At 43.0% G+C, this 71,541-nt stretch overlaps 2 protein-coding genes across 3 annotated transcripts; one reads left to right on the top strand and one right to left on the bottom strand.

Annotated features, from left to right (window-relative positions):
- Positions 1 to 15,482: 15,482 nt before the first annotated feature.
- LOC116503777 (zinc finger protein 268-like) lies at positions 15,483 to 26,982 on the bottom strand. 2 transcript variants are annotated; one of them, XM_032210399.1, is made up of 3 exons: positions 24,775 to 26,982; positions 19,821 to 23,037; positions 15,483 to 15,519 (listed from the first exon to the last, which is right to left on the bottom strand). In XM_032210399.1, exon 2 carries the CDS (start codon positions 21,837 to 21,839, stop codon positions 19,842 to 19,844), a length of 1,998 nt encoding a protein of 665 aa, XP_032066290.1. In that variant the 5' UTR covers positions 21,840 to 23,037; positions 24,775 to 26,982; the 3' UTR covers positions 15,483 to 15,519; positions 19,821 to 19,841. The 2 variants fall into 2 exon arrangements, with proteins under 2 accessions (XP_032066290.1, XP_032066289.1); XM_032210398.1 differs by lacking the exon at positions 15,483 to 15,519 and having other exon boundaries at positions 19,426 to 19,868; positions 19,949 to 23,037.
- Positions 26,983 to 35,339: 8,357 nt separating this feature from the next.
- On the top strand, positions 35,340 to 53,525 carry LOC116502542 (zinc finger protein 43-like). The gene is made up of 9 exons (XM_032208422.1): positions 35,340 to 35,980; positions 36,468 to 36,591; positions 37,408 to 37,490; positions 38,051 to 38,177; positions 41,195 to 42,961; positions 45,838 to 45,927; positions 47,319 to 47,401; positions 49,473 to 49,599; positions 51,014 to 53,525. The coding sequence occupies exons 3-9, from the start codon at positions 37,425 to 37,427 to the stop codon at positions 53,182 to 53,184; spliced, it is 4,431 nt and encodes a 1,476-aa protein (XP_032064313.1). The 5' UTR covers positions 35,340 to 35,980; positions 36,468 to 36,591; positions 37,408 to 37,424; the 3' UTR covers positions 53,185 to 53,525.
- Positions 53,526 to 71,541: the final 18,016 nt, after the last annotated feature.

Genomic DNA, 71,541 nt, shown 5'->3' with positions numbered 1-71,541 from the left:
TGCAGGTGTTGAGAACCTCTGCATGCATTTCCAACACATAGTCCTTGACTTATAAGAATTCATTTAGTCACCGTTTGAAATTACAATACCACTGAATAAAGCGACTTTTGAACGTTTTTCTCATGACCATTGCCGGATAAACCACATGATTGGGGGACCAAAATTCCATCCCTGGGATTGCTCCCCTCCGTCTCTCCCGTTTCTCTGACTGCCTCGGGGTTGGACTAGAAGACCTCCAAGATCCCCCCTCCCCACACACTGTTATTCTGTTAAAGGACGGTTCCTTCCAACTGTGCTGCTCCGCATCCCTTTCCCTCCCCTCTTCCCTTTCCCTTTTCTTCCTTCTTCCCACCTGGGGAAATGCTTGGAGGGGTGATCTTTCAAGGTAGCTTCTTGGGGCGCTCTTATGATCGCTCCTGCAGTCCCCACCTTCTCCTGTGGGAGATTATTCCATCAGCCCTTCCCGATCGTTTCCCGTGACTTCCTTTTTTCTCTCCTGTGCTGTTTCAGGTCCAGAAGGCTTGGGGTTTAATGGATGCTAACCCGGCTGGAGGGAAAGAGGGCGCTCCCTCTCAGGAGCTGTTGTTTCGGGGAGTTGCTCTGGACGAGCCACCTCCAGAGAGAGTATCAGGTAAAAGCTCCTTCTGATGCCCTCACCCTCAGGATTGACTTTTCACCAGAGTTAATTTCATTCGTGAATTCCTTTTCATTGTTTAATTTAACTGATTTTAAAGTCTTGTGTCCATTTAAACAGCTATCATCCTTTTCCTATAGGCCAGCGTGTCCCAATCTTGGAAACTTTTAAGCTATGTGGACTTCAACTCCGAGAATTTTCCAGCCAGCATAGGATAACTGGCTGGGGAATTCTGGAAGCTGATGTCCATGTGTTTTAAAACTGCTAAGGTTAAGAAATAGGCTATTCCAAAGGGCAAATCCCACCTGTAAAACTACTTTTTGTTTCTCTTCTGAGTATCTGATGGGGAGGTGAACATTATATGCGTCAGGATTCTGATGCTCAAGAGTGCAGAGAAGAGTGCACAAAAGATGATTGAGGGAGTAGAGGCTAAAACATATAAAGAATGGTTGCTGGAACTGGGCATGGCTAGTTTAATGAAAAGGACTAGAAGTGACATGATAACAGTATTCCAGTATTTGAGAGGTTGCCACAAGGAAGAGGGACAATCAAGGAAAAAAGCAGCCTAGAACTGAGGAGAAATTTCCTGACCATGAGAACAATGAATCAGTGTGTAACATTTTAAAACATCCAACATTTATGCTCACTAATTTGACAGACAACTCTGATGTACAAACAAAGGATTATTGAGTTGCGTTTGCAAAGGCAGGCCTCCAAGTCCCTTGCCAAGTTGGATTGACACTGCAGGTGTCATAAATATGAGCTTGTTGCTGCCAAGTGTCCAAAGGTTGATCATGTGACCACGGGGATGCTGCAATGGTCATACATGTGAAAAAGTCCTCTTTTTTTAGTGTCATTGGATGTGTTGGCCCAATCCAACATTGAGTTAATTTTACCCAATGCAATCAGGCAATGAATCATGCCAAATTAAGGGAAGTGAGTTCACTCCCTCTTTGTTGGTGCCAGGCCAAATCTAGTATTAACAACTCAGCACAGCTCCCTGGGATATGGGATGGGATCTACGTGAGGCATCCAGAATCCACCTCTGTGGTGCTTTAATGCATAAATTCATGGCTGAGATCATCTGCCTCTGAATCCAATCCCTGGTCCTTCCAGACCTTTCAGTTTTCCTCTCACCCAATGTTAGCAGCTTCTATGTATTGTTGCTGTGGCTGCAAAGTACTGGTACTTAAATAAACTGATTCCCTAGTTAGCTTAAATATATGTAGAATTGTCCTTCTGCACTGTAGCTTCACCAATATGGTTATGGTGTTTGATAGCAAATTATTCCTTTGCTTTTATTTTCACTCATAGACACTATGATGGCTTTGTCTTCATGTCCTGGAACCCCAGTTCTTTATAGCAGAGGTTTAACAGCGGTTCAGCTTCCAACTCAGGTAGGAAGAATCTCCCCTCCCTTAAAGTGCCAGTCTGATCTATTGAAGAAGCCCCCAATAACAGAAGGCAAGACAAGAAACAATGGATGGACATTAACCAAGGAGAGAAGCAACCTAGAATTAGGGGATTTTTTTTTGTAATAGTGAGAACAGTTAAGCAGTAGAATGGCTTGCCTTCAGAAGTTTTGGGTGCTCCATCACTGGAGGCTTTTAAAAAGAGACTGACTAGTCATTTGTCTGGAATGGTATATAAGGTCTCCTGCTTGAGCAGGGGGTTGGGCTAGAAGAGCTTTAAGGTCCCTTCCAACTCTGTCATTGTTATAGTATCGGGTTAAAAAGCACACCCAGAGAGCTCAGTTAATTCAATGCACAGTTATAGCAATAGCAGTAGACTTATATACCGCTTCATAGGGCTTTCAGCCCTCTCTAAGCGGTTTACAGAGAGTCAGCATATTGCCCCCAACAATCTGGGTCCTCCTTTTACCCACCTCGGAAGGATGGAAGGCTGAGTCAACCCTGAGCCGGTGAGATTTGAACCGCTGAACTGCTGATCTAGCAGTAGCCTGCAGTGCTGCATTTAACCACTGCGCCACCTTGGCTCAGTTCCCCATACTTCTTACGGAATATTAGTTTAACCTGCGCAGAGCTTCAGTAAAATGGGAAAAAGTAGCAAAAGATGAGCAAATTAACATTACAATTGGGTGCAAAACCTTCTGGTCCCCATTAGGTGGGGGTTGTAGCAAGAGTGGGATGACCATGTACAGTTATATCTGAGTCTCCCCTCATTGGAATACAACCAGAAAATACAGGAAAGTTGCATGCAGTATTCAAAAATTCAGAAACAGCTTTCTGAGGGTAACATGGCAAATATTTAGTGTGACCTCCCTCCACTTTGCTCCTCTAAAACTAAATAGACTGGAACCCTGCATGCTGTCATTGCTACCACCTGTATGTGCCCTACTATTTCATGCAAAAATGACTGTTGTCTATCTTTTATACCAGGTTTGTGCAAGGCACACTTGAGCACTCGACAGTTATTGGTATTTCACTCTGCTTATTCCTTCAGTATGATTTGCATCATTTGAATGATTGGCCTGGGATTCCTAGATAGTCTCATCAAATAACCACAACTGAGTGCAAAATGCCTGTTGCTAAAAGCGAGATTCGTTAAACGGGTTTTGCTTCATTTTAAGACTTTTCTTGCCGCAGTTATTAAATGAATCACCATAGTTGTTAAGTTAGTAATGCGGTTATTATGCAAAACTGGCTTCCCCCGTTGCCTTTGCTGCAACCGTCATAAAAATTATTCAGTGGCCAAGCGGTTGAATTTTGGTCTCGTAGTGAATGCTGCAATGGTCATAAGTGTGAAAAACAGCCACAAGGAACTTTTTTCAGTGCCGTTGTGGCTTCAAACAGTTACGAAACTACTGCAAAATCCTTCGGAGGACTGCTTCCCTGAGGTCGTCTCATAGTGATGTGTTTTAAGCTGGGGAATCACAAGGATTGTTTAGCTGCCCTTGTGAAATAATTATCAACTCTGTGTTGTGGCTCAGGGACTCCTGAGTGTAGGATTCCTGCACTCTTTTTTTTGGGGGGGGGGGCTTCTTCCTTGTCTCCTATGCTTGAGCTTGACATCTTGTACAGAGACATGTTGTATGAATGTAATTCATTGGCAGCTTCCCAATAAGACCAACGTTCCATATCATTCCAGTCAAAATGCCAAAGGACACAGAACTTGACAGACATAAAATCTTACTTTTGTATCAGTGGCACTCTCAAAGGGAAAACAACAAACAAACATTGGATATTCAAGATGTGGTATTCAAGATTGAAAATTATGGAATGGTTATGAAATCTTTGCTAAAACAACAAGGGGGAGGTGACCTAAGACTTTTGCACCGTGGCTTTATGGGATAAAAGAGCTTGCTGAAGGTGTGCTCAATGTGGATTTTGAGCCAATCAATCAATCAATCAATCAATCAATCAAACTAATCAGAATAGAACTAGAAGGGACCTTGGAGGTCCTCTAGTCCAACACCCTGTTCAAGTGGGAGATCCTATACTATTTCAGGCAATGGGTTATCCAGTCTTTTTTAAAAAAACTCCAGTGATGGAGGAGCACCCACAACTTCTGAAGGCTACCCATTCCGCCCCCCCCCCCCCCCCCCAGCCTGACATGCTTGTATGCCTCCTGACTGAGTGAGCAAGTGAAAAATCCTTCCAGTCTTTGGGACTTTAGACTGAATTTCACCCCTGCTGGAAGCGCTCAGATGACTGGCGGCCAACAGATCCGCAGGCAGAATTGCGCCCTGCAAGGGGGCCATCTCCAGCACTCCGCTGCTACCTCCTTTGCCTCTTAGGCCCCCCTGCCACCCCCCTTGCATCTTAGTGCCCCCCTGCTGCCCCCTTACCTCTTAGCGCCCCCCCCCTAAGTCATCCCACCGCCCACTTTGGGAACCATTGCTCTAAAGGGAGATGAGAAAATTCCTTCTGACTCTGACTTGTAAACTGTGGCAAATGCTGTGTAAACCCCCCAGTGGATGTTGGTGGGGTACAAAGACTTTGAGAGAGATTTCCTTGTGTTAGATTTCAATTTGTGAGAAAATTGAAAATGTTGAGGTGGAGATTGTAGCCCCCATTTTGTCAATGGGCCATTAAAATGCCCCAGCTAGTCTATTCTATATAACAAAGTTCTCCCCTCTTCCGCTCCAGAATGGTGAGATTAAGGCATGATAGTATTAGCCCTTTACCCATCTCACCATAGGGCACCTGGGAAGTGGTAATGCTCAACCAAACTTGGACTAAAAGCACAGTTTACAGAGGTGCCCCTGTATGGTCCCATGGGAGCCTGACAACCAATCAGAATATAAGCACAGATTTAAAGCTCAGAGAGGGTCTTTCAGCATCTCTCACTCTCTTTCTTCTTCACCCAATATCTTGAAGTATGTGATCATCTTTTTCCTAGGCATCTCAAGCCATGTGGTCCTGTCCACCATTAAACCATCTTTCCAAGCAGCCTCCATGTTTCCAGTGTTTCTTCCCCACTTGGAACTGAACCCAGAAAGACATTTCTTCCAACAATTCTTAGTCATTTTAGGAGATATGCTGGAAGTTGAAGACTGCCCTGTTAGGATCAATGATTAAGGCAGCCTCCATCCCTTCTCCAATAACTGGGCTTCATCCCCTTCCTCTCTTCCGTTTCTCTGGCTGACTCGGGGTTGGACTAGAACAGTGTTTTTCAACCTTTTTTGTGCAAAGGCACACTTTTTTCATGAAAAAAATCACGAGGCACACCACCATTAGAAAATGTTAATTTTTTTTAACTCTGTGCCTATATTGACTATATATAAAGTAATTCTCTTGAATCCTCCGCGATTGTTGCTACGGGCGCACGCATGGGACGTCAGTGACGTCCCTGCGTGCGCTACCTCCCGGCGGTCCCCGCGTTTTTAAAGTAAACGCGGGGCCGCAGGGACATAATAGAGGCATCCCTGTGGCCCGAAAGCAACTTTCGGGACACAGATAATGTTCCCTCTAATTTTTTTCAGTGTGAGCAGAAAAGTATAGTGTTTGAGCGGCATATTTTCATGCTTGAGCACCTGAATTTTTTTCACAGATGTCACCTAAGACAACAACGAAATCAGTATTATTTGAAACTCAAAGTTATGTTTATTCAAGGTACCCGCTTAATTAAAAGTGTTATATAATATCAGTATCACTTAACAACGGTCCTGCTTAGCAACCAAAATGTTGGCTCAGAAACTCTGGCATTGAAGCATGCAAGTCTTAAAGCTGTGAAGTTACAAGACCTTTTCACCCCTCTTTAGAAAAAAAAATCCCAAGGGTCTTCAAACCTGACAGCTTTAAGCCTTGTGGACTTCAACTCCCAGAATTCCTCCTCCAGTCATGTTGCAGCAACGTCATCTGCGTGGATCTGCTCTATCTTCGGTTTTTTTTCACAGGGGGCAGGGCTGCCGCTAAAGATGCCAACGAGCCCCCGCCGCCACTAGAATAGCTGCTGCCGCCTCCTCCTCCTCCTCCTCCAACAGCACCAACATATTTGTTGCCCAGTGCTGCAGCCGAGGTGAAGCCTCCAAAGCTCCCGCAGGCACCCCCGCCCATGGCAGCGGCGGCGGTGCCTCTCCCTCCGCTCGGAGCACCTCAGCTGGGCTCTGGGTTACCCCTGCCGCCGCCTCCACCTCCGCGGTTTTTCAGAAGCCATGAGGCCTTTTTCCCTGCTCCCCCCCCTCCGCCGCCTTCCTACTAGCTCCCGTGGCCAAATGGCTCCTCAAAAGCACGGCAGAGGAGGAAGGGGGAGGGATAACACGGGGGCCAGCTCAGGTACTCTGCGTGGAGCCTCCACACACAACCGGTGTGCTCCACAAACGTTCCTGCTCACTACCTCAAAAGGGCCCTCGCTGTTTCTCCAGGCAGCCGTCGCCCCTCCGTCCAGCCGAAGGTCGCTCCTGGCCAGGCAGGCTCCCCGCAGCTGCTCAGAGGCTCGCTCTCCTCCTCGTAGCCTTGGGTGGCTCCCAGCTCCTCTGCAATACAGCCAGTCCTTGACTTAGCCTCCATGCAGAGCACCTGAGCTGGCCCCCGTGTTATCCCTCCCACAGTGGTTGAAAAACACTGGACTAGAAGACCTCCAAGGTCCTCCCAACTTTAGACAGTAATTAGACCACTTTTTAATTTACTTTTTAAATATGTTGGAAATGCTTATCCCTTTTCCACAATCTCCCCTATATTTCAGTGTTCAATTAGATTAGTTTGTAACTCAAAGTTTGAGAAACCACCCCAAGTACCCTTCCTCTCGCTCCTCGCTTTTTAAGGCCACTTCTACGAATGGAGCGAGGAGGCAGAGGGGGGCTATCCTCTTTCCCCCCCTCCCCTCATGTTTACCTGTGTTGCATTTCTTTTTTTTGAACAGAACTTTTTTATTTTTCTTTAAAAAAAACACAAATATGTCATCATTTGTCAATCATTAAGACATTGAAGTACAATTTTTTTTTGTTGTGTGTACCCCTCCCTCCCTCCGCCCCCCACCCCCCTCCTCCTTCCTCCCCCCCCCGACTTCCCAGAACCCGTACCCGGTATGGATTTTTAACTAACACAGTCTAAAATCTATTGAGAAAAAAGAAATAAAGAAATTAATGACATTCTAGATTGACCTTAGCTTCTTCTTACTGAACTGACTTTTAACAGTTTAAATCATTTCTGATCTTAAGCATAGGCTAACTGGAATTTCTTAGTCCCGTATTTATTTTGTATATAGTCAATCCATTTTTTCCAGTCTCGTTTATATCTCTCATTTGAATGATCTTTGAGATATGCCGATATTTTAGCCATTTCAGCTAAGTTTGTTACTTTCAATGTCCATTCTTGGATTGTAGGCAAGTCTTCCTTCTTCCAATATTGCGCCACCAACAGTCTTGCTGCAGTTATCAGGTGCAGAATCAAATTGGTCTCTACCACTGTAAAGTCAGTACATATACCTAGTAAAAATAACTGAGGACTAAACTTTATCCTTCTTTTAAAAACATTTTGCATGACCCACCATATTTTTATCCAAAATGCCTTAACCTTTTGGCAGGTCCACCATATATGATAATATGTAGCATCGAGAGAACCACACCTCCAACATTTAGGCTGTACATTCGGATACATAGAAGCCAACTTTTTAGGATCTAAATGCCATCTATAGAACATCTTGTAAAAATTTTCTCTCAGATTTTGAGCTTGTGTAAATTTCACATTTCTTACCCAGATTCTTTCCCATGTATCCAACATTATTGGTTCCTCAATATTTTGAGCCCATTTTATCATACAATCTTTAACTAATTCTGTTTACGAATCCATCTGTATTAATACATTATATATCCTCTTTATATGCATTAAGCTTTGATCTCTTATTTGTTTAAACAGATTATCCTCAACTTGAATAAAACCAATTTTTTGATCTATTTTCCACCTAGCCTGTAATTGCCCATACTGGAACCATGTTTGAACTACCTTCTCCTCTTTTAATACCTCTAAAGATTTTAATTGTAATACCCCCCTTTCCGAGGTAAGAAGCTGTCTGTAGGTAATTCTGTCCTGTTTTTGTGCTGTATTCATATTTTCAATTGAGTGTCTAGGAATTGCCCACATGGGTATCTTGTCATTTAATTTATATTGGTATTTCTTCCAGACCCGCAATAAAGCATTTCTTAAAATATGACTTTTAAAGTTCTTATCCAATTTTTTGTTGAATAACAGGTAAGCATGCCAACCAAATAGCAGATCGTGTCCCTCAATATTCAATATTCTATCATTGGTTAAGTGAATCCAATCACTAATTACAGATAATGCCACTGCATCATAATATAGTTTTAAATTAGGTAGTTTCAATCCTCCTCTCTCACGTACATCTTGCATTATTTTCATCTTTACCCTCGGCTTCTTTCCTGCCCACACAAATTTGTTGATACCCTTCTGCCATTCTAAAAGGTTCGCATCTTTTTTTAGTATAGGTAACATTTGGAAGAGAAATAAAAATTTTGGTAGAATGTTCATTTTCACTGCCGCTATCCTACCCAGCAAAGATAGGTGCAATTTCTCCCATTTTTTCATCTCTGTCTGTATGCTATGCCAAAGTGGTTCATAATTATGCTTATATAATTTCCCATTTGAAGTTAAAATGTTAACTCCAAGATATTTCACTTTTTTAACTACCTCACATCCTAGCATCACTCCTAATTCTTCCTTTTGTTTAATATTCATATTTATAGCTAATATTTTGGTTTTTCCTAAGTTTATTTTAAAGCCCGACACTTGACCATATTGATTAATCATATTCATTAAAACCATACTGGATTCCTGCGGTTGTTCCAATATTATGACCAAATCATCCGCAAAAGCGCGGACTCTATATTCTTGCTGCCTAATCTTGATCCCTTTTAAACCATCCAAGCCCCGTATTTTATTCAACAATACTTCCAAAGTTATAATAAACAATAATGGGGACAAAGGACAGCCCTGTCTTGTACCTTTTCCAATTTGAAAAGAGTCTGTTAGACTTCCATTGACTATGATTTGTGCTGTTTGCTGTTGGTATATTGCTTTAATTGACTGTAAAAAATTATCTCCTATCTGCATTTTTTGCAGTATCTTCAACAGATATTGCCAGTTAACTCGATCAAAGGCCTTCTCAGCATCCAAAAATATAAACGCAGCAGGGATCTGGTTGTTGTTTCCCAAATATTCTAATGCATTAATAATTAATCTAACATTACTTTTCATCTGTCTCCCTTGTATAAAACCTGTTTGGTCCGTATGTATCAATTGTTGAGTGACCAACATTAACCTATTTGCTAATATTTTAGTAAAAATTTTATAATCTACATTCAGTAATGAAATAGGTCTATAATTTTTGGGTTGAGTAGTATCTTGATCTTCTTTGGGTATCAAAGATATAAACGCTGTCTTCCAAGATGGAGGGACTTTACCTTCCGTTTGAATCATATTAAATAATTCTCTAAGAGGTTCTACCATTTCTAACTGTAAGTTTTTATAGTAAACCGCTGTCAAGCCATCTGTACCTGGTGCTTTCCCTGACTTTAATTGCTTAATTACCTGCAGGATTTCCCCCGAGGTTATTGGTTGATTCAATTTTTGCCTGTGTTCTTCTCTAACTGAAGGTATTTTCTCTTTGTCTAAATATTTGTCTATGTCTAAACCATTAATTTTATCCCCTTTATACAGTTCTGTAAAAAATTCCCAGAAAGCCTTTTGAATCTCTTCCTGTTGAAACACCTCCTTCCCTCTGTAAATCAGTTTAGATATATTTCGAGTTTTCCTTTTTTTCCTAATCTGATAAGCTAACCATCTGCCAGGTTTGTTTGCATTACAAAAAGTATTGTGTTTTGCATATAATAGATTAGTAGCCACCTGGTCAGAGATCAACATGTCAAATTGAGATTTTAATATGTTAATAGCTTCCTTAACCTTTGTATCGTCTGGGTTCATTGTTAACTCCAGCTCTTTTCTCTTAATTTCCTCTTCCAGTTCTGTTCGTTTTAACCCTTGCTTATTTCTATGTGTTTTATTTATATTCATCAAAACTCCTCTCATATACGCTTTGCTTGCGTCCCATACAAATTCCATAGATGTACCCTTATTCATATTCAAAACAAAATATTCAGATAGTAATTTTTTACAATCATTAATATACTTTTCATATCTAAATAAGTTTTCATTCAATCTCCAAGACCTTCTTGCCTGCACTACCCTTCCCAACTCCATCCAAACTGGGTTATGGTCCGAAAGGATCCTAGCTGCAATCTTTGTTTTCTTGACCCTAGAAAGCAAATCATTAGTGGTTAGAATAAAATCAATCCTTGAGAGGGATTGATGCCTGTCCGAGAAGAAAGTGAAGTCACATTATTTCTTTCTCGCCAAATATCTCTCAATTCAAAATCATCCATAATGTCAAAGAAAGATTTGGGTAACTTTGCTCGCATCTTGGTATTTAGGCGGGAAATCTTCTTATCTTTCTTAGTGTCTATCACTCCATTCCAGTCACCCAATAGTATACAGGAACTATAGTCCCATTGTACTAATTTAGCATGAAGATTTCTATAGAATCTATCTTGCTGTTGATTGGGAGCATAAATTCCCAAAAGTAATGTCTTTTTCCCTTCTAAGATTAAGTCTAAAGCAATATATCTTCCGAAGGGATCTGCTTCTATTAATTCAGCTTTCATATCTTTTCTTAAGTATACAACTATACCATTCTTCTTTTCCATAGCAGAAGCTGCAAAATGTTGACCAAGTTTTGAGTTGATCAAATATTTTTGATCAGTTGACTTGATATGAGTTTCTTGCAAACAAATTACATCGTTCTTAAACTGTTTGAGATAATGAAATATTTTCTTCCTCTTCTGTGGAGAGTTCAGTCCGTTGACATTCCATGTTAAAATCTTAGTTGTCATCTTTGGTTGGTTGAAGCATTTTTAGAGCTTCCTGCACGGCCTGTTTAACCTTAGGTCTAGCTCCTCCCATTGCTTCCAGATTTGTTGTTGTAGATCCTTGATCGATGGCCGATGATTGTTGATGCTGTTGCTTTTTAGCTTGTTTCTCCATACGTCTAGTAGTCATGCGGCTAGGTCTTGGTTCCATAGCACCTTGCACTTCTAGAGAAGAGATGCTCCATCTTGTCTGGTGGTTGTGTAGTTTGCTGTCTATCCTGTCCTTCTTGTGGTCTTTCTCTAGGTCCAGATGGTGCAGGGTGTCCGGCCTTCAATATATTATAATAAAAATCTCGGGCTTTCCATACAGAGTTGAGGCGGTATCTTTGCTTATCAAATGTAAATATGATGCCAAATGGTGCATCCCATCTAAACTGTATCTGACGATTTCTGAGTTCTTCGACCAAAAAAGCGTAGTCTCTCCTGGCTCTTAACATTTGAGGTGGTATCTCTTTCAAAACAGCCAGGTCTTGACCGCCAATTTGAAGCTTAGTGTTATAAGATGCTTGCAGTACCATATTTCTAAACTCTCTTGTAGTAAAATATATAACGATGTCTCGAGGAAGCTGCTTCTGCTTTGCCAGCCAGGAGTTAACGCGGTAAGCTTTGTCAATTTGCCAGTCTTGATTGGTCCCTGGTCTTCCCATCAGGCGGTCAAAAGCTTCCGATAGGATCTGTTTCAGGTTCTCCTGTTTCTCCTCACGCAGCCCCCTTACTCTTAATGCGAACTCCATTTGTCGGTACTGTATCATAATAATTTCTTTTTCAGCATTTTCCACTTTTTGTTCCACCACCTCTGTTTTCAATGTCAAGTTAGCATTGGCATCATTAAGAACCTCTAGAGTATCTTCCACTCCAGAAATATGTTCTGTTAATACAGTTACAAGACTCAGCATGTCGTCTCTAATTTTATCAATCTTAGCATCAAATTTCTCATACAGCTCCTGTTTAAGTCCTTTTATTTCACTTTTAATTTCTTCTTTCATTTCTTTTATTTCCTCTTTTCTCTCCTGCTTTACCACCTCTCTATTATCTCTAAACTTATCTTCCATTTTAATTGTCTGTGCATTAAGAGCCTCGCTTAGATTACTCAGGAAAAATTCTTTCGTTAACACATCCCCAGCAGGGGGTGTAGGAAGCGGAGGCTGCTGCTTTGTGCCAGGCACTGAGGATGTGCCCCTGGAAGTAGAGGGTGACGACTTCAAGTTAATATTTGGTTTTGAGGCCATTTCAAAATTTATCTGCCTGCAGTTAATAAAACTCTATTGCCTGAATATGCAGCTTTAAGTAAAGAGGCTTTTATTTTGAAGTTTAAGGCTTGGCAAAACTTTCAGTGAGTAAACATTGTAACAAGACCATTCAGCAGATTCATCACCATTTAACTTCCAAATAAGCAAGGTTAATGAAGGAGTAAAATTCTTCTATTGTGAAACCAAAACAAATGATAAGCAATCTCTTTTGTTTTGAATTCTTGTGAGGATTAGCAAAAAGTGTTCGTTATTACCGGAGAAACCAGCCTGCTCGGCGCCATTTTAGAAGCCTCTGAGTAAATAATTTTTCGGAGGAGAAAAAGAAAAGAAGCTAAAATGTTGATAAGCAATTATTGTCCACAGTAAACAGATTCAGCTCGTGATAAGAATAAATCAAACAAAACTTAGAGCAGAGTGGGAGAGACCTACTTTGTCCTGCACAAGGCAGTTTGAAGTTCCCAGCACGGACAGCCGTTCTGCCTTGGGCTAGCCCCCCTTTCCTTGCAAGCACAAAAGCTGCAAAAATCGAAGAGCATTTGCCAGCAAAACAGTTTCTTCTTTCCTTCTTGCCTGAAGGATAAGAAAACCTGATAAGACGTCAGATGGAAGATCCTCTAAACAGGTACGTAGCCAGGAATTCGGAGGCAGCTGATTTTTTGCTGCCCCCACCAGTAGGCTCCTCCCAGGAAGTCTCCCTGTGTTGCATTTCTAAGGTGGGAGGGGTAGAGGCAGGCGAGAGTGGCGCATCCGTGTGGAGCGGGGGCAAGAGGGATTGGGGGGGTGGCTCTGTTGCACACGCACGCTGCTGCGATGCAATCCTCGCGGAGGCAGCTCACAGCACAGTCCCGGAAAGGGAGTCAGAAGTAAAGCCATTTATAAAAGCGCGAGAGAGGCAGGTGAGCGCTCTTGTGCAGTGACATCGGACTCTGCTGCGTAATGCAGCACCAATTCCCAATCCCTGAAATGCAGGCCCAAGGACAGCCCTGTTCAGTCCCACATCTTCAGTGGGTACAGAACGCGGCCGCGCGAGTGATTGTGGGTGCACCGCGGTTCACCCACATAACACCTATCCTCCGCGAGCTGCGCTGGCTACCTGTCGATCTCCGGATGCGCTTCAAGGTGCTATTAGTCACTCATAAAGCCCTGCATGGTAGTGGATCTGGATACTTGAGAGACCGCCTCCTGCCAATCACCTCCCTGCGACCAATTAGATCACACAGATTGGGCCTCCTCCGTATTCCATCAGCCAGCCAGTGCCGGCTGGCAACTACAAGGAGGAGGGCCTTCTCAGTAGTTGCCCCGACCCTTTGGAACGAACTCCCCGTGGAGATTCGTACCCTCACCACCGTCCAGGCCTTCCGCACAGCCCTCAAGAACTGGCTAGCCCGTCAGGCCTGGGGACAAGGATAGCTGCCCCTCCCGAATGATGAATGTATGTTGCTTATTACTTTTATTATATGTGTCTATGTTACTGTTTGTACTTCCCCTCCCTGATTTTATGTGAGCCGCCCTGAGTCCCCTCAGGGAAAAGGGCGGCCTACAAATGTTAATAAAATCAAATCAAATCAAATCTCTTGTCCATGCACAGCACACGCAGAGTCGTATCAGAGGAGAAATGCAGGCAAAAGGCTCCTCTTTCTTCTCTGCCTCACTTCCCCCCCCCCCTTGCAGCCTGACATGCTTGTATGCCTCCTAAACGAGCGAGCGAAAAATCCTTCCAGTCTTTGGGACGTTAGACTGAATTTCACCCCTGCTGGAAGTGCTCAGATGACTGGCGGCCAACAGAGCCCTAGGCAGAATTGCGTCCTGCGAGGGGGCCATCTCACGTACTCCTCTGCCACCTCCTTTGCCTCTTAGCGCTTCCCTGCCGCCCCCTTGCATCTTAACGCCCCCTGCTGCCCCCTTGCCTCTTAGCGCCCCCCTAAGTCATCCCACTGCCCCTCAGGGGGCGGTACCACTTTGGGAACCATTGCTCTAAAGGGAGATGAGAAAATTCTTTCTGACTCTTGACTTGTAAACTGTGTGGCAAATGCTGTGTAAAAGCCCTCCAGTGGATGTTGGTGGGGTATAAAGGCTTTGAGAGAGATTTGTTGTTGCTTACAATCCCAATGTGTTCAATTGGAGGCGTGGGCACGTCTGGTAAGGCGGCTGCAGCAGGAAAAGTAAGGAAAAACCAAAAGTGCCTTTGAGTCCAGAAGGATCTCCTTCCTTCTTTCAACCAGATGGCAAGAGAAATTCTTGAGGAGGAAATGGGGAAAACGCCAGGAACCTTCTCTCTGCAGACTTCAAGCATGCTCTGTTAGGCTGTTTTACTATAGGAGAAATAGTTTGTACAGGTAGTCCTCATCTTACAACAATTGATGCCAAAATTTTTGTTAAATCAGTCACGTTTAGTGCAATTTGACCATTTTGTGACATTGCCACAGTTGTTAAGTGAATAACCACAGTTGTTAAATTAGCAACACGGATGTTAAGTGAATCTAGTTTTTCCCGTTGACGTTGTCAGAAGGTCGCAAGAGGTGATCACATGACCCCAGCACACAACGGTCATAAATGTGAGTCAGTTCCCAAGTGTCTGAATTTTGATCACATGACCATGGGGATGCTTGAACGGTCGTAAGTGCAAAAAACGGTCGTAACTCACTTTTTGTAAATTGCAGTTGTAACTGAACGGTCACTAAATGAAATGTTGTAAGTCAAGGACTATCTGTACTGCGTAGAAGTAGTTTTTCTTCTGAACTTCATATATGTGTACTTTTAAATGGAGGGATTAAATATTTTCCCGCTCGGGCCTTTTAAATAGTTAAATATGAAATATTTCCTAGTTCAGAAGTTTTCTTCTGCTTCAAAGTGGTATGGTTAATGGGGCTCTGTTATGGAGAAAATAAATCGTTCTGTATTTATTGGGAATAGTATTAGAATAGCATAGCATAGAGTAACAGTTGGAAAGGACCCTGAAGGTCTTCTAGTCGAGCCCCCTGCTTAGGCAGGAAACCCTACACCAGATAAATGGTTATCCAACATTTTTTTAAAAGCTTCAAGTGTTGGAGCATTCACAGCTTCTAGAGGCAAGTTATTCCATTAATTGTTCATTGTTAGGAAATTTCTCCTTAGTTTTAAGTTGCTTCTCTCCTTGATGAGTTTCCACTCATTGCTTCTTGTCCTGCCCTCTGGTGCTTTGGAGAATAGCTTCACTCCCTCTTCTTAGTGGCAGCCCCTGGGATATTGGAACACTGAAAAAAGCAGAAAAAATCCCCCTTTCATCTTTATTCTCTTTTGGGGCAAGAAATTTTGGATTGAATTGTGATTGTCTAATACATCTCAAAGTTGTATTGCTTTCAGACGTGTCCCTTGACACTTCAAATACAGGTAGTCCTCGACATATGACCATATGCAGGACAGCAAAAAGAACATATATTGCCACTTGGTTGCGTCCGCTGAGTCCCGCCCAGCTTAGGATAACCCGCTCCCTCCTAAATAGGAGGGATACGGGGGACCCCCTGCAGGGTAAGGCTGAGGATTATGTCCAGTTCTTAGCGGACAAAGTTGCTCGGTTTCGGTCGGACTTGGACTCCACCTTCGCAGATCCAGCCGAGACACAGGGGGATAACTTGGCAGACCATCTCTGGGTTGAGTTTCAGGATGTTGCCTCTGGGGATGTGGACAAGGCCATACGAGCTGTGAGTGCCTCCACCTGTATTCTGGACCCGTGTCCCTCCTGGCTGGTTGCCAACAGCAGTGAGGTGACACGAGGCTGGATCCAGGCGGTCGTTACCGCCTCCCTTCGGGAGGGGCACTTCCCCGCCACACTTAAAGCGGCGGTGGTGAGATCCCTCCTGAAGAAACCATCCTTGGATCCAGCCGTTTTCAACAATTACCGTCCAGTCTCCAACCTCCCCTTTGTTGGGAAGGTTGTTGAGAAGGTGGCCTTCCAGCTTCAACGGTCCTTGGAGGAAGCTAGTTACCTTGACCCCTTCCAGTCCGGCTTCAGACCTGGTTACAGCACAGAAACCGCTTTGGTCGCATTGACCGATGATCTCTAGAGAGCCAGGGATGGAGGCCATGCGTCCATCCTGGTTCTCCTTGACCTCTCGGCGGCTTTCGATACCATCGACCATGGTATCCTTCTGCGACGACTGCGGGAGGTGGGGGTGGGAGGCACTGTTTTGCAGTGGTTCTCCTCCTACCTCTCGGACAGGTCACAGTCGGTGTTGGTTGGGGGGCAGAGATCGTCCCCGAGGCCCCTAACATATGGGGTGCCGCAGGGTTCGGTCTTGTCTCCCCTACTATTTAACATCTACATGAAACCGCTGGGCGAGATCATTCGGAGGCACGGGATAAAATACCACCAATACGCGGACGACACCCAGTTGTATCTGTCCGCCCCGTGCCAACTCAATGAAGCGGTGGATGTGATGAACCAGGGTCTTGAGGCCGTTAAGAACTGGATGAGAGCTAACAAACTGGTACTCAACCCGGACAAGACCGAGTGGCTGTTGTGCTTCCCTCCCAATAATTTGGCCAGTGTTCCATCGCTCAGGCTGGGGGGTCAAATTTTACACCCCTCAGATAGGGTTCGCAACTTGGGAGTCCTCCTGGACCCACAGCTGACTTTTGACCATCACTTGTCAGCTGTGACCAGGGGGGCGTTTGCCCAGGTTCGCCTGGTGCGCCAGTTGCGACCCTACCTGAACCGGGAGGCCCTCACAACAGTCACTCGAGCCCTTGTGATCTCTAGGCTGGAATACTGCAATGTGCTCTACATGGGGCTGCCCTTAAAGAGCATCCGGCGACTTCAGCTAGTCCAGAATGCGGCCGCGCGAGTGATTGTGGGCGCACCGCGGTTCGCCCACATAACACCTATCCTCCGCGAGCTGCGCTGGCTACCTGTTGATCTCCGGGTGCGCTTCAAGGTGCTACTTACCATCCATAAATCCCTCCATGGTAGTGGATCTGAGTACTTGAGAGACCGCCTCCTGCCGATTACCTCCCTTCGACCGATTAGATCGCACAGATTAGGCCTCCTCCGAGTTCCATCCGCCAGTCAGTGCCGACTGGCGACTACGCGGAGGAGAGCCTTCTCAGTAGCAGCTCCGACCCTTTGGAACGATCTCCCCGTGGAGATTCACACCCTCACCACCGTCCAGACCTTCCGCACAGCCCTTAAGAACTGGCTATCCCGTCAGGCCTGGGGATAAGATTCTAATCCGCCCCACCCGAATGCTGAATGAAAGTTGCGTTTTATTGTTTTATTTTTTATTTACGCACTGTCTTATGTTTTATCTTGCACTCCTCTTCCCATGAACTGTAAGCCGCCCTGAGTCCCCTCAGGGAAAAGGGCGGCCTATAAATAACAAATAAAATTCTAAAAATTCTAAAAAATAATTCTGTCCAAAATTTCTGTTGCTAAGTGTGACTTTTGGTAAGTTGACTTTTGTGCCATTTTAGCATAGTTCTTGCTGTGGTTGCTTGAATCGCAATACTTGTTAAGTTGGTAATAGAGTTGCTAAGCAAATCTGACTCCCCCATTTCTTGTCCGAAGGTCACAAAAGGTGATCACATGATCCGGGGACACTGCAACCGTCATAAATATGAGTCAGTTGTCAAGGGGTTGTTAATTTTGATCACGTGACCATGGGGATGCTGCAGCTCTCTTTAAGTGTGAACAACAATTCTAAATCACTTTTTTCACTGCCGTTTGTAACTTCGAACTAAATAAACGGTTGGAAGTCGAGGACTGCTTCTGAAGCAGCAATGGATTATTTGTTATTAAGGGACAATCACGACTGTTAATCATTTTATGGAAATACGTTGTAAGTTGAGGACTACCCTGTTCGAATAGGTAGACATGACGGACTCCTTTTCCTTATGGAAACCTTACAGAGAAATTTCCTGACAGGGCAATTAATCAGTGGAACAACTTACCTCCAGAAGTTGTAAATGCTCCAACACTGGAAGTTTCGAAGAAGAGATTAGACAACCAGTTGTCTAAAATGGTACAGGGTTTTCAACCCGAGCAGGGGGTTGGCTCCGGAGGGTGAAAAAAGGCCCTACGACCAAACTGGAAGTCATAGTTCCTGAACTTCCAGGTTGCCCATAGAGCCGGTTTTCGCCCTCTGGAGGCTTCAGGGAAGATCCTCAAGCTTCTGGAGGGCCTCTAGGGGGTGGGGAGCCTGTTTTCACCCTCCCTAGGCTCCTAGAAAGCCTCTGGAGCCTGGGGATGGCAAAAAAAGAGCACCAAAAGTTGGGGGGGGGAGCGCTGGTCACACACATATGCATGCTGGGGTCACATGCATAGCATGGGTGTGGGCATGCCCATGCACGACCCCACTGCCCTCCTCCCACTTTTGATACACAATCCAAAAAACGTTAGCCATCATTGATATATGTCCTTCCCTCCCTCCCCAATATGAGGTTCAGAGATCTTCAAAAGGTAAGGAGGAGGGTGTGAGGTCGGGTGGGGTGGGGTGGGACCCTGGGGGAGAGAGTGAAGGGCCAAGGAGACTCAAGGATTAGGAAACAAAGCAAAAGGATGTCTTGGAGGGTGGGGGAGGCCTAGAGATCCCTACGGCAGGCAGGCCTAGCCCTGCGCTAGGCCTCCAAGGAGTTTTTCCCAGCTCTGAGTAGATAGTGTTCTGCTTAGCGACTCACACATTTGATTAATGGCTGCATCAGGGAGAGCAGGAGGATTCGGGTAGCTAAGGAAAGCAATTTCACTTAAGAGCCATTGCAACCTGCAACCTTAATTCAAAGCCCATAATAGTTATATCTTGAGAACTGCTTATATGCACAATTCTGGGGCTGAAAATCGGGTGAAATCAAGGTACAGTTGCAAGAAAACATCTAATGTTTGTGTAGTATTATTTTCAGCAGACTGTGTTTGTCTATTGTTGTGACTTACATGAAGTTCAGAGCACATTTTATGACCAATTCATGCAAAACTCCACGTAATCCCAAGGGATTCACATACTTTTTCTTGCAACTGTAGAAGACTGAAACTCCACATGTGGGAATTCCATGATCAACAGACAAAAGCTCCACCCAAAATTCCTTTTTGAGGAATTCCTCTACTTTTGGAAAAGGAAATATCCAGAAGTTTTGCTGATAACCAGAAACTAGTAGTTAGCCATTTTCCATTCTCCTTTTCACTCCACTTACAAATTTAATCATGAAAAATGTTTGAGCAAAATGAATCAGGCCAAAATTCAAACAATCAATTTCTCATGTATACTGGGAGATCACAAATGAAATTCAAGCATTCTTTAAACTCATCTACCTTTCCTCATATGGATTACCTTGTGTGCAATAAGGGATGATTTATGCTGGAAGTAATGACCGCAGACTCGACAATTCAAAGATTTCTCCACAGTGTGAGTCCTCTGGTGTGCCACCAGATTGGAATTCTGACTGAAACCTCTCCCACAATCAGAACATTCAAAGGGTTTCTCTCCTGTGTGAGTCCTCTGGTGTGTCACCAGATTGGAATTCTGACTAAAGCTTTTCCCACAAATATGACATTCAAATGGTTTCTCACCTGTGTGAGTCCTCTGGTGTTTCACCAGGCTGGAATGATCACAGAAACCTTTCCTACAGGAAAGACATTCAAAGGGTTTCTCTCCACGGTGTGAGTCCTCTGGTGTGTCACCAGATTGGAATTCTGACTAAAGGTTTTCCCACAAATAGGACATTCAAAGGGTTTCTCTCCTGTGTGAGTCCTCTGGTGTGTCACCAGATTGGAATTCTGACTAAAGGTTTTCCCACAAATAGGACATTCAAAGGGTTTCTCTCCTGTGTGAGTCCTCTGGTGTGTCACCAGATTGGAATTTTTAATAAAGCTTTTCTCACAGATAGGACATTCAAAGGGTTTCTCTCCTGTGTGAGTCCTCCGGTGTGTCCGTAGGCTGGAACTCAGACTAAAACCTTTCCCACAATCAGGACATTTGAAGGGTTTCTCTCCTGTGTGAGTCCTCTGGTGCCTCACCAGATTGGAATTTTGACTAAAGCTTTTCCCACAGATAGGACATTCAAAGGGTTTCTCTCCTGTGTGAGTCCTCTGGTGTGTCCGTAGGCTGGAACTCAGACTAAAACCTTTCCCACAATCAGGACATTCAAAGGGTTTCTCTCCTGTGTGAATCCTCTGGTGTGTCACCAGGCAGTAATTATTACTAAAACATTTCTCATAGATAGGACATTCAAAGGGTTTCTCTCCTGTGTGAGCCCTCTGGTGTGTCCGTAGGTTGGAACTCAGACTAAAACCTTTCCCACAATCAGGACATTTGAAGGGTTTCTCTCCTGTGTGAGTCCTCTGGTGTGTCACCAGGCAGTAATTATCACTAAAACATTTCTCACAGATAGGACATTCAAAAGGTTTCTCTCCTGTGTGAGTCCTTTGGTGTGTCCGTAGGCTGGAACTCAGACTGAAACCTTTCCCACAATCAGGACATTTGAAGGGTTTCTCCCCTGTGTGAGTCCTCTGGTGTCTCACCAGATTGGAATTCTGACCAAAGCTTTTCCCACAGATAGGACATTCAAAGGGTTTTTCTCCTGTGTGAGTCCTCTGGTGTGTCCGTAAGAGGAAACTCAGACTAAAACCTTTCCCACAATCAGGACATTTGAAGGGTTTCTCTCCTGTGTGAGTCCTCTGGTGCCTCACCAGACTGGAATTTTTAATAAAGCTTTTCTCACAGATAGGACATTCAAAAGGTTTCTCTCCTGTGTGAGTCCTCTGGTGTGTCACCAGGCAGTAATTATCACTAAAACATTTCTCACAGATAGGACATTCAAAGGGTTTCTCTCCTGTGTGAGTCCTCTGGTGTGTCCGTAGGTTGGAACTCAGACTAAAACCTTTCCCACAATCAGGACATTTGAAGGGTTTCTCCCCTGTGTGAGTCCTCTGGTGTGTCACCAGATTGGAATTCTGACTAAAGCTTTTTCCACAGATAGGACATTCAAAGGGTTTCTCTCCTGTGTGAGTCCTCTGGTGTGTCCGTAGGCTGGAACCCAGACTAAAACCTTTCCCACAATCAGGGCATTTGAAGGGTTTCTCTCCTGTGTGAGTCCTCTGGTGTGTCACCAGATTGGAATTTTTAATAAAACTTTTCTCACAGATAGGACATTCAATGGGTTTCTTTTCTGTGTGAGTCCTCTGGTGTGTCACCAGATTCGAATTCTGATTAAAGGTTTTCCCACAAATAGGACATTCAAAGGGTTTCTCTCCTGTGTGAGTCCTCTGGTGTCTCACCAGATTGGAATTTTTGCTAAAGCTTTTCCCACAGATAGTACATTCAAAGGGGTTTTCTCCTGTGTGAGTCCTCTGGTGTGTCACAAGATTGGAATTTTTGCTAAAGCTTTTCCCACAGATAGTACATTCAAAGGGGTTCTCTCCTGTGTGAGTCTTTTGGTGTTTCACCAGGCTGGAATTATCACTAAAGCTTTTCCCACAGTCCGGACATTCAAAGAGTTTCTCTTCTGTGTGTGTGGTCTTGTGTCTCAGGAGGTGGGAATTTCTAATGAAACTTTTCCCACAATCTCCACACTTATAAAGTTTCTCCATGGAGTAATCCTCTGATGTATTACCAGATGGGAATTATGACTGAAACCTCTCCCACAGTCAGAACATTGAATGGGTTTTTCTCCTTTATGGTTCCTCTAGTGTTTCACAAATTGGAATCATAACAGAAGTTTTCCAACAATCAGGACATTCAAAGCATTTATCTCCTATGTGAATCTTCTGATGTATCAACAGCCTGGAATTGTGACTTTCCCATAATCAGGACATTCAAAGGGTTTTTCTTCTGTGTGAGTTGTCTGGTATCTCTTCAGATGGGAATTTCTAATGTTGTTTTTCCCACAATCTGGATACTCATACAGTTTCTCCCTGGAGTCAATCTACTGATGTGTCACCAGACTAAAATTGTGACTAAAAATTTTTCCACAATCATGACATTCAAAGGGTTTCACTTTTGTGGGAGTCCTTGGGTGCTTCACCAGGGTGGAATTCTCACTGAAACTTTTCCCACAGAAAGGATGTTCAAATGGTTTTATTCCTGTGTGTGCATCCTTTAGTGTCTCAAGACCTGAGAATTTCTAATGTAACTTTCTCACAATCTGCAGTCATACGTTTTCTCCCTCCTGTGAGTTATCTGATGTAGCACCATGTTGCCATGCTCACTAAAACATTTACATTGCGAGCACTTCCCTCTTGTGTGGTGAGACTTCCATGAACCACAAGGGAGCTGTTGTGACCATAGTTTTGCCACATTCAGATAATTTGTATGGATTTTCTCCTTTCTGGCCCCTCTAGTACATAATCAGTTGTGATTTGCAATCTGTGCTTTTCCCACAATAGGCAAATCTATGGAGCTTTCCCACAGCTGATATACTTGAGGAGGTCAAAATTATGGACAATGTCTTGTTTAGTGGTGCTTTCATTTAAGTTGTCTTCTTCCTCACAGAGAGAGGCCTGCATTACTGTCTGTCTTCCTCCCCACAGACTTCCATATATATCCCTCTTTTGCTGAATGATGTAAAATCTACGTTCACCTCTCATTCAATTTATCCTTGAGTTCTGCATAATCTGCTTATTCTTTCTCAATTTTCTCTCTTTTGTCAGCTGCTGGAGGAAGAGCAGATTTATATGGTTTTCTGCAGGAAATGGAAAATATTTTGATTTCTGCCTTGATTTTCTTCCCTTTTCACCACTGATTGTTATTTACAGTTGTCCAGAGTGCTCTTATTGCCATCCTGGTCATCTGTAAGATGCAAAGAAAAGTGTAACTTTAATTGTCTATAAAATGGTTAGAGATGAGGTGAAAAAAGAAGAGGTATACACCACTTTTGTTCATGGAAGTCCTCAGCTGCAAATAAGGGCAGAAAATACTGTCTACAACCCCTCTGGTGACATCCTTGTTCAAGTAGTCCTCACTTAACCTCCCGCAATTGGAACTGATATTTGCATCACTAAGCAGCTCAATCATTAAGCATGTCACATGACAGTGCCAACTTATATCTGTTCCTCTGTAGTTGCTAAGCTAATTACTGTGGGTTGTTAAAGGGAATTTCATATGACTGTGACTTGCAATTTCCTGCCAGTATATCCACTGATTTTGCTTGTCAGAAGCTAGCTGGGAAGGTCACAACTGGGGATCATGAGTGTGGGATGCCGCCGCCATCATAAATGTGCAACTATCGGCAGAACCCAAATTGGTGCAATTCCTTTTCCTGCACCTTCAAAACCACAGTCACTACTGAAGTGCGGTCACGGAACAAGTGCTAGGATTGCCACAAATTTTGTGGACCAGGTGCACATCTGCTTCTAGTGTGCCATAGTAACTTTGAAGGCTCAGGAAAGAAGTGGTAAGTGAGTACTACCTGTGCAACGAAGATGCCAATAGCTATTTTTTAGAAAGTGCTGGATTAAACACAATTGAATCCGATTAATACATGGATGGGACAGGAAATACCATACTTATTGGCAAGACATGGAAGTAAAAAAACTTGTAAATTTTATTCATCTGTCATTTTCAGTACACATGTGGATTACAAACTATATCAAGAGGGGAACATCAAGATATAATGGGAGACTTTAGCTACACTGATATCAACTGGGAGACAAAGTGTACAGCAAGCAGAAGATTGAATAGATTCGAAACCAACTTAGCTGACAACTTTGTCATCCCAAAGATAGAGGAGTGAACTAGTGGAAAAACTATACTCGACCTAATTCTTACTAATAGGGAAACGATAGAAGGAGTTGAAGTTGTCGGAACTTTGGGCGAGTGACCACGTCTTACTGGAATTCAATATAATGCAAACACAAGCAATAGAATATAACCCAACAAGTGTCTTAAACTTTAGAAGAGCTGATTTTAACAAATTCAGAGCCTAAGGAAAATTTCATGGATAAAAAGGAGAAAACAATGCAGGGAGTGTGGGAAACTAGGGGTGACAAGATAGCCATCTTCCAATACTTGAGTTGCCACAAAAGAGGGAGGGGTGTCAACCTATTCTCCAAAGCCCCTGGAGGCAGGACAAGGACCTGCATGGACACTCATCAAGGAGAGAAGCAGCCTAGAACTAAGGAGAAATTTCCTGACACTTCAGAAATTGTGGATGCTATATCACTGGTGGCTTTTAAACAGAGACGTTTGTCTGAAATGATATTGGGCCTCCTGCTTGATCAGGGCGTCGGAATAGAAGACCCGCAAGGTCCCTCCCAGCTCTGTTACAAACCCTCCAGTGATGAGAGCACCCACAACCTCTGTGGGGAAGCCATTCCCGAAGAATCAACCTTCACTGGAAGGAGACTTTTTCAATCTTCCCATCAGAAGGAAAATTGCAGCCACCAGTTTCACAGCGTGCAGCACCAGTGGACTTAAATTTGGGGAGGGAGGGAACCTGCAGCAGCAGCTGAGATGCTTCAGCCCAGTTGCTTCTTTGCTTCCAGGCCGTGGAGGAAACCAAACAGCCCGACTTACTCCCGGACTCACCTTCCAGCTGCTGCTTCGATCATGAGAAGAGCAAAAAACCCGCTCTGCACACCACTCTCCTCCCATGAGTGATCCGGAAGAGGAAGTTCAGCTGTCTTAAAGGTACTTTTTTCAAAAGGCAACTGGACTTTCTTTCTTCTACGCTTCCCGTCGCTTTCCAACCTTTCTAGCAACACAGTATTCGATGGTTTTAACTCCTTTAAGCTCAACCACAGGTATTATCCGCTTTTTAGGCATAGGTGTTGCCTGTTTGAGCACCATCTTCAGATAGGAGGCAGAAAAAAATCCTTCTCCAGTTTTCTACCTAAAGTGTTTGCAACAAGTTTCCACTGATTAAATGCTATCAAGTCGTTTTTTACTTCTAGCAACCGACTTTGCAGCTGAGCCTAGTGAAGGAAATTATATTAAGTTACTCTTTTATAAAATGTTAAAAGGTTGCTTTTGTATTCTTTTACAATGTTAAATGTATAAGTCGTTATATTCTTGTCTAAAATGTGTAATACATTATTGTGTTTTTACTAACTACAAAATGTGTTAAGTAAACAGGACAAGATAAAACTTTGTTTTTCCAAGGCTACGTACAGAAAGGCACCAGAAAAAAACACCAAATAAGAGATAGGGGCCTCTCAAGAAAGTGTCAAGGTGACCCTTTACAATATGGAATGACAAAAGAAACGATGTAAATGAATGAGCAGGAAAGGGGGGGGGAGTTTCTGAGGAATATAATGTATAAAAGGTGTCCTTTAAATGTTATTCTTTGCCCTCCTTGTACTCGATCCACTTGGGAGGAGATTTGGAGGCCGCCTTTGCAAACGCTTTTTATTTCTCTGTAAATCTTTTTTAATTGTGCCTCTGGGTTGTGAGGATTTGATAATTGGGTTTTTATCTCATACTAGTGAAATAGTGAAATGTGATGTTACTTGTGAAGATTACCTATGTGCCCAGCCCTAAAAGTTCATGAATGTTTTACAGAATTACATAATCAGTTTTCTTAGGGTTGACTCAGTGGAGATCAAAACCTTTCTAATACTCCAACACTTTATGACTGATTTCCTGTGGCTCCCAGGATTTTAGGACATGGCAGCACTCCAGGGGAGCTAGTTTCACTCCTGCTGGCCAGGGCTGCATCTAAGAGCATCAACCACCAAGCTTCATTCTTGGAGGAGGAAATTTTATATCTCCTAATTGCCATGTGTAAATTTACTTGCACTGAAGTCTCCCATTAAGTCACAGAGAAACATATACCGCAGGACCTAGAAAATGGAATCTAAGAAAGAGGGCCTGATCGCCTATATGGTAGAATAAATTTCCCGCTCCCCCAATGTCTATTTATCTTTTTATTTTATAGAGGGTTGTTTTTTTATATATTCTGCTATTTTCCTCATGTTAATTTTAATGTGTCTTAGAGAAATGCAATATTCAGTTTCATCGTTCTGCATCCTGAATGTCTTGCAGATTTTGAGGCCAGAATTTCCTAGCCAGCATATCCTTTGCACAAACTATGTGTGCGTCATAAGCAGAGTTTATGAGTGGTCCCAGTAGGTTGCTGAAGCTTCTTAAAAATCCATGGTAAAAATATTATTATTTGTATACTTGGAACCATACCCATTGTTCTTTCTTGCCTTCTGGGGCTTTGGTTCTATGCATCAGACATCTCCAAGAGAAAAAAAAAGAAGTCACATTCATTGCAATGAACTCTTGCGGTAGCTAGCAAAGCCATAAGCTCTTCCAAATTTTTCTGTTCCTTGTCTTAGTCTCCCACTTCATTCCGTCCCAAAATCACAAATCCATGGCTGATAAATATAATTTGTCCCTATTGGTGTAGATTTAAAAAAAATATATTTTTATAGTTTTTTTAAAAAACATTCCGTAACTGCTTGGTGAACAGTGTATTGTCTGGATGAATGTACTTTGCAGCAATTGCTATCTTAAGTATTCTATATGTATCCATCATCTCTTGCTCTTTTTAGTATTTCAACTTGTAGGATCGGGATGGTGAACTGTTGTGGCTCGGCAGGAGCCTTTGGAGCTGCTATCAGACTCTGACAGCGAGGGGCTCAGAGAGACTAGTTGGTCTCCAGGTAATGACTGAGCATGGGATAGAGTGAGAGAGGCTAACACAGAAACCTCCTGAGAGTTGTTGCAGGATGCACACAGGAGAAGGGCTGACCGCTGTAAGAGGATGATAACGAGCAGCTGTGGCTCATTAGGATCTCCTCCTGCGGATGGTGCCACGCCCTCGTTGGAGAAGTCAACGTTCCGTTTCTGTTCTAGTCAAGTTCTCCGTTTCTGTGTAACCATCGAGAAAAAGCACTTGGATAAGTGATTTGATTTATATAATCTTGTTTTGTAGTAGTTTATGAATGAGGACTTTTGCCAGAGCATTTATCTGTGTTTATTTTGGGCTCGCAGCCAGCAAGAGCCGGGACTGATAAAAACATTCCCTTGAACGTTCTGTTTGGCTTTAGTTTCTGAACGGGCAAGGTGGGGGTCAGAACAGTGAACCTATGGCAAGCATGTCATAGGTGGCACGTGGGGCTATTTGTTAGGGCACGTGAGGCACTGCCCTGTCAGCTTGCCAGCCTGCATGTGCGCACTGGCCAGCTGACTTTGGCCTTGTTTTGAGGCTGTTTTTTGCCCTCTGGAGGCTTCCTTGAAGCCTCTAAAGTGCGAAAAAGCCAGCCCTATGGGCAAACCAGAAATTTGGAAACGGACTTCCTGTTTGCTCTTCAAGCCATTTCTCGCCCTCCTGACCCTTCAGGAGGCTTCCCCAAAGTCTCCGGAGAGCGAAAATCGGCCCTATGGACAAACCGGAAGTCACTTGCTGTTTGTTCTAATTTGAAATTTAATAAAGCACTTAGGATCCTTAATAAATTATTATCTTTAATACAGGATCCTAAGTGAGATGCCTTATGGTGTGCGGTGTCGCCAAAGTTGAGACGCAATAGCCTATAGGACAGTGATGGCGAACCTTTTTTGGCTCCCATGCCAAAAGCGGGCGGAGCGTAAGCGGGTCGTGTGCGGGCATGCCATACCCATAATGCTATGTGTGTGACCTGCCCCACACGCATGCGCACGTGACCAGCAATCCCCCCGCTTTTGGTGCTGTTTTTTCACCCTCGCCAGGCTCCAGACGTTTTCTAGGACGAAAACAACCCCTCTCCGGATGCCTTCCGGAAGCCTCAGGAGCTTCCTTGAAGGCTCCAGAGGACAAAAAACGGACTTACGGGGAACCCGGAGGTTCAGGAATGGTGACTTCCGGTTTGTCAATTGGGCTGATTTTCGACCTCCGGAGCCTTCAGGAGGCTTCCCTGAAGGCTCCGGAGGGCAAAAAATGGACTTACGGGGAACCCAGAAGTTTGGGAAATGTGACTTCCAGTTTGTCCGTAGGGTCAATTTTCAACTTTATTAAAATTTCAAATTATAATGTTTTATTAAATTTCAAATTATAACAAACAGCAAGTATTTACAGAAAAATCACATTGTAATGAGGGTCAATCAGACAAGCAGTCAAAAGTGAACTATAAGCGTTTCCTGCTTGGGGTCTGCAGAGTCCTAGTAGTTCAGGGGAGGCTCTCACAACAGTCACTCATGCCCTTGTGACCTCCAGACTGGAATACTGCAACGTGCTCTACATGGGGCTGCCCTTGAAGAGTATTCGGTGACTTCAGCTTGTCCAGAATGCAGCCGCGCGAGCGATCGTGGGTGCGCCTCGGTTCACCCACATAACACCTATCCTCCGCGAGCTGCACTGGCTGCCTGTTGATCTCCGGGTACGCTTCCAGGTGCTAGTTGTCACCTACAAAGCCCTTCATGGTATTGGATCTGGGTACTTGAGAGACCGCCTACTGCCAATTACCTCCACTAACCAATTAGATCCCACAGACTAGGCCTCCTCCGAATTCCATCAGCCGGCCAGTGTCGACTGGCGACTACCCGGAGGAGGGCCTTCTCTGTGGCTGCTCCGACCCTCTGGAACGAACTCCCCGTGGAGATTCGTACCCTCACCACCCTCCAGGTCTTCCGCATAGCCCTTAAAACCTGGCTGTTCCGACAGGCCTGGGGCTAAAGACTCGCTGCCCTACTTCGAATGGTATGATTGCTGTGTTTTTTTAACTATGTATGGTTTCTATTTTTTTTGTAACTTTGTTTGTTTTTTTCCCCTCCCTTTGAGTTGTGAGCCGCCCTGAGTCCCTTTCAGGGAAAAGGGCGGCATACAAATAAAATGAAAATGAAATAAAATGAAATGAAATCCACGTGCGTGGCCAGATGCGATCGTGATCATATCTTTTTCCTAGGTTCTTGGGAGCGGGGGAGAAAGAGAGCCTCCTCTTTCTTTCTTTCTTTCTTTCTTTCTTTCTTTCTTTCTTTCTTTCTTTCTTTCTTTCTTTCTTTTTTTTCCTTTCCCTTTTCTTTCCTTCCTTCCCTTCCTTCTTCCCACCTGGGGAAATGCTTGGAGAAGTGATCTTTCAAGGTAGCTTCTTGGGGCGCTCTTATGATCGCTCCTGCAGTCCCCACCTTCTCCTGGGAGAGATTATTCCATCAGCCCTTCCCGATCGTTTCCCGTGACTTTTTTTTCTCTCCCTCTGGAGCTGTTTCAGATCCAGAAGGCTTGGGGTTTAATGGATGCTAACCCGGCTGGAGGGAAAGAGGGCGCTCCCTCTCAGGAGCTGTTGTTTCGGGGAGTTGCTCTGGACGAGCCCGGAGAGAGTATCAAGTAAAAGCTCCTTCTCATGCCCTTACCCACAGGATTAACTTTTCACCAGAGTTAATTTCATTCGTGAATTCCTTTTCATTGTTTAATTTAACTGTTTTTAAAGTCTTGTGTCCATTTAAACAGGTATCACCCTTTTCCTATAGGCCAGTGTGTCTCAATCTTGGAAACGTTTAAGCTATGTGGACTTCAACTCCCAGAATTTTCCAGCCAGCATAGGATAACTGGCTGGGGAATTCTGGAAGCTGATGTCCATGTATTTTAAAACTGCTAAGGTTAAGAAATAGGCTATTCCAAAGGGCAAATCCCACCTGTAAAACTACTTTTTGTTTCTCTTCTGAGTATCTGATGGGGAGGGTGAATATTATATGCGTCAGGATTCTGATGCTCAAGAGTGCAGAGAAGAGCAACAAAAGATGATTAAGGGAGTAGAGGCTAAGACATATAAAGAATGGTTGCAGGAACTGGGCATGGATAATTTAATGAAAAGGACTAGGAGTAACATGATAACAGTATTCCAGTATTTGAGAGGTTGCCACAAGGAAGAGGGACAATCAAGGAGAAAAGCAGCCTAGAACTGAGGAGAAATTTCCTGACCATGAGAACAATGAATCAGTGTGTAACATTTTAAAACATCCAACATTTATGCTCACTAATTTGACAGACAACTCTGATGTACAAACAAAGGATTATTGAGTTGCATTTGCAAAGGCAGGCCTCCAAGTCCCTTGCCAAGTTGGATTGACACTGCAGGTGTCATAAATATGAGCCTGTTGCTGCCAAGTGTCCAAAGGTTGATCATGTGACCACGGGGATGCTGCAATGGTCATACGTGTGAAAAACGTCCTTTTTTTAGTGTCATTGGATGTGTTGGCCCAATCCAACATTGAGTTAATTTTACCCAATGCAATGAGGCAATGAATAATGCCAAATTAAGAGAAGTGGGGTTCACTTCCTCTTTGTTGGTGCCAGGCCAGACCTAGTATTCCTGACTAACCACTCAGCACAGCTCCCTGGGATATGGAATGGGATCGACTTGAGGCATCCAGAATCCACTTCTGTGGTGCTTTAATGCATAAATTCATGGCTGAGATCATCTGCCTCTGAATCCAATCCCTGGTCCTTCCAGACCTTTCAGTTTTCCTCTCACCCAATGTTAGCAGCTTCTATGTATTGTTGCTGTGGCTGCAAAGTACTGGTACTTAAATAAACTGATTCCCTAGTTAGCTTAAATATACTGTATGTAGAATTGTCCTTCTGCACTGTAGCTTCACCAATACGGTTATGGTGTTTGATAGGAAAATATTCCTTTGCTTTTATTTTCACTCATAGACACTATGATGGCTTTGTCTTCATCTCCTGGAACCCCAGTTCTTTGTAGCAGAGGATTAGCAGAGGTTCAGCTTCCAACTCAAGTAGGAGGAATGTCCCCTCCCTTAAAGTGCCAGTCTGATCTATTGAAGAAGCCCCCAATAACAGAAGGCAAGACAAGAAACAATGGATGGACATTAACCAAGGAGAGAAGCAACCTAGAATTAGGGGATTTTTTTTTGTAATAGTGAGAACAGTTAAGCAGTAGAATGGCTTGCCTTCAGAAGTTTTGGGTGCCCCATCACTGGAGGCTTTTAAAAAGAGACTGACTAGTCATTTGTCTGGAATGGTATATAAGGTCTCCTGCTTGAGCAGGGGGTTGGGCTAGAAGACCTTTAAGGTCCCTTCCAACTCTGTCATTCTGTTATATTCTGTTATTTTGTTACATTATCGGGTTAAAAAGCACACCCAGAGAACTCAGTTAATTCAATGCACAGTTCCCCATACTTCTTACAGGATAATAGTTTAACCTGCGCAGACCTTCAGTAAAACGGGAAAAAGTAGCAAAAGATGAGCAAATTCTAAAATGTACAATTGTGTGCAAAACCTTCTGGTCCCCATTAGGTGGTGGTTGTAGCAAGAGTGGGATGACCATGTAGAGTTATATCTAAGTCTCCCACATTGGAATACAACCAGAAAAAACAGGAAAGTTGCATGCAGTATTCAAAAATTCAGAAACAGCTTTCTGAGGGTAACATGGCAAATATTTAGTGTGACCTCCCTCCACTTTGCTCCTCTGAAACTAAATGGACTGGAACCCTGCACACTGTCATTGCTACCACCTGTATGTGCCCTACAGCAAAAATGACTGTTCTCTATCTTTTATACCAGGTTTGTGCAAGACACACTTGAGCACTTGACAGTTATTGGTATTTCACTCTGCTTATTCCTTCAGTGTGATTTGCATCATTTGAATGATTGGCCTGGGACTCCTGGATAGTCTCATCAAATAACCACAACTGAGTGCAAAATGCCTGTTGCTAAAAGCGAGATTTGTTAAATGGGTTTTGCTTCATTTTAGGACTTTTCTTGCCACAGTTATTAAATGAATCACCATAGTTGTTAAGTTAGTAATGCGGTTATTATGCAAAACTGGCTTCCCCTGTTGACTTTGCTTGTCAGAAGGTATCAAAAAGGGATTCCCCATAGCCCCAGGACACTGCAACCGTCATGAATATGATTCAGTGGACAAGTGGTTGAATTTTGGTCTCGTAGTGGATGCTGCAACGGTCATAAGTGTGAAAACAGCCACAAGGAACTTTTTTCAGTGCCGTTGTGGCTTCAAACAGTTATGAAACTACTGTTAAATCCTTCGGAGGACTGCTTTCCTGTGGTCGTCTCATGCTGATGTGTTTTAAGCCAGGGGATCACAAGGATTGTTTAGCTGCCATTGTGAAATAATTATCAACTCTGTGTTGTGGCTCAGGGACTCCTGAGTGTAGGATTCCTGCACTCTTTATTTGGGGGGGGGGGCTTCTTCCTTGTCTCCTATGCTTGAGCTTGACATCTTGTACAGAGACATGTTGTATGAATGTAATTCATTGGCAGCTTCCCAATAAGACCAACGTTCCATATCATTCCAGTCAAAATGCCAAAGGACACAGAACTTGACAGACATAAAATCTTACTTTTGTATCAGTGGCACTCTCAAAGGGAAAACAACAAACAAACATTGGATATTCAAGACGTGGTATTCAAGATTTAAAATTATGGAATGGTTATGAAAGCTTTGCTAAAACAACAAGGGGGAGGTGACCTAAGACTTTTGCACCGTACTGTGGCTTTATGGGATAAAAGAGCTTGCTGAAGGTGTGCTCAATTTGGATTTTGAGCCAATCAATCAATCCCATCAGAATAGAACTAGAAGGGACCTTAGAGGTCCTCTAGTCCAACCCCCTGTTCAAGCAGGAGACCCTATACCATTTCAGACAATTGGCTATCTAGTCTGTTCTTAAAAACCTCCAGTGATGGAGCACCCACAACTTCTGAAGGCTACCCATTCCATTAGTTCAAGGGTGTCAAACTGGAGGCCTGCATATGTCACATTGAGTCCACGCCCACTCCTGCTCCATGAAGTGAAAAAGCATCATGAAACGTTATGTGTCAGCAACGGGACACCACGAGTTTGATACCCGTGCACTAGGTTAATTGTTCTCACTGTCAGGAAGTCTCTCCTTAATTCCAGGTTGCTTCTCTCCTTGATCAGCTTCTATTCATTGTTTCTTTTTCCTGCCTTCCGGTGCTTTGGAGAAAAGGTTGCCTCCCTCTATTGTTGCAACCTTCAAATACTGAAACACGGCTATCATGTCACCCCTAGTCCTTCTTTTCTCTAGACCGGCCATACCCAATTCCTGCAACCGTTCTTCATGTTTTACTCTCCAGGTTTTTAATTATCTTAGTTTCTCATCTCTGCACTTTTTCCAAAATCTCCACATCTTTTTGTAACATGGTGACCAAAACTGCATGCAGTACTCCAGATGTGGCCTTAATAAGGCTTTATAAAGCACTACTAATACTTCACATGAAACTCCAAAATCAAAAGTAAAACCCAAGGTTTACTTTTATACAGGAATGAAATGTTGAACCCCACTTTCCTTGATTTGGCACGATTCTTTGGCTCGTTGCATTGGGTAAAATTAACTCAATGTTAGATTGGCCCAACACATTCAAGATCTAGCTCATCAGCAGAAAGCAAAGGAATATGGGGTTGCGGAATCAGCCAAACCAATAAAACATTACCTGGATGAATCTCTAGCCAGAGCAGTGGTGGGTTCTGGGTGGTACGGCACAGTACGACCATGCTGCTTGTAGCCGGGAGCAGCACCCACCGTATCAGTACGGTGGCTCATTTGTTCCACCCGCCCGTCCACGTTCCTTACCTGTTTTTGAAGCAACAGGCCAATTGCGCACGCACAGCATGTGGCCCCAGCATGACCTCCACCAAGCAGCTGGGTGTCACAGGGTGGTGGCGTGCCTATGCGTGTGCAGCCCATGTGCCTGATTAGCACGCCCGGCCCTGTGCACAGCATACCGGTTGCGATGAGAGCCGGAACCCACCACTGAGCCAGAGGCTCTTTGCACTTTATGTTTTTGAAAAGGTTCTCCAGAAACGATTCAAATTTGCCCTGTCTGGAAACTCTGCAGGTGAAATATGGTCATCAAGAAATGGACTTTCAAGTAGTTCATTGAAGTGTTCATTGTTAGGAATATTGATGGAATATGTTGTGTTTTTTTCGTCTCCCTGTGTCAGGATTTGGTATCATTTGAGGATGTAGTTGTGTTTTTCTCCATGGAGGAGTGGGCCCTGCTGGATTCTGAGCAAAAAGCCTTATACCAAGAGGTCATGCTGGAAATCAAGAGGAACATGGCCTCCTTAGGTAAAGGATTCTGTTAGGCTCTCCTGCTCGGGCACAGGGTTGGATTAGATGACCTACAAGGTCTCCTCCAACTCCATTAATCTGACATAATACGATTAACACACCACTATTGAAAATAGCAAAAGATATTGAAATTTAGTAGCTGGAACAGTGGAGTTGTACTATAGTTGATTGGTTGGAGAGAGCTGTCTGCTGCATGAGGCTATTTCTACTGTGATTGGTTAATGTGAGTGTAAAGTGGGGAGTGTGTCTCTGCGTGCCACCTGTGGCACGCATGCCATAGGTTCACCATCATGGGTCTATAATGATGGCACTTAAGAACCCAATAAGAGTCCATGGGTTTATCACAAGGATGTAACTACTAGAGAAGTGGCCTGTCTGATCTTCCAGGTCCTCTGAAGAAGGGATCTACCAACTATAACCCCTCCTATTTTCTCCAATGGTTCCCTTTTTGATTTTCGGCTGGCCCCTCTCACGCCACCCCTCCCAGGAGTCTCCATGCTGCCTGTTTTAGATGCCAGGTAATACAGGGTTCACACGGAGGTTCTGGGAGGCTGAAAAATGGGCCGTCTGAAATGGGCCATTTCTGGCCTCCTGGGGGCTGGGGGAGGCCATTCCCCCCCCCCCCAGGCTCCAGGAAAACCTCTGGAGCCTGGGGAGGGTGAAAAATAGGCCTACCGGAAGTCCTGAAACGGGCTGTTTCTGGCCTGGGGGGGGGCTTTAGGGAGGGCTGCTAGGCCCAAAATAGGGCGGGGGGAGGGGGTTGTGCACGCAAACGTGGGTGGGGGTAGGTCTCATGCGGGAGGGAATTCTTAGCATTTATCCATACTGTTCACCAAATCTAGCCTTTCTGGGATGACTCAACATTGCAATAATACTCCTTTGACCACTAGAGGCAATAGGGATTGTTTCAGGACTCTGCACTCTGCACTTCCTTTGCATCCAGATGCTTAGCTTAAACTTAATGACATTGACTTAGATAAGGGGTGAAAATCAGCAGGTTCTGGAGATCCGGTAGCAGAAATTTTGAGTAGTTCCGAGAACCAGCAAGTACCACCTCTGGCTGGCTTCAGAGTGGGTTGGGAATAGAGATTTTGCAGTATCTTTCGCTTGCCACGGCCACCAAGCCACGCCCACAGAACCGGTAGTAAAAAATTGAATTTCACCACTGACTTAGATCCAGCATATATAAGAAACCAGACTATTTGAACAACCAATCAAAAAAGAACCAATCAGCTGCTTAGAATTTAAATATAGCAAGAGATGTATAAGCCAAGGAGAATTGGACTTGACAATCCTGCTGCTGATGTTACCTAGTCTGGTAATTAAACCTTCAGAAACTAAATTGAAAACGAGCTTCGAGAGAGAACCTAAATCTAAAACCCAAGCTTCAGGATCACGGAGGACCCGAACGGGGTTGGGCGAAAAGAGCCCGAGGAGGGAGACCCGCTCGGTGCCCGCAGTGCCCCCGCCCCACCCCAAACCCGAAGGGAGACCTTCCGGGGAGGGAGGCGCATGTGCGCGGTTGCAGTTGCGCGGCTGTGCCGGGAAGGCGGGGCGCGGATTCTCCCCTGCGCGTCTCTCTTGAGGATCGGAGGGTTGATCTTCGAGGGCGGGTGCGAGGGGAGCTCCCCATCCCAAGGATCCGACTAACCCCAAGATTCATCTTTGCCTTTGACGGGACGCTTCCAAACGGCCGCGCTTTTTGGAGGAGCATCTTTGGAAAAAACCTCTGGAATACAAGGTGTGTGTGTTTGTGTCCGTTTTACGTGCTCCCCCTTTTTCCCTCTTAGCATGGGGAAGCAGAAGCATCAATTGGGACAATAATAATCGATTCTGCTTACATACTGCGGCATTTGCAGGGACTCTGGGCAGTTTGCCAAGTGTTGAAAAGATTTAAAAACATTAGACCACCACAAAAGAACGGGGTGGGGTGAAAGCGGAGATAAGAAAAGTGAATGGAAGCAGAAAGAAAAGAGGTTGTTTTTTTTCAATCAAGGAAAATCTTTGGATTTATTTTCCCATCCCAGCAGGGAGAATAAATAAACTCCCAAAGGGGCAGAAGGAGGAGTCCTGGCTGTGACTCATGGTAATTCTTCAAAATTGGATTTTTAAGTGCTTTTTCAAGGGTCCCTCATAAGATTGCACACTGCCCCTCTCTCCTTGCAGAGATTATTCTGCTGGACCTTGCTGATTTATTCCTGGTGGAATTATCTCTGGTGCTGTTTCAGGTCCATAAAACTTTATAGACTTAAATGGCTGACTGACTGCCCATAGAAAAGGGGGTTGATCCCTCTCTGGAGCTGCCATTTGGGGGAGTTGATCAGGAGGATCAATCTTGGAAGACATCAACAGGTAAAGGGTCCTTCTGATACCGTTTAATCCTCCGGATTTATTTTGTCTGAGTCTCTTTTTTTCCTGAATTCATGTTCAGGATTTTAGATACTGTGGTTTTTATTTTATTTTTTATATTGCCACTCAAGAAAGTCTTGTGACAGCGTGCATCTAAAAAGGATTTGCCCCTTTGTAAGGTATTCCAAAGGGTGAGCCCTATTGTGAAAAAAAGTTTTTGTCCTCTTTCCAAATTATCTGACAGGAAGGAGAGAGGTCAAAACACTCCGCTCATCTCCAAGGGATATGAGATGGGATCTGCTTGAAGATACAATCTCCCATATCTCCACTGGATCTTTCTTGGTCTCTCATGACTGACAGAAGTATCACTTGACACAAAGTCCATACCTAGGCATCTGTCAACTCCCATGTTCACACAACCTTATTAGTCTCAGTAACCCAGACAGATAGGTTGCTCTCTGGCCATGAGGTACTCATGTCTGCCAATCCTCTGGTCAGCATAAACAGAACAGATATTTTGCATTTGAGGCTCCATATGTTTATAGAGCCGAGGTGGCGCAGTGGTTAAATGCAGCACTGCAGGTTACTGCTAGATCAGCAGTTCAGCGGTTCAAATCTCACCGGCTCAGGGTTGACTCAGCCTTCCATCCTTCCGAGGTGGGTAAAATGAGGACCCGGATTGTTGGGGGCAATATGCTGACTCTCTGTAAACCGCTTAGAGAGGGCTGAAAGCCCTATGAAGCGGTATATAAGTCTACTGCTATTGCTATTGCTATTATTTATAACAAATAATTATTGTGGTTTTTTTCTCACTCTTAGAGGACAGAGCAACACAGATGGTATCTTCTGAAACATCTATTTTGTGTGCTGGAGGAATAGAAGAACTTGGGCTTCCAAGGAAGGTAGGAAAATCTCTCCCTCTTTCTTTTGGCAGAGAAGAAATTTGGGGTGCTGCTCCTGTCGAATTGGCCAAAATCATGAAAGGTTGTAGCAGGTGTATTTCCAATAAGAAGCCTGTTGCTCTGCCTATTTTCTCCAGGGAAGTTGTTTATTAATCCTAGTTCAAAGCAGGACATTTTCTTTCAATAGGAATACGAGTAGAAATAGGAATAGAAATGAATAAGAATAGAATACTGTATTTGGCCAAGTGTGATTAGACACACAGGGAATTTGTCTCTGATGCCGCAGCTCTCAATGTAGATGCAAAACAACAGAATAATAATAATAATGAGAGAGTAGTAATGAAGAAGGATAATAATATGGGTAAATATACTTAGACAGTACTGTAAGAATTAGTTGTTTCGCAGAGTGATGGCACAAGGGGAAGAAACTGTCGCTGTGTCTAGATGTTTTGGCATGCAATGCCCTATAGCGGCATTCTGAAGAAAATAATATTTTCTGTTTAGATTATTCAACTGTTTCTTAATAAGAAAGTTTGTACAATGTGCTGTTCTTGTTTCAGAATTCCATTTGTTTTGAAGATATAGCTGTGTTTTTCTCCATGGAAGAATGGGCCCTGCTGGATTTGGAGCAAAAAAAACTGCATAGAGAGGTCATGCTGGACAACTCAAGGAACCTGGCCTCTCTAAGTAAGGGATTCTGTTTTTCTGGAATACTGAAATTCAATTCTGAAATTTGCAGTGGAAGGTATTTTGTAGCCAGATATAAGCAGTTAATTTCTTTCTCAGAGGAAATGCTGCCCTCTTCTTTTCCTAGAGTGGAAGAGAGTGTGCCTTTCTAATCCTATTTGGTTAACAGATGGTATAAAACCTTCATGCTCTCTCTAGAAAGAGGAAAGGAGTCCTTCTCTAGTTTCCAAACCTGTCTTCCCACATTGTAGGTAAGAGCTCTCTTCTTCTTTTTATATCATCTGCCTGTAACAGTAGCATTTGGAAACTCTATTAATCACACAGGAGCATCACAAGGATGTGTCTGCTAGGGAACTGGTAATTTTGATGGGCTAGGTATTCAAGGCGTGAGACATTCCAGGGAGATGGCTCCTCTTTCCACTTTCTTCTTTTTCTTGTTGTTAATTGCGAAGTTGTGTCCAACCCATGGACAATGATCCTCCAGGCCTTCCTGTCCTCTACCATCCTCTGGAGTCCATTTAAGCTCACACCAACTGCTTCGGTGACTCCATCCAGCCAATTCATTCTCTGTTGTCCCTTTCTTCTTTTGCCCTCAGTCTTTCCCAGCATTAGGCTCTTCTCCAGCAAGTCCTTCCTTCTCATTAGGTGGCCAAACTATTTGAATTTCATCTTCAGGATCTGGTCCTGAAGATGGACCAGATCTGGAGAGCCAGGGATGGAGGCCACGCCTCCATCCTAGTGCTCCTTGACCTCTCGGCGGCTTTCGATACCATCGACCATGGTATCCTTCTGCGACGACTGCAGGAGGTGGGGGTGGGAGGCGCTGTTTTACAGTGGTTCTCCTCTTACCTCTCGGACAGGTCGCAATCGGTGTTAGTTGGGGAGCAGAGATCGACCCCTAGGCCCCTAACGTGTGGGGTGCCTCAGGGTTCGGTCCTGTCCCCCCTTCTTTTCAACATCTACATGAAACCGCTGGGTGAGATCATTCGACGGCACGGGATAAAGTACCATCAATATGCGGACGATACTCAATTGTATCTGTCCGCCCCGTGCCAACTCAACGAAGCGATGGATGTGATGAGCCAGGGGCTGGATGCTGTTAAAGACTGGATGGGGGTCAACAAGCTTGTGCTCAATCCAGAAAAGACCGAGTGGCTGCTGTGTTTCCCTCCCAAGAATTGGCCAAGTACTCCATCTCTCAGGCTGGGGGGGTCAAACTATACGCCCCTCAGACAGGGTTCGCAACTTGGGAGTCCTCCTGGACCCACAGCTGACCTTCGAACATCATTTGTCAGCTGTGACCAGGGGGGCATTTGCCCAGGTTCGCCTGGTACACCAGTTGCGTCCCTACCTGAACCGGGAGGCCCTCACAACAGTCACTCGTGCCCTTGTGACCTCTAGGCTGGAATATTGCAATGTGCTCTACATGGGGCTGCCCTTGAAGAGCATTCGGCGACTCCAGCTAGTCCAGAACGCGGCCGCGCGAGCGATAGTGGGTGCACCTCGGTTCACCCACGTAACACCTATCCTCCGCGAGCTGCGCTGGCTACCTGTTGATCTCCGGGTGCGCTTCAAGGTGCTACTTATCACCTATAAAGCCCTTCATGGTAGTGGGCCTGGGTACTTGAGAGACCGCCTACTGCCAATTACCTCCACCAGACCGATTCGATCGCATCGATTAGGCCTCCTCCGAATCCCATCTTCTAGCCAGTGCAAACTGGCAACTACCCGGAGGAGGGCCTTCTCGGTGGCTGCTCCGTCCCTTTGGAACGAACTCCCCGTGGAGATTCGGACCCTCACCACCCTCCAATCCTTCCGCGCTGCTGTAAAGATCTGGCTGTCCCGGCTGGCCTGGGGCTAAGATTATAGCCCCACTCGAATTGTGTGATTGTTGCGTTTTTCTCTTTTAATATGCTGTATTGTTTATTGTTGTTGTTTCCCCCTCCCTTTTGAATTGTGAGCCGCCCTGAGTCCCCTTAGGGAAAAGGGCGGCATACAAATAAAGGCAAAAAGTAAAAAAAAGTGGTCTTCTAAAGAGCAGTCAGGGTTGATCTCCTCTAGGACTGACTGGTTTGATGATCTTGCAGTTCAAGGGACTCGCAGGAGTCTTCTCCAGCACCATATTTCAAAGGTCTCAATTTTTTTGTGCTCAGCCTTTCCTATGGTCCAACCTTCACAGCTATAAATTGCAAGTCATGAAAAACCATGACTATACACACTTTTGTTGACAGGGTGATGTCTCTGCTTTTTAGTATGCTGTAGGATTTGCCATAGCTTTCCTACACAGGAGCAAGCATCTTAATTTCTTGGCTGCAGTCCCCATCTGCGGTGATCTTGGTGCCTGGGAAAATAAAATCTGTCACTACTTTCATTTCTTCCCCATCTATTTGCCAGGAATTGAGAGGGCAGGGTGCCATGATCTTAGTTTTCTTAATGTTGAGTTTCAAGCCAACTTTTGCACTGTCTTTCTTCACCCGCATCAAGAGGCTCTAGTTCCTATTCACTTTTCTTTTCTTAAGTTCAGACGGAGAATCACTTTTTTCCCCAAGGGACACCTTCCTCATCATGAAAAGAAAGTTAGACATCAATTCTCAGGTTGAACACTTCCCCCTTCCCCTGAAAAATAAACCAACATGTTTTCTCTTATCAAGTCCATTAATGAACACAGGCTCTGTTCAAGAGTCCCTCTTGCTTCCTTGGAGCTGAATCTGAAAGAACAGCAGAGGTGATGGTGCCCCACCATGAGAATAATTTACCCCAAAGAATTTAGGTTTGCTTTTTGTAGCCTGCAGGGCAAGAGGGAAGCCTATAGGAGATCTTACTTCAACACAACACAAGCGTAGCCTCATGTTTTCAAAAGATTCTGACAGAAGCAAGGAGAAGAATCACAAAAGAGCTAAAAGGAAGAAGAGGTGGTGGGAATTTGGGTAATGTTCAAAGAAGGGATCCAACAATGGTGCTTGATCCCTTCCATATCACAGTTTGTGCCAACTTTCCTTTTTTTCTGTTCCAAGCAGGTGATGGATGGAAGATGGAAGGCCAAGAAGCAGCAATACCTTTTCCAAAAGAGATAAAGGAAGTTCTGGAGAGGATGTTTGGAAAGAAAGATTCTGAGGAAAATCAGTTAAAAGTGGGGCTGGAGAAATACTCTCATTTTCATTATGCAGATTTCAGTGTGTTCATGGCTGAAGATGATCACCAAAAAAAGGGAGTGTGTGCGTGGTGTGGAAAAATACTCAGAGATGAATCAGAATTATGTTATTGTTCCAGAAGTGATACTGTCCAAAAACAAAATACAAGCGCCACAAGAGCCATTTCTGTTATCTTATCTCAGAGAATAAAAGTTGGAGAAAAACCATATAAATGCCTGGAGTGTGGGAAGAGCTTCAGAGTCTCAAGTCATCTTTCTTCTCATAAAAGGCTCCATACAGGAGAAAAACCATATGAATGCAAGGAATGTGGAAAGAGATTCCAGTTTGCCACAAGCCTCACTTGCCACAATAGGATTCACACAGGTGAGAAACCATACGAATGCCAAGACTGTGGAAAACGCTTCACTCTCTCGGGTTCCCTCACTCAGCATAAATGGATCCACACTGGAGAGAAACCATATAAATGCCAGGAATGTGGAAAGAACTTCACAAGTTCAGGGTCTCTCACTCGCCATAAAAAGATCCACACAGGAGAGAAACCATATCAGTGCAAGAACTGTGGAAAGCGCTTCAGACAAAAAATTCATTATACCATACATAACAGAATCCATACTGGGGAGAAACCATATAAATGTCAGGAGTGTGGAAAGACTTTCAGTTCTGCAAGAAATCTTATTTCACATCACAGAATCCACACTGGGGAGAAACCATATAAATGCCAGGAGTGTGGAAAGAGCTTCAACAACTCTCAGGTCCTAACTGATCATAACAGGATCCACACAGGAGAGAAACCATATAAGTGTATGGAGTGTGGAAAGAGCTTTCGTTCTTCAAAACCCCTTACTTATCATATAAGGATCCATACAGGGGAGAAACCATATAGATGCCAGGAGTGTGGAAAATGCTTCACTATGCCGGGTTCCCTCACTTCCCATAAAAGGATCCATAGCGGCGGGAAACCATATAAATGCCTGGAGTGTGGGAAGAGCTTCAGAGATTCAAGTTATCTGACTTCCCATAAAAGGATCCACACAGGAGAAAAACCATATGAATGCAAGGAATGTAAAAAGAGTTTCCGTTTTGCCAGGAGCTTTATTTCCCATAATAGGATTCACATAGGTGAGAAACCATATAAATGCCAGGACTGTGGAAACTGTTTCACAGCTTCAAGTTTTCTGACTTTCCATAAAAGGTTCCACACCGAGGATAAGCCATATAAATGCACAGAGTGTGGAAAAAGTTTAATAACCAGTAGTATGCTTTATCAACATAGATGGAGCCATGCAGGGGAAGTATGCAAATGCAGTGAATTTGGAAAATGCTTCTCTAATTCAACTTTCCTTTTTTCTGATAAAAGAATCCACACTGGGGCAAAACAACACAAATGCACGGAGTGTGAAAAGTGCTTCATTAATTTAAGTTCCCTGACTTCCCATAAAAGAATCCACACGGGGGAGAAACCATATAAGTGCATGGAATGCAAAAAGGGTTTCACAACCAGCAGTCACCTCAGTCGTCACAAGAGGATCCACACAGGGGAGAAACCATATAAATGCACTGAGTGTGGAAAAAGCTTCATACAAAGTAATGCACTTAAGAAACATAGAAAGATTCACTCTGAGAAAAAATTGGGTATAGTTGTGTAGATTGTGGAAAGGGTTTCTGTGTTACTAGAAATTTCATATGATCCTATTATAAAACTATGGACTGTGTATGGAAAATTGTGGAAAGAGTTTCCACAACAGAATTGTTCTTTCCCATAAAAGCATTGATACTGGAGAGAATCCATATAAATGCTTGGAATGTGAAAGAGCTTCACAACCAGTAGTGACCTCAAAAAGATCCACACTGGTAAGAAATCATAAACTGTGTGGAAAGGATTTACTCAACATCAGTCACCTTATGGGAAAATTAGTTTATGAAAAACTTACAAAATACAAAAAGAATAGCACCCCTAAATGAATTGTCTGACAAAAACACTACAGGTAGATCACAATTATTGAAATTATGATTGGCAACTATCACTAAATGACATTTTCACTAAAGGTGTGTTTCTGCGCTGGACTGATGTCAATAATTTCACAATGGTGTTAACCAATGCAAATAACTGCAGGATAAGCATAACATCACATGACCATGACTTGAAATTGACACTGCTTGTCAGAAGCATCTGTGAAGCTGGCTGCATTTGACCACAAGGATGATGTAATGGCCCTATGTTCAAGAACTGGTTGTAAATGTATTTTTTTCAGCATTTTTATTTGAACAGTTGTTGAACAGGGCAATTGGCAAGAGAGAAAAGGCACTCAGCATAACACTCCTGCTATCCCTGTTGTATAGACTGCTCAGTACAAGGTTTGTCTTCCTCACTCTTGGGATGAAGAAAACACCAGGTTGGTCCTAAGGCAACCTTGGCTTTGCTGTCACTATGTAACTGAATAAAGATCTATCTTTTTGTTTTCTCTCCTGCTTTCCAAAAAAAAATGTTTTATAAAATGTCAGTCTTAAAAGTTTCATTCTTTCTAAATACACTTTTAAATACAGGGCCAAGAAAGGAATACCAAGACTTAAGATGAAAACTCCCCCCCCCCCAATAATATTCTCTACTTAATTATAGAGCTATGTTTTCATCCTGATTTAAGTGAAGTCCAGCCCTGTAAATCTTAGGGATGCCATCCAGAGATTCTCAGATTGAGAAGAGTTTGAATCATTACTGACTGTTTTCATCAATTAGAAAAGTAGCTTGTAATGGAGGATGACTGGTTGTAGTACCTCAGGAGTTCTCTAATGTTGAGTTTCAGTTTACTTTTGCAGTCCCAATAAATATAAATCTTTTAATTATAAACTGCAGACAGCAAGGGATTTAATAAGGCATCCAAAGGAATACATTTCATGAAAGGTGGTGGCTGTTTCAAAGCCGAAGAGCCAGCGCTGTCCGAAGACATTCTCCGTGGTCATGTGGCCGGCATGACTAAATGCCAAAGGCATACGGAACCCTTGCCTTCCCACCAAAAGTGGTTCCTATTTTTCTACTTGCATTTTTACATGCTTTTGAACTGCTAGGTTGGCAGAAGCTGGGACAAGTAATGGGAGCTCACTCCATTACATAGTGCTAGGGACTAGAACCCCTGAATTGCTATCCTTCTGATCGACAAGCTCAGTGTCTTAGCCACTGAGCCACACGTCCTTCACCCATGTCACTCAACGTGGTACTTGAATGAGTACCACGTTGCAATGTCAAATAGGACTCTGACCCCTTTGCTGAGGAAACCACCAGGTAAGGATGTCTGTGGCACTTGGTTCAAGCACAAAATTTGAAATGCAAAAGGCAGCTGGCTTTGCTTCCTCTGATGTATAGAGGAAGTCATTGACTTGTGACCACAATTGGAACTGGGTCTGTTGCTGAGCCAAGGTGGTTGCTAAGATCTCAATTTTATGAACTTTTGGGATAAAGTCAAGTCAATCACAAAATCTTTAAGCCAATTCAGTTTTTCCATTGAGTTCTTTTGTTAGAAACCAGCTGGGATGGTCACAAAGCATGTTATGATACATGATGCTGGAAACCTGCAACAGTTATGAAATTTTACAGTATACACAATAGCTGGTTTGTTTTTTTCATTAGCACTGCCCTCTCTTAGCCAGGCTTTACATTCATATTCTTGTAGTTATTCATTTTTAAATGATTGCATATACCATGTTACTCCCCCACCGCCGCCTCCCCTTTGGCAACATCTTTGTTAATAAGCGTGCAGGTTGTAATACTGAAAATATATATTGGAACTTGAGAGCATTCGCACAAACTACAGTGAAAGACTAATAGCGGTCCCAGTGAGTGAGGCTCTATGCCTGCATAATAGTCTTAGAAAGAGAGAGGAGGGAGGCGACAGGCGCTTCTTCCGGTGCCAAAGTCAAATATCCGGCCCAGGAATCTGCCCCCTCTACTGGGTGGGCTAATGACTCCAGTCCCAATGTGACTGACATACAGCCGACCAATGAGGTTCATAATTTTGGAGGTGCGTCTTCGCCACTCAGGTCCCTTCAGTGTACATCGGTTTCAATATCTATACAAGATAATAGAATGTACAGTACAGAAAAGCATACATTCCTTTAAATTTCAAAATAATAAAAACATTACAAATCCAGACAGAGATGGGGGGAAAAAAAATCCAAATTCGCGCTTTAAAAAACACTTTACTAGCTGCCTCACAACATCTTGGAGGACCTGGACGGGGAATGGGGGGAAGAATTGCCCGAGGAGGCCTCTCTAGGGAGAAGCACTCTCTGGTTGCAATTTCCAAAGGCTTCCCAGATGCGAGAAAGCCCCCTCCTTCCCCTTCCTTTCTTTCCGTCATTTCTGGTTGCAATCGGGGGGTGCTTCTTATTGGGTGACTATTAAGATTGTTCCTGCAGTCGCCTTTCTCCTTGTGGGGTTCTTTCTGCTGACCCTTCCTGAACGTTTCCTATGAGATTTTCCTCTGGTGCAGTTTTGGGGTCCAGGAGCCCTTGAGTTTCAATGGCAGGAAAGGAGGGCGATCCCACCGTGGAGCTGCTGTTTAAGGGAATCCCTCTCGAGGATCCCTCCCAGAAGAGATCACCAGGTAACCCTTCCTTCCTTTTGATGCCCTTTATTCTTCAAATGGACTATGCCTGCATTTCCTTCCTTCGTGATTTTTTTTAATTTTTAATTTTTTGTACTGTGTTATTAAAGATACAAAACAGTTATTACAGGTACAGGAACATGGTGGCTCAGTGGCTAAGGTGCTGAGCTTGTTGATCAGAAAGGTCGGCAGTTTGGCGATTCGAATCCTTAGCGCCACGTAACAGAGTGAGCTCCCGTTACTTGTCACAGCTTCTACCAACCTAGCAATTTGAAAGCATGTAAAGATACAAGTAGAAAAAGAGAAACCACCTTTGGTGGGAAGGTAACAGCGTTTTGTGCGCCTTCGGCATTTAGTCATGCTGGCCAAATGACCATGTAGACCTCTTGGGACAGCGCTGGCTCTTCGGCTTTGAAAAGGTGATGAACACCACCCCTAGAGTTGGGAACGACTAGCACATATGTGCAAGGTAGTCCTTTGAGTCCTTTGGGAGAAGGGTGGCATATAAATCCAATAAACAAACAAACAGGTAGGCCTGGGTTTCCACCCAAAATTGAGCCCAAAATTTCTGTTGCTAAGCGAGACATTTGTTAAGTGAGTCTTGGCAGGTTTTATGACCTTATTCACATTTGTTCAGTGTATCACTGCAGGTGCTAAGTTAGTAACCCAGTTGTTTAGTGAATTTAACAATCATGGGCTTCCCCATAGACTTTGCTTGGCAGCAGGTCACAAAAAGGGATCACATGACCTTGGGATACTGCAACCATCATAAATGTGAGTCAGTTGTTGAATATCCGAATGTTAATCACGTGACCATAGGGGATGCTGCAGTGGTCGTAAGGGTGATGAAAATGGTCATAAGTCATTTTTTTCCAGTGCTGTTGTAACTTCAAACAGTCACTAAGTGAACTGTTTAAGGTTAAAGTTACAGAGATTTCAGGATTTAACAACAGAATCGGGTTGTGCATTCCAGGCGTTGACCACTCTGTTGTTGAAGTCATATTTTCTCCAATCGAGTTTGGAGCGGTTTACCTTGAGTTTGTATCTATTGTTTGCCCGTGGATTATTACAGTTGAAGCTGAAGTAGTCATTGACAGATAGGACATTGAAGATATCTAGGATCTCTGCGGTGCTTTACGGCACAAATTCTCCACTTCAGGTTGCATCTTGACCCCTCCTGGGAATCAGAGGAGAACCAGAAGGTTGACTGGTTACTGTACATATTAATCCCAGCAACCCAGATGGGCTGTTCTCTGCTCAAAGGCACTGCTGCCTGCTGGCCCCCTCAGTCAGCATACACGAAGAATGTTTTTTCTGAATTTAATGCTCGAGAACTTAGGAAGGCTGTTTTTATCACAAATAGTTCTTTTTTCTTTCTTTCTCATTCTCAGAGACCAGAGCATCATCGATGGTATCTTGCAGAACATCTATTGTCTGTGGTGGAGGAATAGCAGCGGTTATGCTTTCAAAGAAGGTAGGAAGATATTTTCCTCAAACTGCAAATGTCATTCAACATGATCCAGCACTGTCCACTGTGTGTGTGTGTCAGTGTGTGCATGTGCGTCTGTATGTGCGCAGAGGAGTCTGTTTTCACAAGCAGCTTCCTTATACTTCAATAAGAAGTGACAAAGCACTGTATTTGTGAAGGTAATTCTTTCAAGAGGAACTATCTTACAATACAAAGCCACTCTTTTCTTCTTTGGATACTGAGCATTATGTACTTGGTAATATAATTTTGGTCTCAACTCTGCAATGTGTGACCCTGTAATATTATTGTTTCAAAGTAGTTTCAAAGAACATAGGTTAAATATAGGAATGGAATGGAATGGAATTTTTATTGGCCAAGTGTGTTTGGACACACAAGGAATTTGTCTTTGGTGCATATGCTGTCAGTGTACATAAGGAAAATAAAATACATTCATCAAGAATAAAAAGATAGAACAGTGATAGTCAAGGTTACTAATAAGCTATCAAATCATACTTGTAAACAAATAAAACAATATAAATTGAAAGATACAAACAACATGGTTATAGTCATAAGTGGGAAGAGATAGATGTTAGGAAGGAAGAGAAGAATAATGGTAATACAGTCTTAGTAAATTATTTGACAGTATTGTGGGAATTAGTTAAGCAGAGTGATGGCATTCGGGAAAAATCTGTCGTCTCTACTTGTTCTGGTGTGCAGAGTGTCGTATAGCATTGTTTTGAGGGCAGAAGTTGAAACAATTTATGTCCAAGATGTGAGAATATAGATATTTTACAGGATGTAGATATTTTCACAGCCCTCCTATTAAATATTGTAGAAATACATTTCATGGAGATGTAGAAGTGAAAACTAGGAAGAAATTAGGATGATAGTTTGGTTGAGGCTACTGTGGTTTACTGACATATGCCAAGGTGTTCTTAAAAGGATCCACAAGGAATATTTCCAGTTTATATTTTATAGTATACAGTCAACTATTCCTTTTCTAGTCGTCTGCCAACTGTATTTCCTTGAATTCTGCTTTGATTTCTGAAAATGTGACAAGATTCATCTTTATTCTTAAACAGTTCTGCAATAGCATATTTCTTTTTATTCTTCTCAGTCCCCACTATAAATAACAAGGAGTTTTGATCATATTTCATCTGTATCCGTGGACCTTGTGGCAATGATGTACAACAAATTATACTGCTACACATTACATAGGCTGTGGTTATATTACAGAGTGCCTTCCATGCAGGACCAATCTTGGAACAAGATAGCTTCTTTCTACAAAATGTTTCTTCCTGAAAGACATTCTTCCCACATGGAAGGTGCGAAGAACAAGGTTACATATAGCTTCACACGTTTGCTTATGATTCAAAGAGTCTTGTTGTCATATAAAGTTCAAGGTGAACTAGTTTGGAATAAACACAGATGTTTACTCAAAACTTCTTTTGGCATATTCTCTCAGCTATAGCATCTTGATATATGTCAATCAACTCCAGTGGCCTCACAATGGTTATTCGGTTCGTTATAATTTCCACCCATGTTATCTGCAAATAGATAGCATCTCAGCATCTCATGGTACTTCCCAGGGTACCTCTCCCAAAGTATCTTCATATACCTCTTCCAGAGGTGGTATTCTGCTGGTTTTCACCAGTTCAGGCAAACCAGTAGTGGCGGCGGCGCAAGGCTCCGCCCACCCACCCAGACATCATCACAGACTGTGCATGCCCAGACATGCGCTCCCATTACCAAACTGATAGTGAAGAAAATGGGGTACCATTCCTGACCTCTTCAGTAAGTATTGTGTTGGGGAACAACGAAAGGCAGGGTCTGAAATGTCAGCCAGGACTCTTATCAATTGACAGAGAAGGAATTTGGAGTGCTGCTCCTGTACAATTAGCCAAAATCACAAAATTCTGTCACAGGTGAATTTCCAATCTGAGGCCTGTAGCTCTGCCCATTTTCTCCAAAGAACTTGTTTATTTATCTTACTTGAAAGAAGGAAGTTTTCTTTAAAAAGAAATGTTGCATTGTTCCTTAATAAGAGAGTTTGTACAACATGCTGTTTTCGTTTCAGAATTCCATTTCTTTTGAAGATGTAGCTGTGTTTTTCTCCGTGGAGGAATGGGCCCTGTTGGACTTGAAGCAAAAAACCCTGTATCGAGAAGTCATGTTGGAAAATGCAAGGAACGTTGCCTATCTAAGTAAGGGATTCTGTTTTTCTGCACTAAAATTACGATGGAAGGTATTTTCTAGCCAGACATAAACAGCTGATTTCCTTCTTTTATATAGTGGAGAAGAGTGTCCTTGTCTGCTTTACTAATCCTATTTGGTAAACAGATGGGCTAAAAACCTTCATGGTCTCTTCAGAAAGAGGACCCTTCCATGTAGTTTCCAATGCTGTCTGATCCACTTTGTGGATAAATTTAAGCTCTCTTCCTTTTTATGTTTTCTGTTTGATGGCATTTGGAAACCCAGTTAACACAGGGAGCATCACAAGGATGTGACTGCTAGAGAAGACTGTCTGATGGGACTCAAGACATGGGACATTCCACCCAGCTGGCTCACCCTCCCATTTTCTTCAATGCTTCTTTTTCCTGAGTTAACTTAAGATGAATGAACATACCCACAGACTGGAAATCACCCCCCCCCCCCCAAAAAAAAAATCAAAGGAGATCTTACTCATGAAAAGAAGACTAAAGCTCAGGTTCAGGCCTCTCAGCACTTCTTCTTTCTCAGATTAAAATTAAACCAAAATGTTCCTCCATGATGATATATTACCCATTCAGTCATGTAGAACTCTTGCCGATTCTATGTGTAGGTGTCTTCACATCTTCCAATCTTGCACTACTTCTTTGAGTAGCTGGTGTCAGTCAACATTTTCTTTGGTGGCCTGATTTCCTTTTACCACTAACTATTCCAAATATAATTCTTTTCTCCAGTGGATTGCTCCAGGTGACATGGAAAAATAAGTGAGACACAGTTTTGTGATTTTGCCTTTCAGTGACCTGTCTGGTATAATGTGCTCCAATATTGGTTGTTAGTCATGTTATCTGTCCAGGAATATACAATAGCCTTCTCTAGCACCACAGCTCAATTTTCTTCCTGTTTTGCTTTTATAAGATCCAACTTTCACAATCATAGGTAACTACGGGGAACATAATAGAACAAGGTAGATATCCTTGTTTTTACATATTTGACTCATGTTCATCATTGCTGTGCGACCCAGTGCAATCCGAAGTTTTATTTCTGGGCTGCATTCACTACTTTGAGCATTATGTGATCTTAGGTAAGGCAAAGGTTTCCATTGCACATACATGCTAGTTGTTCCTGACTCTAGGGGGCGGTGCTCATCTCTGTTTCAAAGCCAAAGAGCCAATGCAGTCCGAAGATGTCTCCATGGTCCTGTGACTGGCATGACTAAACGCCGAAGGTGCACGGAACGCTGTTACCTTCCCACCAAGGTGGTCCCTATTTTTCTATTTGCCTTTTCACATGCTTTCAAATTGCTAGGTTGGTAGAAGCTGTGACAAGTAACAGGAGCTCACTCACAAATGGTGCTTGATCCCTTTCACACCTCAGTTTGTATCAGCTTTCTTTTTTTTCTGTTCCAAACAGGTGATGAAAGGCAAATGGAGGTTTCTGGACAAGAGGTAGCAGCACCTTTCCCAAAAGGCGTAAAGGAAGTTGTGGAGAAGATGTTTGGAAAGAAAGATTCTAAGGAAAATCAGTTAAAAGTGGGGCTGGAGAAATGCTCTCCTTTTCAGTGTGCCGATATCAGTGTCTTGGCTGAAGATGATCACCAAGAAAAAGGAGTGTGTCCATTGTGTGGAAAAATTCTCAGAGATGAATTGGAATTATGTGACTGTTTCAGTAACCACACTGTAGAAAAACAAAGCAAAATCAGGAAATGCTTCAGAAGGACTAATCATCTTATCTTAAGTCAGGGCATAAAAGTTGGAGAAAAACCATATAAATGCCTGGAATGTGGAAAGAGCTTCAGAGACTCAAGTTATCTTACTTCCCATAGCAGGATCCACACAGGAGAAAAACCATACGAATGCAAGGAATGTGGAAAGAGATTCCATTTCGCCACAAGCCTCACTTCCCATAATAGGATTCATACAGGTGAGAAACCATACAAATGCCAAGACTGTGGAAAACGCTTCACTATCTCAGGTTCCCTCATTTACCATAAGAGGATCCACACTGGAAAGAAACCATATAAATGCCAGGAATGTGGAAAATGCTTCACTATGTCAGGTTCCCTCACTTCTCATAAAAGAATCCATACTGGAGAAAAGCCATATCAATGCCAGGAATGTGGGAAGAGTTTCAGATCTTCAGGTTTTCTTACTTCTCATAGAAGGTTCCACACCGAGGAGAAACCATATAAATGTACAGAGTGTGGAAAGTGCTTCACCAATTCAGGTTCCCTCACTTGCCATAAAAGAATCCACACTGGGGAGAAACCATATCATTGCAATGACTGTGGAAAGAACTTCAGACAAAAATATCATTATACTGTACATAACAGAATCCACACTGGGGAGAAACCATATAAATGTCCGGATTGTGAAAAGAGTTTCCGTTCTGCAAAACATCTTATTTCCCATAAAAGAATCCACACAGGGGAGAAACCATATAAATGCGAGGAGTGTGGAAAGAGCTTCAACGATTCCCAAGACCTTATTGCTCATAACAGGATCCACACAGGAGAGAAACCATATAAGTGTGTGGAGTGTGAAAAGAGCTTCCGCTCTGCAAAACACCTTACTTATCACAAAAGGATCCACACAGGAGTTAAACCACATAAGTGTATGGAGTGTGGAAAGAGCTTCCGTTCGGTAAAACACCTAACTTACCATACAAGGATCCACACGGGGGAGAAACCATATAAATGCCAGGAGTGTGAAAAATGCTTCACTATGCCAGGGTCCCTCACTTCTCATAAAAGAATCCATACTGGAGAAAAGCCATATCAATGCCAGGAATGTGGGAAGAGTTTCAGATCTTCAGGTTTTCTTACTTCTCATAGAAAGTTCCACACCGAGGAGAAACCATATAAATGTACAGAGTGTGGAAAGTGCTTCACCTATTCAGGTTCTCTCACTTCCCATAAAAGAATCCACACTGGGGAGAAACCATACGAGTGCAGGGAATGTGGAAAGAATTTCAGTCAAAAGTATAATTATACTGTACATAACAGAATCCACACTGGGGAAAAACCATATCAATGCACAGAGTGCGGAAAGAGCTTCCGCAAGAGTATCAATCTTACTTCCCATAAAAGATTACACACCGGGGAGAAACCATATAAATGTATGGAGTGCGGAAAAGGTTTCATAAGCAGCAGTACGCTTAGTCACCACAGGAGGATCCACACAGGGGAGAAATCATACAAATGCGATGAATGTGGAAAATGCTTCTCTAATTCAAGTTCCCTTATTTCCCACAAAAGGATCCATACAGGGGAAAAACGATACAAATGCCCTGAGTGTGGGAAATGCTTCACTAATTCAAGTTCCCTGACTTCCCATAAAAGAATCCACACGGGGGAGAAACCATATAAGTGTATGGAGTGCGAAAAGAGTTTCACAACCAGCAGTCACCTCAGTCGTCATAAGAGGATCCACACAGGGGAGAAACCATACAAATGCACTGAGTGTGGAAAATGCTTCAGACAAATTAGTGCACTTAATACCCATAGAAAGGTTCAGTCAGGCGAGAAATCAGGTAAGTGTGTAGACCGTGGAAAGAGTTTCCGTAATAGCAGAAACTTCATATGACCCTATTGTATAACCATAGAAATGTACGGAATGTGGAAATAGCCCCAGTCAACTTCTGATTGTTTATGCAGAGAGAAACCATTTAAGTGTGCTAATTGTGGAAAGAGTTTCTACGGGAACAGAATTGTTCTTTCACAGAAATGCATCTTTACCGGAGAGAATTCATATAAAATGCCTGGAGCATGGAAAGAGGTTCAGAACAATCAATTGCCACAAGATAATCCACATTGGTGAAAAATTATAAATGTATGATGTGTGGAAAAGGATTTGTTGTCCCAACGGTGCTTTTTCAAGAGGCAACTGGACTTTCTTGTTTTTGTTTGAAGACTTTTCGCTTCTCTTCCAAGAAGCTTCTTCAGAGCTTTTTGGATGAGAAGCAAAAAGCCTACAAATAAAGAAAAATAAGAAAGTCCAGTTGCCTCTTGAAAAAAAGGCACCTTTGGGACAACCATGACCTAGATGACTGAGAATTTCCATAGACAAAGGAATTTGCTTAATCTCCATCCTCTTATGGGCATAGGAAAATTAATTCATGAGAAACTGATAAAACAAAAGTAATAGAACTACCTAAATGAATTGTGTGACAAAATCTTTTGAAGACAATATAGGTAGTCTGCAATTATCGCAATTGGGACTATCAACTCCAGCACTGAACAACACTGTCACCAAGCGAAGTATCATGTCTGTGCTGGACTGATGTCAGTCATTCCACTGTGGTGGTTAAGTAAATAAAGGTGGGTTAAGCATGACATCACATGATCATGACTTTCAATTTACTACCAGCTTCCCATTGACTTTGCTTCTCAGAAGCTGGTTGTGAAGCTGACTGCACTTGATCACAAGAATGATGCAACAGCCCTACATTCAAGAATTGGTTGTAAATGTACCTTTTCAGCATTGTCATTATTTTGAACAGTTGCTGAACAAAGCACTTAGCAAGAGAGAACAATTTGCATAACACTCATGCTATCCCTGTTGTACAGACTGCTCAGTACAAGGGCTGTTGGTGTTGTAACGTGTTTCCCCAAAAATAAGACAGGGTCTTATTTTCTTTTGACTCCCGAAATAAGCACTTGGCCTTATTTCCCGGAGGTCTTATCATTCTTGAGGTGGAGGAGGCAGTGAGTGTGGTCATCTCATGGCTGCTGTTTTGTTGCAATATTTTCAGGGAGGGCTTATTTTTTGGGGAGGGCTTATTTTAGCACATGTGCTCAAAAGCCCGATTGGGCTTATTATCCGGGGAGGTCTTATTTTTGGGAAAATGGTATTTAATCTTTCTCGCTGTTTTGGGATGAAGAAAACACCCTGGTTGGTTCCAAGGCAACCTTGGTATTGCTGTCACCATGTAACATACCGAATAAAGATGTATGTTTTGATTTCTCTTTCTTTCTTTCTTTCTTTCAAAGACTAGTCTCCAATAATTGTCATAAGTGTCAGCCTCCTAACTTTCATTCTCTCTAAATGCACTTTTAACACATGCGGAGATGCAGGTAAGGAATATCGCAGTTACAAAGAAGATGAAAGCTTTTCTTCCATAGGTTCCAAATAAAATTCTCCATGTAATTATGGAGCCATGGTTGAAGTCCAGCCCCATAACGATGCCATTCAAAGCACAGATTCTCTGACTGAGAAGAATAAACCATTATTGATTTGTCCAAGGTAGGTTGTGACACAGTGGCTCAGTGGCTAAGATGCTGAGCTTGTCGATGAAAAGGTTGGCAGTTCGGCGGTTCGAATCCCTAGTGCTGCCTAACAGGGTGAGCTCCCTTTACTTGTCCCAGTTTCTGCCAAACTAGCAGTTTGAAAGCAAGTAGAAAAATAGGGACCACCTTTGGTGGGGAGGTAACAGTGTTTCATGCATCTTTGGTGTTTAGTCATGCTGGCCACATGACCACAGAGACATCTTTGGACAGTGCTGGCTCTTTGCCTTTGAAATGGAGATGAGCACTGCCCCCTAGAGGGGGTACAACTAGCACATATGTATGTGCGAGGGGAACTTTTTCCTTTACCTTAAGTTTTCCCTAATTAGAAAAGTAGCTTGTGATGACAGATGACTGAATGCAGTATCTCAGAAGTTCCAGTTTTGGTTTATTGCGGCCAGTAGTGGGTTTCCATTTTTTTTTTACTACCGGTTTGCTCATGCAGGCGGGCATGTGCACCACTTCTGCGCATGCACAGAAGTGGGTGGGCAGAGCCTCCCGCTGCCACCACTACCAGTTTGCCTGATCCTTGGCAAACTGGGAACAACCCACCTTTGGTTGCGGCCCCCATAAACATCCTTTTATTTATAATCTACAGAGAAATTTAATAAGGCCTCCAGGAAAGGAAACAATTCATGAAGGATTGGTTGGATGCATAACAAAAATGTGTATTTCAAGATAAAAGTCATAAAGAATTTAAAATTGTCCAAGTAGTGAGAAGTATCTAATAAAGAGCTTCATGCTCCTTAATCTCCAAGAAGTTAATCTTCGAATTTGTCTATCAGAAGGCTTCATCTAGTCAGGTAGAGATGTGTTCCCTCTAATGGAGCAGAGTCCTCGGAAGTTAATTCTATTTGCTTCTGAGAGTTTTATATGATGTTTATATGCTGCCACAGTGCACAAGCATTCATAATGTATGATTAAAACCAGATAGTCTTGATACCCTTTCCTCAAGAATAGTTTGTTAAAGGGGACTGGAGGTTAAAATATATGAAGAACAGTTGCAGGAACTGGGTATGTCTCGTTCAATGAAAAGGACTAGTGGTGACATGATAGCAGGGTTCCGATATCTCAGGGGTTGCCACAAAGAAGAGGGTGTCAAGCTATTCTACAAAGCATTGGAAGGCAGGATAAGAAGCAATGGATGGAAACTAACCAAGGAGTGAAGCAACCTAGAACTAAAAAGAAATTTCCTGAGAGAACAATAAGTGAAACAACTTGCCTTCAAAAATTGTGGGTGCTCCATTACTGGAGGCTTTCAAAGAGAACCTTTGTCTGAAGTGGTATAGGGTTTCCTGCCTAAACGGGGTTGGATTAGAAGACCTCCAAGGTCCCTTCCAACTCTTCCTCTTCTCTTCAAACCTTAGCCTTTCAAACTCTATACACACACTCCTAGTTTAGTGAAGAAAAGTGAAGGACTAGGGGAGACATGATAGCAGTGTTCCACTATTTGAGGCACTGCCACAGAGGAGGGGGGTCAAGCTATTTTCCAAGGCACCAGAAGGCCAGACAAGGAACAATGGATGGAAACTGATCAAGGAGAGATTCAACCTGGAAATAAGGATACATTTTTTGACAGGAGAGCAATCAGCCCATGGAACAGATGTTGCCTTCAGAAGTGGTGGGTGCTTCATCACTAGAGGCTTTCAAGAAGAGACTGGATTGCCATGTGTCACAAATGGTATAGGGTCTCTTGCATGAGCAGAGGATTGAACTAGATGACCTGCAAGGTACCTTCCGACTCTGTTGTTCTGTTATTGTTCCTCCTAGATGATCACCTTGGGCGTCCTCTTCCCTTATCTTTCCAGGATTAGAAGCAGAATCTGCCTCGGGGCATCTTCTCGACAACAACCTCTTGCTTTCTCAGGTCAACGGGATTTAAAAAAAAAAAACCTGCAAGAGGAAGACCGGAGGTGCCCGAGGGGGCTCGCCCGGGAAAACCATTCTGTGCCCAACCAACTGTAAAGCCCTAGCAGAGGTCCTTCCGGGGAAGGAGGTGCATGCGCGCAATTGCAGCTGCGCGCCTAGGCTGGATAAAAGCGTTGCCGGCGGTGCTGTGAGGAAGGCGGATCGTGGAAGCTGCTCTGCGCGCTTTTTTTTTTCGTTTTTCTTTTATTTTTTGAGAACGGAGTCCGGACGAGGGTCAGAGCCTCTTCCCCGCGGGTGCCGGACGAGAAATTCTTTCCTTCCCTTCTGCCAGTCCTGGGCACTTCTTGGAAACATAAACCTTAAATGCTTCTTAGATCGCTCATCCGATTGTTTCCACGACCATCACTTTCTCCTCGTGCGGATTATTTTGCTGGCCCTTGCTGGTCGTTTCCCGTGACCGTTTCTGTTTGTTTCTTTTGTTTGTTTCTCTCTTTCTCTCCCTCCCTCCCCCCTCTCTTTCTCCCCCCCCCCGTGTGTGTGTGTGTGTGTGTGTGTGTGTGTGTGTGTGAGAGAGAGAGAGAGAGAGAGAGAGAGAGAGAGAGAGGGTTGTTTCAGGACAAAAGTTAAATGGCTGCGGAAGGGCCCGGAGGAAAGGTGGGCGATCGCTCCTTGGAGCTGCTGTTTGGAGGAATCGCTCAGGAGGATCCATCTCAGAAGAAACCATCAGGTAAAAGATTCTTCCGATGCTCATTAATCCTCGTGATGGACTTTGCCCGAGTTTCTTTCATTCGTGAACTTCTTTCTTCTTAGGTGTTATTTCTTTAAAATTAAATTTGCTGTGTTTTTATATCACCCGTTGAGAAAGTCTCCTGGCTGCCTGCAATTAAAAAGGAATCAGCCTTTTTCCTTAGATGTTTCAAAGGGCTAATCGTCTGTGGGGATTCCCAGTCATCCAGGTCATAGTTGTCCCAAGGGGGCTTTTTTCAAGAGGCAAGAAAGTCCAGTTGCCTCTTGAAAAAAAAGCACCTTTGGGGCAAAGAGCAAACCCTACTAAGGAAAAAAGAAAAAAAATGTTGGTCATCTTTCCTGATTATTTGCCCCAAGGGGAACATCCAGCACACCTCCATGGGTTTTAGGATGGAAGAGATTGCAGTCAATCTCTGTGCTGCTTTATTGTATAAATTCCCCACCTCAGACTGCAGACTGATCCTTACTGGGTGTCAGAGGAGAACCATAAGGCTGAATATATTACAGTATATATTACTGAATATATATACAGTGCATTACAGTAATCTAATGAGCTAACAAGGGTATTGCTTTGCCTAAGAAAACCTTCCAAAAATATAGCAGTTTGAGGCCAAACAACACAAAATCATAAATGGATCTGTTGGAAGAAATGTCCTTTTGGGTTCAGCTCCAAGTGGGGAAAAAGACACTGGAAACATGGAGGCTGCTTGGAAAGATGGTTTAATGGTGGACAGGACTACATAGTTTGAAGTCCTGAACAGAAAAGGGGGATCACATGCTTCCAGATGTTGGGTGAAGAAGAAAAGAGAGACAAAAAAGGGACTGGGTTTTTAATGCTCTGGCCCCATCTCTCTGTTTCTTGTTTCTGTGTAAGAAATGTATTCTGATTGGTTGTTAGACTCCCATGGAGCCATGCAGGGGCAAATCTCTAGACTGTATTTTGAGTCCAAGTGTGGTTGAGTTCCCAGATGCCATGTGGTGATTTGGGTAAAGGGCTAATACTATCATGCCTTAATCCCATCACCCTGGAGCTGAAGGGGATGGATCTTTGTTATGTAGAATAGACTGGCCCAGACTTTTTAATGGCCCATTAACAAAGGTGAGGGCTATTAAGAGTGAGTCTCTTTTCTGCCTTAAAACATGTTTCCCCATTTCTTATCCAGGGAAATATAATATTCTGCCTTTTCAATATTTCCCAGGATACTTCATTTTTCTAGGAGAGGGGTAGGTGCTAACTTCCTACAGATCACAGTGTTTGACAAATGCAGAAATGACAACTCGAGGATCAGTTCCTAGAACCAGGAATTTGATCCCCCGAATTTGCTCTGGGTGTGCTGAATAAATAAAACCAATAGAATACATTATAATTCTTTATTGGCCAAATGTAATTGGACACACAAGGAATTTTTCTTTGGTGAATATGTTCTCAGTGTATATAAAAAGACAAGATACATTCATCAAGTATCATAAGGTACAACACTTGAAAGTCATAGGCAATAAGCAATCAGGAAACAAACAATATCAATATAAATCATAAGGATACAAGCAACACAGTCCTGCAGTCATAAGTAGAAGGAGATGGGCGATAGGAATGATGAGAAGACTAATAATAATAGTAATGCAGCCTTAGTGAATAGTTTGATAGTGATGAGGGAATTATTTGTTTAGTAGAGTGATGGCGTTTGGGGAAAATACTGTTCTTGGTGTGCAGTGCTCTATAACATCATTTTGAGGGTAAGAGTTGAAAGAATTTATGTCCAGGATGCGAGGGGTCTATAAATATTTTCATGGCCCTCTTTTTTATTCGTGCAGCGTACAGGTCCTCAGTGGAAGGCAGGTTGGTAGTAATTGTTTTTTCTTCAGTCTGAACGTTAATAATAACAAAGGAAAATATGGGTTATTGGGAAGGGGAATTTTTGGGTAAGTGGCGCTGCTTTCATTTAGATAAACAAGATCACCAGTGTGATTTTTACCTTCTTCCCTATTCAGGGTGGAAACCTCAACTCGTGTTCTGTTCCTTGTGCAGTTCAGTAAACTTGGCTCCAGCAGATTGTGTGGTCTCCACTCAAAATTTGGGTTGGGAGAAAGACATAAAGCACATACTGGGCCTCTCTGCTGTCTAGTTCAATTGGTTATCTACTATTGAGACAAACACAAGTTTTCTCCACTGGTCTAAATCCAAAATTAAAGGTCTCTAGATGATCCTTGGTTGTATTTGGTTGTTGAGACACATACTCCTTCCATGACTTCACTTAGCCCAATCTACATCCACATGACAAAAAACCTTTAATTTCACCACAGATAGGAAGATATAACCATAGTTTCAATTGGGAAAATGTGCCCATCCTAGACCAGGCCAAGCCCAAAAATGCCAGGGAATTTCTAGAAGCCTGGCACTCTGACAAAACAGCCATCAATAGACACATAGACATTAAGAACATCTATAGACTATCCAAAAGAGGCAATCAATCAACCCAAAAGGAAACAAAAGACTCACCACCAGTAATCGGCACAGATTAACTCCAAGGTTAACTTCAGACCAATCAGGTAAACAATAACCCTATTTGAAACTGCAAACAGCCATCAGTAAACAGCACAACCAAAGACCGCCCTCACCCATACAGACAGGCAAAACCATCAGAATATAAACTGGCAACAAACAGCACTCCTGACTAGCACAAATGAAATTACCTCGTTTGGGTCATGAAATGTCTGAGAAAATAAGCAAACTCAGAGAGCACCAAGGACCCCTAATTTCAATCCTGATCTACAAATAGTCTCCTTTATTGGTACCAATCCATAATCCCTGGCTTCCATTACCTCCCAGCTTTTACACAACCTCATCAGTCTGAGTGTTTGTATAACAAACAGGTCCTCTGCTTGCTTTCTCACTCTCAGAAACCAGAGCAACATCGATGGTATCTTCTGGAACAACTATAGTCTTTTGTGGAGCAATAGCAACGTTTGTACTTGTACTTCCAAGGAAGGTAGGAAAAATCTTCAAACTGCAAATATCATTCAATATGATCCAGCCTTGTCCTAAATAGGTGGGGGAGGGGGCTGTCTACACGAGCAGCTTCCTTGTATTGTGATAGGAAGTCACATATGCTGCATGCATACAGGTAATTATTTCAAGAGAAACCATGTTACAATGCAAAGTCACCCTGTTCTCCATTGGATGCTGAATGGAATGTACCTGATAATATACCATATTTTTTGGAGTTTAAGACGCACCATTTTTCCCCCCAAAAAAGAGAGTGAAAATCTGGGTGCATCTTATACAGTGAATACAGTATTTTTGGCCTCCCAAAACCCTGCCCCCTTAACAAAAATGAATGTACAGAGGATTTGGGAGGTCTACAAAGTGCTCCTGGGGGCTGGGGAGGGCAAAAATGAGCAAAAAACAGGCCGTTTTTTGCTTGTGCCCCCCCCCCCAGCTCTCAGGAGCACTCTACAAGCCTCCCAAAGCCTATGCATGCCCTGTTTTTTTTTGCAAAAAAAAAAACGGGCCAGTTTTCATAAAAAATGGGCCTTTTTTGCTCGTTTTTGCCCCTCCTCCCCCAGCCCCAGGAGCACATTGCAGGCCTCTTAAACTCTCTCCATGCCCCGTTTTTCACAAAAAATGAGACCTACAGAAGGTTGGGGAGGCATGCAGAGTCCAAAAACTTTTTTAAAAAAATTTACCTCTTCAAAATCTTGGTGCATCTTATACTCCAAAAATATGGTAATTATGGTCTCAATTCTGCAGTACATGACAATGTAATATTATTGGAGCCATGGTGGCACAGTGGTTAAAATGCAGTATTGCAAGATAAAAATAGATATTTACTCAAAACTCCTTTTAGTATATTCTCTTAGACCAGGGGTGTCAAACTTAATTTCATTGAGGGCCACATCAGGGTTGTGTTTGACCTTGGGGGAGGCGTGGCCAGGGGGGCATGGCCAGCTTGACGTCACTCTTGTCAGGGGCGCCTGTGGGGGCCCGAGTGCTCTGCCAGTGAAAACAGGGTCCTGAGCTGCGTTTTTGGTTGCCCCAGCCTCCTGCAACCCTCTCCATTGAAAACTGAGCTCGTGAGAGCCATGTTTTCACTGGTTGAAGGTTGCAATAGTTCGTGGCAGCCAAAAATGGAGCTTGGGAGCACGTTTCCACTGGCAGAAGCATCATAGCTGGTCCTTTGCTGTTTCCACGGTGGTCCCGCGGGCCATATCTAAGTACCCTGCGGGCCAGATCTGGCCCCTGGGCCTTGAGTTTGACACCCGTCTTAGACAAAATGTCTTGTTATATGTCAATAATCTGCAGTGACCTTATAGGTAGTTTTGATTGCCTTAATTTCTACTAGTGTAATTTATAAATAAATATACAAATTTATAGACACCATCTCAATCTCTCACAGTACTCCCAACAGCTTCATATAGCTCTTCCGTGAGTATTGTGTTGAGGGACAACATAAGGCAGGGTCCAAAATGTCAGATAAGACTCTCCAAATTCTTCTCGGAGAAACCAGCTTCAGGGAAGGTCTGGATGGATCCTCCTATCAGTGGTACATCCAAGATTCATCTATCAGTAGATAGAGAAGGGAGAATTGGGGTGCTGCTCCTCTAGAATTATCATATTTTTCAGAATATAAGATGCTCCGGAGTATAAGATGCACCTTAGTTTTGGGGGAGGAAAATATGAAGAAAAAAATTCTGACTCTGCCTACCAGCATCCATGGTATTCAGCTGGCTAGCTTCCTGTCAGTGTGTAAAAGTTCATGACTTGGAACACATCAAGATCAGCCAATGAATAGGCATAGCAACTAAGTCAGCCAATGAAGGCTATTTGGACTCTGAAACAGTATTTGCTTTATGAACAATAAGGAGACAGGAATGATCCTGGTTTAGCTGAGAACTGAAAGTGAAACTGCTTGTGTTTTGCTTGTATTTACTGCTACCTTGGAAAACCTGCTTTTGGTATTGTATTGTATATTATTATTATTTTGAATCCTGCTGAATCAGTTACTTGTGTGTGCTTTCTAAATGTGATTGCTGCTGCAAACTCTGACCAGCCAGATTATCTTTAGCACTTATTGCAGCTTGATTCAGCACAGCTGATTGGCGGGTGGATTGGACTGCCAGAATACCCCAATCAGCTTTTCCAAGCTGCAGGGATTGCCATAGACCATTGATGCCTCACATTTCTAGCCTCTGGTGTGGTTGGGTGGGGCTACATCCGGTGTATAAGACGCACCCAAATTTTCACCCTCTTATGGGGGGGAGTGCGTCTTATATTCCGAAAAATACGGTAGTCATGAAAGATTATCCCAGGTGTATTTTTCAATCAGAGGCTGCAGCTCTGTCCATTTTCTCAAGGGAAGTTGCTTATTTATCCTATTTGTAAAGCAGGATTTGTCTTTAAAAAGAAATTTTGCATTTAGATTACCGAATTTTCCATGTATAAGACACACTGCCTCCCCTAAAGGAGGCTGAAAATTTGGGTGCTTTGAATGCAGCTTTTTCAAAGCTTTTTTTACCCCTAATGGGGCACTAATGAGTGAAGCGATTTTCCTCTTCTGTACTTTGCCTGCTTTTCTCATTGCTGCTCCCTCCTATGCTCCCTCATTAGGGCTGGAAAAAAGCTTCCAAAGCACAGCTGATGTCAGAGGGAGCAGCAATGAGAAAAGCAGGCAAGCCTCATTAGGGGTGAAAAAAACCTTCGAATATTTTTACTGCAGTATACTCACCCTTTTGGATACTGGTACATCTAAGTGAGGCTTGGAAGAGTAGAGACGAAACAAAATGGAGTCTGTGCTTCAAAAACAATTTCTCAAGGAATGGGAAATCTACTTCTCTCCAATGCAACACATTCTTTTGAAAATTGTGGCTATCTTCTTTGAATTTTCTCATTTAAGTATGCCCTTCAACTTTTCTGTGGAGCAGATAATTTGTTAGTATTACTGTTCCAAATTTCCGGAATAGAAATAGCATCAATCATGCTGGTTGATATCAGCATGATATCAATCTCAGATACAGTTTAGATAGGAAAGTGCACTCCTTTTTGGTCCAAATAGACTTCTCACTTGCCCTCAATAATGATTGTTTGTAATGATTGCAAGTGAGTGTTAAACAGTGTGGCCTCACTTGGAATACATAGTCCAGGGGATAAAAAGCACATGCACGCTCAAAACCAGCAAACTTATGTGCTGAAGCTGACCAGACTAAGAACGCTAGCCAGATGAATACCTGGTAGGCAGAATTCCCCCCGCCTTATTTTCCTCCCCAAAAAGTAAGGTGCGTCTTATACTCCGGTGTGTCTCCAAAAAATATGGTATTCAAGTTATCCTTACGAAGAGACATTATAGGATATGTTGTTTCTGTTTCAGAATTCCATCTCTTTTGAGGATGTAGCTTTGTCTTTCTCTGTAGAGGAATGGTCCCTACTGGATTTGGAGCAAAGAACTCTTTATCAAGAGGTCATGCTGGAAAATGCAAGGAACTTGGCTTCCTTAAGTAAGTTTTTCTGGTTATATATGAAGTGACTATTTAGAATACCTTGTTGAAAAATGAAGAAATAACATCTTTGTTTGAATGTATGATGTACAGAGACAATAATGAACATAAGCATACTCGATAGTTGATTGGTGGAATTATACATAATTGAAAACGGTGATATACAAATATAAATGGTTGGTAAATCTCTTTCATATCGGGATCTTTGATTATATAAAGGTATATTCTTATTAAATAGACAAGAATGTAAGGGAATTAGGCTTATTGAAAAGAATATATATTGTAATTGAATATACATTGTACAATGAAAGTGAGGTATTTAGTTATATTAGATGAAAATCTGTGATTGTAAATGTAATTGAGAATATGGATGCAAAAACACTTGTAACCAAAGGACATGCTGTATGTAATGGATGAGATCATTTTTTATATTGTTTTTTTTTATGTTTAAAAATAAAAAAACAGATTGCCAAAAAAAAAAAAATTCTGGGATGAAATTCTGGTGGGAGGTATTTTCTAGTGAGGCACAAACAGTATTTCCATTTTACGTGTATCATCTTATGTGTTCATTCCAGACATCTTTACTGCTGTTATCCATGTATTTTATGCTATATGCTAAATAAATAAGCGCAGCTGATTTTTAAAGAGAAATATTGACCTCTTCTTTTCCTATAATGGAGAAGAATGTCGTTATTTGCTGTTCCACTCCTACGGTACTTCGTCTGTTAAGATGAACTAAAAACTTTATGTTGCCTGTAGAATGAGAAGACTGGTCCTCCCATACAGTTTTCAATCCTGTCTGTCCCACTTTGTAGATAATTTTAAGTGCTCTATTCCTCTTTATAGTTTCTGGCTGTAGTGATTGAAGCCTACAGAGAGCATCACAAGAAAGTAAATGCTAGAGAATTGGGTTTTCTGAGGCACTGAGTTCTCAAGAGATGGGATCTTCCATCAAGGTGACTCTTGCCCCACATTTTCTCCAAAGCTTCTTTTGTAAATTTTGTTTGTAAATGCGAGGACGACCAAGGATGAACAAACACCCATGAGAACCAGGTGTTTTTTTCAAGGCAGCACTTCCTCATGGAGTGGAGGTTGATGTTCAGTTCCCAGGTCCAGGTCCGTCACTGATCCACCTTTATCAAGTCAATTTTCCCACCTACGCGAAGTTTCCCTCTATTTATAACACTTATATACCATGCTCATCTTTCAATCAACTCTCCTGCTTCCTTGAAACTGAATCTGAAGGAGCAGCTGAGCTGATGGTGCCCACCCTGAAACTCAAAATGAGCTGATCTGAAGGATTGAAGTTTGCATTCTGCATTATGGAGGGCAAGAGGGCAGCCTACGGCAAATCTTAACATCATTGTATACCAAGCCTAGCCCCATGTTTTGAACACATTCTGACGGAAGAAGAAAGAAGGTTCACAAAAAGGGTTAAAAGAAAAAAAGAACTGGAGGGAGATGGGCAGAGTTTTGATAATATTGAAGTAAGAGATGCAACAATTGGTGCTAAATCATCGGTGTCAACTTTTCTGTTTCTCTTCCAAGCAGCTGATGAATGGGAAACAGGAGGTTCTAGCCAAGAAGAAACATCTTTGTCGACAGCTAGAAATGAAGTTGCAGAAAGGATGTTTGGAAAACAAAGCCTTAAAGAAGACCAGTTAAAAGGAGGACTGTTGAAATGTTCTCCTTTTGAATATGCAGATGCCAGTGTCTTCTTGACTGAAAATGATATCCAAGAAAAAGAAATTTGTATAGGATGTGGAAAAATACTCCCAGATGAACTGGGGTTATTTGACTGTTGCAAAAGCCACATTTTAGACCAAGAAAAGGAGAGCAGGTAAACACTCCAGGACCTTTCCTCCTACCTTAAATCAGAGAGTACAAATTGAAGAAAAACTATATACTGTATTTTTCGCTCCATAAGACACACTTTGTCGTTTCCTCCAAAAAGTGGATGGAATATCTGTGAGTCTTATGGAGCAAATATTGTGTCACAGGCCATGTGTTCCTGACATCATGTAGTGTATTACCTCAGGGGTCCGCAATGATCGACCGGTGCCAGTCCTTTGGTGAATAGCAGTCAGGCTGTGGCGACGGGGTCCTTTTGCAACAGTGGTGTCAATCTCGATTTCATTGAGGGCTTTATCAGAGTATTCTTTGACCTCAGGGGGACAGGTAAGGTCAGGGTGGGTGTGGCCAATTCAACATCACTCATTGAGGTTCCATTTTTGACTGCAATGGCCTCTTGCAGCCTTCTACCAGTGAAAACGGAGCCCAGGAGGGCCACTCATAGCCCTCCTGAGCTCCATCTTCACTGGCAGAGGGCTGCTGGAGGCTGTTGTGGCCGAAAATGGGAGGACTTTGCGCAGTCCTCCTAAACTCCGTCTTCGCTGGCAGAGGCACCGTGGGCCGGTCCTTCGCTGTTTCCAGGGTGGGCCCACGGCCCAGATCTAAGCACCCTGCGGGCCAGATCCTGCCCTTGAGCCTTGAGTTTAACACCCCTGCTTTACAGTGCCGAACTCTCCCTCTTCTGTCTCTTTTCCGCACTGCAAAAGTCGATAGGCAGAGATAGCACACCTATTTGTGGTCCTCTCAGGCTCCGCCTCCTGCCCTTACTACAATGCTGCTCCATATTCGGCGCTCCATTTTCACAATACGCCGATGGGGACACCTAATGTAAGGGAGCATTCTGATGGGGATGTTGATGTAAGGGGGGGCAGTGCGGAAACAAAATACAGTCGTATGAATAATGCCTAAAAAGTGTCTTCTAATAAAGTGCCCTCTTTATAAACTGTCCCCTATAAAGGTAAAACCTTAAACGTGTCCTCCCATAATAGTGCATCAGCTGCAGATCAACCCAAATAACAGTATGTCCGCAACAGATCCCTTATAATAGTCTGTCATTCCTTGATGTTCTCAGCTACATAACAATAAAGGGCACATTACTGACAGTTCTTTCATTACTGTATTTTCTTGCAGAAGAAAGAGCCTCATGCTACATACAGGGATGCCAAAGCAGAAAAGACAAGCATATAAAATTCCCTTTAAACTGGAAGTAGTAAAATATGCTGAGGAACATGGAAACAGAGCAGCGGCGAGACATTTTGGGCCACCTCCAACTGAAAAAATGATAAGAGAGTGGAGGAAACAGGTGGATCAGCTGCAAAAAGTAAAAGATAAAAGTAAGCACAATTTTCGTGGACTTTCTGCAAAGTGGCCACAGTTAGAGGCGTACATGAAAGAATGGATCATATGTCACTGGAATAATGGCTTTGCAGTTTCTACAAAAATGATAATATATGAAGCCAAACGCATTGCGGTAGAGAAAGGCATTCAGGATTTTACTGGATCACCATCATGGTGCTACAGATTTATGAGACGATATGGCCTTGCTATACGCACCAAAACTAGAATTGCGGAAAATATGCCATAATAATATGAATCTAAGATTCTGTCTTTTCATACCGTAAATTTGTAATTGATGCTAGGAAGAAAAATGATTTTGAAATTGGCCAGATTGGGTTTATGGATGAAAACCTGCTAACCTTTGATGTGCCATCTAATAAGACTGTTGATCTGAAAAGTGCCAAAACCAGAACCGTGACATGAGAAAACATATTACACAATTGTGTTGTCCTGCTGTGCACATGGCACCACATTACCACTGATGTTAACTTTCAAAAGGAAAAGCTTTCCAAAAGAAGTGATTCCACAAAGAGTTGCTGTGTGAGAAAGGATGGATGGCCAAAAATGGAATGAGAGTATAGGTTTAAAAAGTGTGGACCAAATGTCCTGGAGGACTTCTGAAAAAAACTGCTTTATTAGTGCTCGACCAGTATAAAGCACATATTAGTGAAACTACAAAAAATAACTTTAAAGAAGTGGCTAATCTAGCCGTAATTCCTGAGTGTGTTACCAGCCAGTTGCAACCTCTTGATGTTTCCATTAACAAACCATTTAAAGTATTTATGCAAGAAGAGTGGAACAAATAGGTGGCTGCTGATAATTATGATCTGACACCTACTGGACGAATGAAGAGGCTCACTATCACTCAAGTTTGTGAATGGATTAAAACATCATGGCACTCAGTGAAGGATGAAATCGCTGCATGGTCATTCAAAAAATGTGGCATTAGCAATGCCTTAGATGGAACTGAAGATAGTGTCACATATGAAGATAGCGAAGGAAGTGATATCAGTGATTCTTATCAACTGAGCTTCATAAATTCTGACACTAGCTATGATGAGTTCTTGGGGTTTCCAGAAAAGTAGAAGAATGCCTGAACCTTAAAGTCTCGCCTGATTTGTTAATGACAGTGATAATAGTTCTTAATACCACTGTTGACTTTACATGGTTGAAATATTATTCTGCTATATTTTATTAAATATATTAGTATACCATTTGATTCAGAATATTTTTTTCTTGTTTTCCTCCTCTAAACTTAGGTGCGTCTTATGATCAGGTGTGTCTTATAGTACGAAAAGTATGGTAAATGCCTGGAGTGCGGAAAAAGCTTCAGGGATTCGAGTTATCTTCAATATCTTCATAAATGACTTAGATGAGGGAATAGAAGGGGAACTTACCAATGTGCAGATGGTACTAAGATGTCAGGAATAGCTAACACCTGAGAAAATAGGCTCAAGATCTAGATGGATCTTGACAGACTTGAACACTGGGCCCTATCTAACAAAATGAAATTCAATGTAGAGAAAAGTAAAAGTTCTACACAGGTAAGAAAAACCAAAAATACGCATATAAACTGGGTGAAACCAGGCTTAAGAGCAGTGTCCGTGAGAGGATTCTTGGAGTCTTGGTGGACAACCAGGTAAATATGAGCCAGCAGTGTGCAGCGGCAGCCAAAAAAGCCAATGGAGACATGATACCAATGCTCCAATATTTGAGGGGCTGCCATGGACAGGAAGGGGTCAACCTACTCTCCAAATCACCTGAAGGCTGGACAAGGAATAATGGATGGAAACTGACCAAGGAGCGATTCAACCTAGAAATAAGGGGAATTTTCTGACCATGAGAACAATCAACCAATGGAACAGCTTGCCCTTGGAAATTGTGGGGGCTTCATCACTTGAGACTTAAAGAAAGGATTGGACTGTCATTTGTCCTGCTTGAGTGGGGGGCGGGGGGGGGAGGTTGGACTAGTTAACCTACAAGGTCCCTTCCAACTCTGCTAATCTGTTACAATCTGTTACAAGGAATGTGGAAAGAGTTTCCAACCAGCCTGATGTCCCATAAAAGAATCCACACTGGGGAGAAACCGTATAAATGCAAGGAATGTTTGAAAGAGCTTCCATTGGGCAACCAGCCTTACTTCCCATCGCAGAATCCACACGGGGGATAAACCATATAAATGATGGAATGTGGAAAAAAGTCTTCACACCAAGGAGAAGCCATATAAAGGCACAGAATGTGACAAGGACTTCACTACACCAGCTTCCCTTACTCTTCATAAAAGGGTCCACACCGGGGAAAAACCATATCAATGCAAGAACTGTGGAAAGAATTTCAGTCAAAAATATTTTACAATACATAACAGAATCCACACTGGGGAGAAAGCATACCAATGGCAGGAGTGTGGAAAACGCTTCACTATGCCAAATTTGTCAGTGCATGGGAGTTCATGACTGGGAAGACATGGTAACAAGATCAACCAATGAATAGGCATAGCAACTAAATCACCCAATGAGGGCTGTTATATTTCAAATACTGAAACAGTATTTGCTGGAGACAGCTAGGAGCCTGGACGTAACTTAGTTTAACTTCTGTAGAAAAGCTGCAGGCTCTGTGAGCTCAAAACTAGTCTGCTGCTCTGAACTGAAACTGAAGCTGTTCTCCTCTGCCTGTGTTTTACTTGTATTTCCTACCATGTTGGAAAACCTGCTTTTGGTATTGCATATTTACGTCATGTGTTATATTACATATAAAGAGAAGTTAATGAATTCTGCTGAATCAGTTACCTATGTGTGCTTTCTGGATGTGGTTGTTGCTGCAAACTCTGACAAAGTTCCCTCACTTACCATAAAAAGATCCACACGGGGAAGAAACCATACAAGTGTTTGAAATGCAGGATAAGTTTTAGAACTAGCAGTATGTTTAATCATCACAGGAATATCAACCCAGGGGAGAAATATAAGTGGAATAAGAATGCAAAATGCTTCACTAATTCAAATTCCCTAATTTGCCATAAAGCAATCCACACAGTGGACAAACCATATAAGTACATGGAGTGTGGAAAGTGTTTCACAAGCAGCAGTCATCTTAGTCACCACAAGAGGATCCACACGGGAGAAACCACATAAATGCAGTGAGTGTGGCAAATGCTTCAGACTAATAAGTGCACTTAATACCCATAGAAAGGTTCACTCAGGCGAGAAATCAGGCAAGTGTGTAGATCATGGAAAGAGTTTCCGTAAGCTGGCAGTCCGGTAGAATTGGCCTGTAGTGCTGCATTCTAACTGCTGCGGCTCCACAATAACTTTGAATGGTCACTAAATGAACTGTTGTAAGTTGAGAACTACCTGTACTTTTGTGTGCCTCAAGTCATCTAATGAGCTACAGTGAAATATGATACTAATAGTACTAATACCATTCTATAAAACCTTAGTAAGACCACACCTAGAATACTGCATCAGTTTTGGTCATCACACTATAAAAAGATCTTGAGACTCTAGAAAAGGTGCAAATAGCAACAAAAATGATAAGGCCACAGGAGGCTAAAACATGAAGAACGGTTGTTGGTATTGGGTATGTTCAGTTTAATGAAAAGAAGGACCAGGGGTGACCTAATTGCAGTGTTCCAATATCTCAGGAGTTGCCACAAAAAAGATGGAGTCAAGCTATTCTCCAAAGCACCTGAGGGAAGGACAAGAAGCAATGGGTGGAAACTGATCAAGGAGCGATTAATCTTAGAAACAAGGAGAAATTTTCTCACAGTGAGAACAATAAACCAATGGAATAGCTTGACTTCAGAAGTTGTGTGTGCTTCATCACTGGAAGCTTTAAGAACAGACTGGGCAGCCATCTGTCAGAAATGGTATAGGGTCTTCTGCTTGAGTAGAGGGTTGGACTAGATGACCTACAAAAGGTCCCTTCCAGTGGTGGGTTACCAATTTTTTTACTATTGGTTTGGGTGCACTTGCGCGTGCATTTGGACAGGTGGGCAGAGCCTCCCGCCGCTGCTACTACCGGTTCGCCCGATCAGGGCCAAACTGGGAGCAAGCCACCTCCGGTCCCTTCCAATTCTGTTATCCTATTCTAATTATAATGCTTGATGGCCTCTTTGGGTGAGCTGTGAATCAAGGTGCTTGCAGAGGTCGCCATCTAGTGGATCCTTGCATTATAATACCCAGAGATCTCCACTGGAAGCAGGACTTTTTTCCCCAGGAGTGGATTCAAACAGGATTTTGAAAAGGAGGAAGCAAGCCAGTCTCCACTTGCAGTCTAGTTAGGAAAAAGCACTCTCTCCCATTAACTGCCAGCGCACAAAGAGGCTGAGGGGAACCCTTGCGAGAAAGGAGACCCATATGCAAATCTT

This window comes from Thamnophis elegans, chromosome 2 (assembly GCF_009769535.1).
Source record: "Thamnophis elegans isolate rThaEle1 chromosome 2, rThaEle1.pri, whole genome shotgun sequence".
Classification (NCBI taxonomy): Eukaryota; Metazoa; Chordata; class Lepidosauria; order Squamata; family Colubridae; genus Thamnophis; species Thamnophis elegans.
The sequence above is the reverse complement of the archived record's forward strand: the minus strand, read 5'-3'. Positions and strand labels throughout refer to the sequence as shown.

Excerpts from the sequence above, each read along its gene's own strand:
- LOC116503777 (XM_032210398.1), bottom strand. The coding sequence starts at position 21,839 with ATGGAGAAACTTTATAAGTGTGGAGATTGTGGGAAAAGTTTCATTAGA. Across the intron at positions 19,869-19,948 it reads TATTTGTGGGAAAACCTTTA|GTTTCTGTGATCATTCCAGC; the intron begins GTCAGAATTCCA and ends CCTGTAGGAAAG.
- LOC116502542 (XM_032208422.1), top strand. The coding sequence starts at position 37,425 with ATGGTATCTTCTGAAACATCTATTTTGTGTGCTGGAGGAATAGAAGAA. Across the intron at positions 45,928-47,318 it reads CTCCCAGAAGAGATCACCAG|AGACCAGAGCATCATCGATG; the intron begins GTAACCCTTCCT and ends TCTCATTCTCAG. Across the intron at positions 47,402-49,472 it reads CGGTTATGCTTTCAAAGAAG|AATTCCATTTCTTTTGAAGA; the intron begins GTAGGAAGATAT and ends TTTTCGTTTCAG.